Raw genomic sequence first — 72089 nt, 5'->3', positions numbered from 1 at the left:
ACTACTGAGATCTAATAAAGTATTTTAATTGTTCATTTATTTTTGCTCTACCTCTATTTCTGCTTTTCAATAATCCTTCCTCTCTGTCTTGTTTGTATTTTTCCTGTCCTTGCCAACAACATTTTAAAACTGTTATTTGCTGTTGCTATTTGTCCAGACCAGTGCTTTCTATTTGTCCTTGTTTCTTTTTCACTACAATTGATTTTTAACCACCCAAAGATAAACTGTGACTTCCAACTGCTCTGTGGCTCTAGTTGTTGCAATTCCTTCTTCGAAATGGCTGAGTGAGCAGGAGATGACTCAAATCATGAGCAGGAAGCAAATGATTTCTTCTCTCATGAATCTTTGACTCAGCATTTGGCAAAGTCTATAGATGTTGAGGTATTTCCAATTGTCTCATTCATCTACTTTCCCTGGATTGTTCCAGCATTTATGATCAATCAGAACTTCATGGAAAGGCTCATCTTTTTTCACAGCTCATTGATATGAAACAAGTTGAAAAATCTGATAGTATGTTTTGGGTGACAGTTAAGATGCCAAGATAGAAGAAAAATAACTTAAGATGATTTTAATTTATCTTTTAACTTAAAGATTATGTGAGGACATACTATTTACAACAAACCTTTTAAAAGAATTATTTGATAGAGAGTTGACTATGGTTTTTCATTACCTAAAGTGACATATTACACAGAAAATGTAATTTGATCTGGAGTCAGGAAGGTTCATGCTTCTGATATTTAAGATCAATGAGAAATTTTAAGGAAGTCTGTTTTATTTTATGTGATAGTATAATTCTAGGTAAACTATCAAGGCCTTAATTGGTCATCTATAGAATAGAGTTTAAACTAGATTCTTTTTACTCCCCTACAGTATCTTTGCATTTATTTTTTACACAGAGTAAAATTTATTGCCTCTTTCTTTGCACATACACCCCTGAGAACTTCATCACATATACCATAATCCAGACATAGAAAAGTTTTATCACCCCCTAAAACTCCTCATGCTATGCCTACAGATATACCCTATGCCACCCCCAATTCTTGGCAATAATTGGTCTACTTTCCATTCCTATAATTTTCTCTTGATGAAAATGTCACAAAAACTGAATCATACGCATATTACCTTTGGTTTCTCTCACTCAACATAATTTCCTTGAGATTCATCCAAGTTGTATATACCAATAGTATATTCACTTTTATTTTCTGAGTAGTATTCCATTACATAGATATACCACTGTTTGTTCATTCATCTGCTAAAGGGTGCTTGGGCTATTTTAGTTTGGTGCAATTATGAATGGAACTTTTTATAAACAATCGTATGCAGGATTTTTTAGAAAGTAAATTTTTATATTCTTAGGGTAAGTCACCAGAAGAGAGATTATGGGTCATATGGTATGTGTATATTTAACTTTATAAGAAATTGACAAATCAATTTTCAGAATGGCTGTTTCATTTTGTATTTATATCAGCAATGTGAGAGTGATCTAGTTATTTAAATCTGTGCCAGTGTTTGGCACTGTCAGAATTTTGTCTATTCTCATAGACATGCAGTGGTATCTTAGGGTTTTAATAATATTTTCCTAATGGATAATGATGTTGAACATCTTTTCATTTGTTTGTCATGTGTATATCCTCTTCAGTGAAATACTGGTTCATGTCTTTTGCCCATTTTCTAATTAGGTTATTTGCATTAATAGTGTTGAATTTTTTTTAGATTTCTCTCTTTATTAGGAATATGTCTTTTGTTAATGTGTAACTTGCAAATGTTTTATTCTACTTGACAACTTGGCTTTTTATTATTATTACTATTTTTAGAGCAGTTTTAGGTTCATAGAAAAATAGGAATTTACAGAGATTTCCCATGTACTTCTTGCCTCCACACATGCATAACCTTGCTTATTATTAGTATTCCCCAACAGTGGAATACATTTGTAACAGTTATTGAATCTACAGTCATACACCGTAAGCACCTAAAGTCTATAATTTGCATTAGGATTTACTCTTTTTCTCTTATTTCCTTTTCTTTTCTTCTTTTTTTTTTTAGGGCTTTACCTGAGGCATGTGGAAGTTCCCAGGCTAGAGGTTGAATCATAGCTATAACCCTGGCCTATGCCACAGCCACAGCAATCCAAGTGAGTATGAGACCTACACCACAGCTCATGGTGACACTGGATCCTTAACCCACTGGGCAAGGCCAGGGATAGAACCCACATCCTCATGGACTGTAGTCAGTTTCATTAACTGGGAGCCATGATGGAAACTCCAGGATTTACTCTTGATGTTGTACATTCCATGTACTTGGACAAGTGTGTAATGGCTTCATACAGAGCCATTATTTTTGGCTTCATCATTCATTTCGGCTTTAGATCATCATTTCGGTTTCATACAGAGTATTCTCACCTCCCTCAAAATCCTCTTTTCTCTACCTCTCATCCCTCTTCCCCACCTGAATCCCTTCAACCACAGATGAATTATGCAATATCTATTTTTTTCAGATTATTTCATTTAGTAATATGCATATAAGTTTGCTTTATGTTTTTCATGGCTTGATAGTTTTTTCTTTAGTATTGAATATTATTTCATTGTCTGGATGTATCACAGTTTTATTTATCAATTCACCTACTAGAGAATACCTTGATTGCTTCCAAATTTTGGCAATTATGAATAAAGATGCCGTAATATTCATGTGCAGATTTTTACATAAAAATAAACTTTCAGCTCTTTTGGGTAGAAGCCAATGGGTATGATTGTTAGATCATACAGTAAGAGTATGTTTAGTTTTATAAGAAACCACCAAACTGTCTTTCAAAGTTGCTGTATCATTTTGCATTCCCACCAGCAATAAGTGAAAGTTCTTGTTACTCCATATCCTCACCAGCATTTGGTGTTGTCAGCATCCCAAGTTTTGGCCATGTGAATAGGTGTATAGTGGAATCTCATTGTTTTTGTTTCCACATTTTTTTTTTTCCTGGCAATATCTATGGCATATGGAAATTCCCAGGCCAGGATTTGAATCAGAGCCACAGCTGTGAACTACACCACAGCTGTGGTAATGCCAGATCCTTAACTTATTTTGCTAGGCGGGGGATCAAAGCCTTTCCTCAGCAGCAACTCCAGCCACTGCAGAGACAACCCTGAACTCTTACCCTGCTGTGCCACAATAATAAGTCCTCTCATTATTGTTTTGTCTTCATATGTGTTTGCCTGATGATTTATAATGTAGAACATCTTTTCATATGTTTTTCTATCTCATATCTTCTTGGCCAGTTGTCTGTTAAAGTCTTTGGCTCATTTTTTCACCAAGATGGTTGGTTTCTTATTGTTGGGGTCAAATCAGAGCTGTAGCCACTAGCCTACACCACAGCCACAGGAATGCAGGATCCGAGCCAAGTTTGTGACCTACACCACAGCTCACAGCAATGCTGGATCCTTAACCCACTGAACAAGGCCAGAGATCAAACCTGAGTCCTCATGGAAGTAACTTGGGTTTGTTAACCACTGAGCCATGATGGGATGGGAACTCCTCATGTCTATTTTTATAGTCTAGGAAGAGGAGAAGTTTTGAAATATACCTGCTGACCTGCTGATTGGTTGGGGAAAGATGGGGTCTTCCAAAATACTTGCTGGTTTGTTAGGGGTGTATAAGGGCCCTATAGGGTGAGGAGTGGGCCTAGGGTGTAGAAAGAAGTAGGCCTGGTTGCTCAAATGGGGGAAGGGTCATTACAATGAGAAAGGTGGGGTGATGATAAGGGTCTTGTAATTCTTGTCTTGGCCAGAGGATTTGATTCAATCTCTTTGAAGAAGATTTGAAGCCCAGCATCTATGACCTATTTTGAGTTTGTTGTTAAATTATGTTTGAGTTCAAATTATTTTTTAATCTTATTTCCATTTGGATTTCTTATTGCTTCAAAAATTTGCTTAAAGACTCTCCTTTCTCCCTTGCATTTGTATTATTTTCAAATATTAATTTGAAAATATTTGCTTGAATATTTGCTTGAATCAGTTTCTGGACTTTATTCTTTTTATTAACTTATATATCTGATTCTTCATCAGTGCCACACTGTCTTGACTATGGTAGCTTTATCATAAGTTTTTTTTTTTTTTTCTTTTTTTGTCTTTTTGTCTTTTGTTGTTGTTGTTGCTATTTCTTGGGCCGCTCCCGCGGCATATGGAGGTTCCCAGGCTAGGGGTTGAATCGGAGCTGTAGCCACCGGCCTACGCCAGAGCCACAGCAACGCAGGATCCGAGCCGCGTCTGCAACCTACACCACAGCTCACGGCAACGCCGGATCATTAACCCACTGAGCAAGGGCAGGGACCGAACCCGCCACCTCATGGTTCCTAGTCGGATTCGTTAACCACTGCACCACGACGGGAACTCCAAGTTTTAAAAAGCTAACTTTTTTCCTTCAACTTCATTCTCTTGTATATAATGCTATAACTATTCTTGTTCATTGCCTCCCTAGAATAATCTTCTATAAATTCCTAGATTTATTTACTGAATGTATTTCTACTTAGTGTCCTTGCAGCTGAATTTGAACAAATATGGACATTAACAGGAAAAGAAAACAGAAATGACATCCTAGGTAGAAAGAGAATAGTCTGAAAGACTTGAGAGTATTGCATCATTTTCATACAATGTGTACTATTTGAACTTTGAATAGATATACTGTCTTTGTCTCTTTTTTTTTGTATCTACACATCAACCTTTGGGCTACACAAATAATAGTTCTATATGGGAAATATTGTATCCTTTTCTGGTCAAAAACTTACCCCATACAGATTAGGACAAAGAATAAGAGTTTACCATTGAATGAGAAGTAGAGTTATGCTGGGGGAAAAAATAACAATTGTAAATATCTGGAAGCAGGAAAGACAATGTCTTACACTTTCAATGAATGGTAAATAAGCTGAAGCTAGAGTAAAAGAAAGAGAAGGATATAGATGCAGATAGAGAATTAAGTAGCATATTAAAGTGTTTGGACAGGATCATCAAGATTTTGCATTACCTTGAGGAGTTATATAACTAGATTTATATTTTAAAGGAGAAAAAAGGATAATGCTAGGAATGTGAGATAGAGCACGGCACTTTTGAAGAACCCAAAAAAATGTTCATTATAGGTGTATTCTTTGAGTGCTTATAATTTGGATGGAGGAGGAGGCAGCAGCAGAAAGTAAAGGCAACCTGGGAAGGGTCTCTGCATGTTATGTTAATGAGTTTACAACAGCTAAAACTTTTCAAACACCAGAATGAGCTTTCTAATCATCTTTGGCCAACATTCACTATTAATTTATAGTTATTTCTTTATTGGTAATAGGTCATTCATTTATAATGGCTGCAAGATTCTGGCAGAATGAATTTGAGTAAGGTTATTTTTATGAGTTATATTCATTGGAGAAATACCATATAAACATATTCACTCTATCCTTTCACAAGATTCTACTAATCACAACATAGATTTGAATACAGCTTTCTAATTTATAGTCTTTTAAAGGAATCATTTAATCATTTAAATTAATACTAAGAAAGTTGATAGGATGAATACTTTAACAGCATTTTACAAATGTAAAAACTGGCTTATTTTAGATAATACGCTCATTATCACAAAGTTAGTATGAGATACTATTAATTCCACATTGTACCCCCGGGATAATTTTTATGAGAGCCTGCTGTATTTTTAAAGTACTCTGTGATTTTGGTTTTAATGATTTGAAATACGAAATAAAGTATCTGGACTTACTTATACCAAAGCAAAAGACTAATTAATCTAGTTGAAGTCAAACCTAATGATTCTGAGGAGTTTACATGACTCTAAATATCTTTTTATGAACTCTGACACTGGGCTATATTTCTATTCAAATAGAAATATTTGAAGGGATGCAAAAACAGTACTCCATATTAACAACAAATAAATTTACTGTACTGCCCAAGGACCTTTGCACATGAACTATTTCACTTTTTCATTTGTGTGAATATTTATATAATCTAAATATACCTACCTTGTATATTAAAAAATCTTTCACAGTACACCTACATGGAGAATATATGTTTTGATATTTCTTTATAAGTTATAAGTGAATGTATGACTTTCAAATTCAAGCATAGTTAGTTTTCCTATGTATTTTAATTCAGTTTCTAATTTTTAAAAATTTCAATTCTATTGTTCCTATTGCTCTTTCATGTCTTTGAAAATGACTTTATTAGTTTTGTGAGAAACATTTCTGTCTCTCAAGCTGATTCATTTCAACAAGTATCATAAACTAAAATTTTAATATATTTTTTATATTTTGCTATTGTTCACTATCACTCTAGAACTTCATTTGCTGCTTGTTTGTGAAAGATCTAGTTATTTTGAAGAGTGTACATGAAAGAGAATCTATGCTGCATGAACAGTGTGTTTTCAGTGTGTATTCTTGGAATACACAAACTCTATGCTGTATGAACAGTGTGTTTTCAGTGTGTATTCTTGGAATACACAAGACTCTATGCTGCCCAAACAGGGTGTTTACAGTGTGTATTCTTGGACTTCCATTATCTAAGGCTTGTTGCCAGAATGTGACTGTAGCATCCAATTTAGAGAACCACTTCATGCCTGCCATTCCTCCCATTACTTCTGTTTAAGTTGGCAGATGAGAATATTCTCTTTGGATATTTTCATTCAGTAACTTTGGATGCGTGCAGATCTCAAATTACCATCTGTTTTATCAACAATTACCACTGAGCAAATCCAAGCAGCAGTCCTTTGTACCTGACACGTAATGCTGCTTTTCTATTACTCAGTTAAGCTTATACTTCAGTCTGGTCAAATTTTTAATAATATTGATGTTATTATAATTGCAACTATCAGTAACCTCATATACTCTATTGACTCTGAAGAGTAATAAATTGGAAATAATCCAATGTCTTCAACTCAGCAACAAATAATATACAGTGCACTGGACGTATACACTGTATTTTATACAATAAAATATATCAGCAGTAATGTATAGACAATATTTTAATCTTGTTAAATTTGTAAACAATAAGAAATATTGAATAAAAGAAAATATAATAATCAGTAAAGTGTTTACTGACATAAATTAATGACTGTTAAAACTAAACACATTTTTTTATAATACCAGCATCCAATAGTTATATTGGTAGATGAGTAGTTAATTATTGAAACTAAAGAGCCATGAAATGATGATTACCAGTCTACGCAACATTATATGCACAAACAGATTTAAAGTGGCAAGACTGCTCACATTAAGAAGAAGGAGCTACCTGCTAGATTGGCTGTTGTTTAAAAAGACAAGAAATAACAAGTGTTAGCAAGGATGTGGAGAATAGGCAACACTTTGAACTGTTTGTGGATTGTATATTGCTTCAGCCACCATGAAAAACAGTATGGAATTTCTAAAAAAATTAAAATAGAAGCACCATATGGTCCAGAAATCCTACCTCTGGGTATATGTACAAAAGAAATGACCAAAAGATACTGAGAAAATATCTGCAGATATCTGAAAAGATTGAAAAGATTCATAACAGCCAAGATAGGGAAACAACATATGTGTCCATCAATAGATGAAAGTATAAAGAATGTGATATATATATATAGATATATCATATATACATATACTGAAATACTACTCAGAAATGAGAAAAAAGAATAGTATGCAATTTGTGAAACTTGGATGCATTTTAAGCACATTTTGCTAAGTGAGGTAAGTCAGACAAATGCTGTATAATAAGTGGGATCTTAAAAATCACAACACGTAGAAACAGAGAGTAGAATCATGGTTACCAGGAGATGGGAGTTGGGTAAATGAGAAGCTGTTAGTCGAAAACTTGCAATTAGAAGATGACTAAGCTAAGTTCTAGAGATCTAATGCACAGCACTGTGATTATAGTTAGCAATACCATATTATATACCTCAAAGTTGCTAAGAGACTAGATCTCAAACATCTCACCATAAAAAAAGAAATAATAAGTATGTGACTTGATGGAAGTGTTAGCTAAAACTATGGTGATAATCTTACTGCAATATATAAATGTATCCAATGAACACATTGTATACCCTAAACTTACACAATGCTATGTCACATCTCAATAAAAAGAAAAAGTAAGATTATAATGTGATACACCCCCCTGAAGAAGGAACTTGGTTATGTCATGTTTGAAAGGTGATAGTATTCTTTTTTTGAGAATATCTGTGTTTATAAGTATTCTTTTTTTTTCATTTTTTTTATTACTCAAATGAATTTATCACATCTGTAGTTGTATAATGATCATAACAATCTGATTTCACAGATTTCCATCCCACAGCCCAAGCACATCCCCCCACCTCCCAAATTGTCTCCTCCAGAGACCATAAGTTTTTCAATGTCTGTGAGTCAACATCTGTTCTGCAAAGAAGTTCCGTCTGTCCTTTTTTCAGATTCCACATGTCAGTGAAAGCATTTGATGTTGGTGTCTCATTGTATGGCTGACTTCACTTAGCATGATAGTGTCTAGGTCCATCCATGTTGCTAAAAATGCTGGTATTTCGTTCTTTTTGATGGCTGAGTAATATTCCATTGTGTATATGTACCACATCTTCTGGATCCACTCCTCTGTCAATGGACATTTAGGTTGTTTCCATGTCTTGGCTATTGTAAATAGTGCTGCAATGAACATTGGAGTACATGTGTCTTTGCGAGTCGTGGTTGTCTCTGGATAGATGCCCAGGAGTGGGTAAGTATTCTTGTAATTATCATTATATCAATATTTCTCAAAATGGTGAGAACTCAAATAATGCCAGAGGATACATTTGTAAGCCCTAATTATGAGGAAACACTGTATTAAAATCTAAAGTTTTTGAGTCTAAACCCAGAACAAACCCTGTTTAAGAAATTGAGTTACAACCGTAAATTATAATTTGAACATCCTGATGACCCATAATATATTAATTTTTCATAAGACCCTGAATACCATAAAAAACTTGTCCATATACTCTCTAGGCTAATATATGCCCAGTAATATATTTCTTAGAAACATGATTTAAATAGGTAATCAAGTCTCTAGCTATAAATAAGAATGATTCAAGTAGTAAAAGAAGCTTCAAATAAAGGAAATCTTAAGAAAAAAGATAGAGAAATTAAAATACAGAATCATAGACAGAAAAGGATAGTAAGAAGAACGTACAGAAATTCTCTAATCTCTTGCGGAACATTGGGTATTCATAAGGAAGCAGGATGTTGATGAGAATACTGAATAGAATAATGAAAGGAATGATCCTGGGCACCTTGCTTTTTTATCCATTATAGAGATTATCATTTGTTGGAGACTAACTGGTTCTCCATAAAATTCGCTTATAAAAATTTTCACATGATTTATGTTTTCCTAAAAATTCATTTCCTAAAAATTGTTTTTTGAATAAAAGATATGTGTTCATGGTTTTGAGTAAAACAGTCTTCATATATGAGTATGATTTTTTTGTTTGTTGTTTATTTCTTAGGTAAATCAAGCATTGCTCATTAACATTGAACATACTGACTACATAGCCTTTCCCTATTTATAATTGTAGCTCCTTTCATCCACAAAACCATAGCCTGCATCTCCTTTGCTTATCTGCTGGGTAAGGATCCCTGACATCTCATTCCTGGACAGCTTTCTCTTGGTGCAACTCTTTAAAATGAATGTGCTTAAAAATCCTGCATATTCCCTGTTTTTTTAAAATTTTTTCATTTGTTTCTTAATTATACTGAAATTACTGGTTGTCTCAATGCTATATCAATTTTGAAAAAAATTATGTGTGTGTGTGTAAAATGGGTAATTATATATCTTTTCCTTTTTATGAGCTGACTAAGGGAGGCCATTTTCTTTTCTCCCTTCTGACAGTAGAACTTGGCATTGATGGCTTGTTATCAATAGGTTAGATTTGTAAAAGAAGGTTAATTAGAGAATAGAAACAGTGACCTTGCTCTTTGGAAGGAAGTAATTATTCAAATACACGAATAAATATATATTTAATCTAGAAAAATTGTGTCTTTTGTGCTGAATCACAGTAAATTCAGATAATATTATGTCTGAGATTTGTATTTTATAATGTTTGTTGAAGATAAGAAATTCTCTAAGTACAAGCATGAAAAATTTAGCAAAGGATGACAGAAGTTAAATACAGGATTGTTTCTGAGCAAAAATCACATTATACATTTTTATAAGAAATGAGAAATTAAGCTATATAATCATATATGTATGATTGCTCTGTTTAGTGGATATCATTCACCTGTATTCAATTTAGTCTAGGCTATGTTTCAGGAAGATTTTTGGCCTTCCAGATACTTATTAAAAAAGAAACATGAAAAATGATGCAAAACTAAGACATAAAGGTAGCAACTTCACAAAGAAGAATGAATCATTGCACATTCAACAATGGATCTCATCAAAATTGTTCTTAGCATCACATACTTTACATTCAATGGTCAATCTATGAACAAACTAGTGACTGAGCTATGGGTTCCCCATCTCATTTATCACAGCAGAACTATATCTTTTGCATTTCAGGAAAATTACAGAAAATAAAACTGCAGTAAAACCAAAAAGCTGGAAACAGCGATGACACCCATGACAACATTAAAAAAAGGATACTGAAGATGTGCAGCCATCCGCTCAACTTACAATTAATGCAGCGCAAGATCGATGTCTGACTTTTCCTGGTGCACTATCTGACTGAGCCTAAAACAGGACCCGATGGGAATGCATCGAAGACATGAACAAATGCACACCAAATAGGTTTCATTATTAATTATAATGGATGTGGTAAATCATATATATTTCAGTTATATATGTAGGTATATATGTATTTCCGATGGCTCAACCTTGATTCAGTGCAAATATGTAAATATATAGCATTTATTAATCTGAACCATCACTGAGATGAATCTATAACTTAGATCTGAGCTAAAACAATGCATTTCTCTCAAGGTGCTTATTCTTGGTTATCATCACTTTTTTCTGGGCTATCTCAAATAGGTAGACTTATCTTGAGTGCCTATCAGAATTATAAACTTCAGGTTATATGTTTGTGTATGTATATGGATAGAAGAGAAAAGGAACAGACAAACAGGGTGGAAAAAGGAGGTTTAAGATAAACCTAAATCACAGGAGTGCTGTGGAAATTAGGTTAGTCTATTATCTTGCAATCCTATGGGTGAATGATTTTCAAAATGGGGAAAAATGTGGCCCAGAGAGCATGAGAAAAAAACATCCAGCATTTACATTTGTATTTTACCTCATACTTTTTCAACTTATATTTTCATACAAACAATATTGTAGAAATTATGTTTTTTAATTAATGCTAATACATATGTTGGCAGGAAATACTCATCTTTTTTTCAGTTTGGGAATCATTGCCAGACTTTACCAAGTGGCCTGTATCTGACATCATTCACAGCAGGCAGGTTGTAGAAAAATAGATTTTTTTCCCAAGAAAAGTATTCACAGGCAACACTGTATTAGAATAATAGATATGAACTTACAACTCAGTGGGTATGTGCTTATCACTAATAAGGATATAGTTATATGATCTGATTCCCTGTTGCTGATTTTGAAGGCCTAGTTTCTAAACTTGTAGGACAAACCTAAACTCTACCCCGAGATTCATATTATGCAACTAATGGCAATGGTGAGGATGGTGAAAACCTTTTTTTTGGTCTGCTCATTTTAAAGAAATCAGCATAAAATATTAAAGAAAAGAAAAACCCTTGAATGAGTTTTTTGGTTCCTGTGACTGAATTTATGTTTATAAAGCATATAACTTTGAAATTATCACCTAAACACCTACAGCTCATTTGGAACTATATATAAAATTAAATTTGTATAAAATTGACATTTATATAAAATACATTTAGGAGACATATTACTAAAAAAATGCTAATTAAAAAAAAAAGGTCATTCCCATTGTGATTTAGCAGGTTAAGAATTCGACATAGTCTCCATGAGGATGTGGAATCATTCCCATGCCTCACTCAGTAGTTTACGGATCCAACTTTGCTGCGAGCTGCGCAGAGGCCTACAGCTGAAGCTCTGATTCAGCTCCTAGCCTGGGAATTTTCATATACTGCAGGTGTGGCCATAATAAGAAAAAGAAAAAGAAAAAAAGAGAAAAAAAAATGCAGGAGTTCCCTTGTAGCTCAGTGGGTTAAAGATCTGGCATTGTCACTGCTGCAGCTTTGGGTTCAATCTGATCTCTGGCTCAGGAACTTCTACATAACGTGGGAGCTGCAAAAAAAAAAATTTTTTTTTCATTCATTCCACTTTTACATTAAATATTAAAAAAAATACTTTACAAAAAAAGAACTTTATAGTAGGAAGAATATGTTTAGTAGGAAAGTTGGAGTAAAATCAGCAAAATAAAATATCAATATGTTTTGACATTTTCACTCTTGAAAGACATAATGTGAAAGATATACTTGTAAATATATTCTGAGTTGAAGTCCATGTTCACGTGTTTTACTGTACTTCTGTAAGTTTGCAGTTTGGGAATTTTGTTGACCACACTACCGCATTCCTGCGATTCACAAGGAGTGAGGAGCATGCACTTTGAGAGGAGCTCACCGGATTACCACTGCCATCTTCCTCTACCACCTCCTTTATGAGCCATCTCTCCTGATGGCATGCACCGTAGTGGGGAAAGGGTGAGAAACCCTGTAGATCCAGGGTATCCTAGTTCATGTTCAGAATATTCCCTGCTATCAAACTTGGATAAGAGTCTACCTTTCCACATGTCTCTAGACAGAATTTAGAGAACCCAAGTCTGCTCTCCTACTCTCAAAACGTTGTCAAGATCTTTAACTATCTGCTTTGGATGGGATTTCAGAGTGGTCTAAAAAAATGTTTCCTTCCTTTCCTACTGGATATTTATTTAATGGGGGAAGGGGGTTTGCTGTGTAGAGACATGAGAAGCTAAAAATGAGGAGAATCAGCAAGGAACTGACCGTTGCTCTTTTCCTCTTTATTTATCTTCTTTTATCAGTCAGGGTCCAGTCAGAATATAGGAAACACATAATGACTTGAACAGGAAGCATTTAATATAAAGAATTAGGAGTTTTGTGGCTCAGCAGTCCCAACTATCCATGAGGATGCGGGTTCGATCCATGGCCTCTTTCAGTGGGTTAATGATGACCTCATTGCCCTGAGCTGTGGTGTAGGCTACAAACACAGCTTGGATCTGGCATTGCTGTGGCTGTGGTATAGGCTGTTGGCTACAGCTCCAATTCAACCCCTAGCCTGTGGTTGCAGCCCTAAAAAGACAAAAAATAATAATAATAATTATTAGCTCTAAGAGGAGAATATCTGTAAAGGAGTATAGAGTCTAAATGCCTGGCTGACTGAGAGAGAATACCCAAGGAAGACCCAACTTGGAAGGGGAACCTTCCTTAAACCTAGTATTCAGACTTTGTTAGAGAAGGTGTGGTTGCAGTCCACTGCATGATGCAGAAGTTTTCTGTGTTGTCAAGGCAGGAACTGATCCAGAATCATCTGGGAAGCTGGAAATGTCATTCAAGGGTGTAGGTAAGCCAAAGCTATCAGCTGGAGAAACTAGCCAAGACAGGAACCACTTCTTTGGGGTGCAGGTAGCTCATAAATCATGGTTGGGATTGGCAAGTGGGAAACACTTCTGAGTGCGTGAAGTCTGAGGCCACTGAGGGGGCCCTACAAACCTCCCTGAGAATATTTCACTGTGGACTACCTATGTATGGATACCGTGGATGGATACCGATGGATACTGAGTAATTCTGGGAAGGTATTCGCAGGACTGCATGCCAGTGGACACCCCTCAAATGCACTGTCAACAGCTACTCAGGAGGAGCAAAGAGCAAACCAAAGCCCACCAGAACTAAAAACAAAACAAAAACCTTTGTTTTATTTATTTATTTATTTAATTTTATTTTTATGGTCACACCTGCAGCATTTGGAAGTTCCCTGGGCTAGGGGTTGAATGGGAGCTGCAGCTGCCGGCCACAGCCGCAGCAATGCTGGATCCCAGGCACATCTGTGAACTATGCCCTGGTGACACCCCTGGATCCTTAAGCAACTGAGTGAGGTCAGGGATTGAGCCTGCATCCTCACAGACACTTTGTTGAGTTCTTAACCCATTGAGCCAACAGAAACTCTGTTATTTAGTTCTCTGCACTGTCCAAAAGGAAACATAGTTCCAGCTGTAAAACATAGTTTTTCCTTCCCCTATCTTCACACCTACCACAATATTTTCTATGAAGTGGGATAGTATTAGTTAATCTGTTATTAAGTAAAATTCTATACCACCTAACATAGCACTCTTAGTGTAGTGGTTAAAAGCTCAGATATGGGGCCAAATTCCATATTCTAGTTATATGACTGTGGAATAGTAATTTAAATGATCTCTGTGTTTCCTCATCTATGATTTGAGGAGAACAAGTTTGTTGTGTGGATTAAACATGACTACAACATAGTGCTCTGTAATTGCTAGTCAATATTATACTTCTCCCTTGAAAAATACGAGAGCCCACTTATGTGCAATTTTTTAAAAGTAAGTGTGTACTGTAGCACTACACTATCTGCAGCTGGTTGAATCCATAGATGCAAAACCACAGATATATATGAAGCACTGACTGTAAAGTTATACTGGGATCCTCCATTGCACAGAGGGTCAGTGCCTCTAACCCCTGCATGGTTCAATGGTCGACCATATTATGATTTCCAGTTTTTAAAATTATTTCCAAACTTCTAACATAATTCCTCATACACCTCTCAGAACTTAATAAATATTGTTGAAGAAATGGATGAATGAAGACCTATGGATACTCATGAAATTTCATTTTTTGAAACCATAGACTTAAGTAATGAAAAAAAAAGAATAGAGGAATTATTCTGGTTTTGGAAAGTGTAATTCACTCTCTACTACTTAATACTCTGTCCTCATTTTTCAGTACGCTAACTCCCAACTAGTTTGGTGACCAACACAATAGCATCACCTGTTTTACTCGAATTGAAAGACTATGTAGCCTGAGATCAAACATATCTCTGAAAAGAGAGGGAACACAGGTTGCTCATTTTCATTCTTATTCTTGGAGCAGGGTGCTGGTGTTGGGAAGGGGGTATATAAAGAAGAGAAATTATTTTTAAAATATCCTAGAGTTCATAATTCAGGTCAGGTTGCCTATGGTACAAAATAAGTATAAAATATACTTTCTTGTGCAAGGGTCAATGACTTGCTGATTCTCCTCACTTTTAGTTTCTCGCTTCTCTACACAGCACCCTCCTCCTATTAAATAACCACTTGTATTTGTTGTGTTCTACATTTAATTATAAATCATTACTCAGTTGGAGATATTTCTTTTCTCCTAACTTTTCTTCTTAAAAAAAGAGAAATTAAAGCAATCAGATAAATTGTCTTAGTACAACAATCCTTTTTACAGAATTACATGTGTCTCTTATCCCTCATTTAATGCTTTATCCCATTATTAACATCTTTACCGCCCAGACATTCCTGTATTTCTCTGTTCCTTCATTGTTATGTTACCTTTATCAGTACCAAGATCCACTTTTCTATACGTCTAAGTGACTCTTTACCATCTGTAGTGAGTTGAATAGTGTCCAAAAAAACAAACTTCTAGAAAAGTTAGTATTTTACAATTTAATACTTACAATTAACATTTAGCTATTAAATTAGAATACTGGAATGCTTTCTCTGCATGATTTAAAGTTAGAGCCAAATTTATTTGTTATTTTTATTTCATTTTATTTTTTTCAGGGAAGTTCCCAGGCTAGGGGTCAAATCAGAGCTGCAGCTGCTGGCCTACACCACAGCTCACAGCAACACCAGATCCTTAAACCACTGAGCAAAGCCAGGGATCAAACTCACGTCCTCATATATACTAATCATGTTTGCTGCCACCTACCCACAATAGGAACTCCCCAAATTCATTTGTTTAGTGGATAGACCTGTACCTGCCATTGCAAAAATCATTCTTTTAAATCTTCAGTGCAGTACCAGTTTAGACAAAATCAAGACAACTTATGTCTACCATTAGATAGTAAGCTAAAGAAGGGAATTTTGTTTTTCTGAGTACATCATTAACACGGATGAATGGCTGAAAGTGGTCAGAGAAGAAATGGCGTAGTACATACTGCTTAGCATATTATAAACCTTTTAATTGTTTATTCTTCTCAGAATAAATAATCTACTCTGAAACCACATTTTATTATTCCACCTGATTAATCAAAAAGCTTACATTCTAAAACTGAGTTTATTGTTAGTTTTCTTTGTTGCTGGATATTTTTTAAATTAGTTAAGCATTGATGATATTTGCGTATTCACAGAGATTTGAATATGGTAGGTACTAAAGAAATATCTTTTGGAATGAATAAATAAATAGAAAATCCCATTTTCCAGATATCGCACTCATAAAAAAGATAGATAATGTGTCAAAATCAAAAAATGGGATGAAAGAAATAGTTCTTAATTTACTAAGATACATGTGCTAATTTATTTTATTGCAAGTTTATATGTTCCTCGCTAAGCATGTGTGTATGTTTATATATATCTTGCTATATTACCCTTCATAAAAATAGCATTTCTGCAGATTAGGGATATATTTTAATGTCAATATAGCACAATAAAATGTCACTTTTCCTGAAAGATAATTCTGCAGGAGAGCTGACAACACTAAACGCTGTATAGCCATTCTCTGAGATGTTTCCTTTTTGTAAAACTGTTACCATGATAAGTTCTGAGAAGATTCCTAAATTATGGCAAGCCCTTTATTGAAATTTAAGGTGCTACTTTAAAATATATCAGTGAAAAATCTAGTATGAATAAAATCCAACAAAAATCATTTTCTTTCATTCATTCATTCAAGCACATTGTTAGGATTTGAAGATAAAATGATAAATGATTCTGATGTTCTTCCTGCTCTCATACATCACTCTTGCATGGAAAGGAAACCTATTTAGGTTTCTGTGTGACAGGTGAGAGGCAGGTAAATTTTGAGGTCAGGGCTACTGGGGGATGCATATTTAGTTGGGGTTTCTACCTTAAGAATAAAGATCTTTATTCTACCTCTCTCTCTCTCCCAAATATAATTTCTTTCCTTTAGCTCAAGTTGAGTTGAACTTATACTTACTTATGGTGAATGCATACAAACACTAATAAAGTACATCCAGGAGTCTTTTTATTCAGCTTGTTGAATATGCATTGCTGAAACTCAGGTACCATATAGAATAAAATATAATACACTTGATATATGGCCCTTCATACTCAAGGTATCCCAAAGCACTTTACAGAGCATTGACTTAGATAATGTAGTGCAGTGATTGTGTTGGCAAACTTGGCTGTCATTACTAACTCAGCAATAGATCACACTATAGCCTTGAACATTATAACCTGTTTGAGTGAGAGAAAGAAAGTTAGCTAAAATTTTAAGAATTATACCCTGATAGATTGTTTAAAAAGACTTCCCATATTGTTGGTTTTCTCCTAAGTCTGATGTTTTATTTAAACAGAAGACTATTCCTTTTTTAAGATTGTAGCCACAGATGGCAAGGCACTAGTACTGCAATTTTTATTAGAATATATTTTGAAGGAAAAATAAACTAATAATTAGAAATTAGAATCCAGTTCGAGTTTTATAGATTTAAATATACTTTTGTGTCAAAATTTTCCTACATTCCACAGATAAATATGGTTGGGGGGGAGTATCTAGTATTGAAAAAATACATATTATAATAATAATTTTTTTTTCCTTTAAAAAATTTATTGGAGTACAGTTGACTTGCAATGTTGGGTTAAGTTTTGAACTGGTATGTATACCCTACTACATACAAAACCGATACATAACAAATCAGGGAATTCTACTCAATACTCTGTGATGGCCCTTATAGATGTATACCCTACTACATACAAAACTGATATATAACAAATCAGGGAATTCTACTCAATACTCTGTGATGGCCCTTACAAAAAATTATTTTTTATTGATATCTGCGATACATCATTCTAGGAATTGCATATATTTTACTTTCATTCCTCATAACAACCCTATGAGATCTATATTATCACCTTCATCTTGCTGATGGAGAAACAGGTACAGAGATAGAACAGAACTCACTTAAGGTCACACTGTTAATGTGCAGGAAAGTAGTATTTAAACCCAGCTCTGTCTCTCTCCAGAGAGTGTGATCCTTCTCCTACATGAGCCAGTCAATGACGTGTAAAGACAAGGAATGTGTTGATTATGTTTCATTCAATATTGAAGTTTGAAAATAGTTTGAGAGTCATGAAAAATGTGTCTTAGCTAAGACCATACCTGAAATATTAAAACATAAAACACTAAATAAGGTGACATCACAGTAACAAATGAAAGTATCTTGAAACTTTAGAAATAATTTCAGACATTTTCAATGTTCAAAAATAGCCTCTGTGACTAGTTGCTCTAGAAGCAGACCTCTCCAACTGAATGTGAACCAATGTGAGGACAAGAGAAGTCTAATTGTTTCCACTAATATAGTTATATGACTTCATATAACATTTGGTCATGAAAATAAAAATTGTATACTTAAATATTTATTCATTGTCTACTAGATACAAAACTCTAATCCAGGGATTGTGGAATTACACATATGAACTAAATATAGAAGTGGCTCTCACGAAACTTACATTCTAGTTTCTTTGCGTTTGTTTGTTTGTTTGTTTGTTTGTTGTTTGTTTGTTTTTGTCTTGGCCGAACCCACCACATATGGAGGTTCCCAGGCTAGGGGTCAAATTTGAGCTGTAGCTGCTGGCCTGTGCCACAGCCATAGCAATGCCAGATCTGGGCCGCGGCTGAGACCTACACCACAGCTCACAGCAATGCCGGATCCTTATCCCACTGAGTGAGGCCAGGGATCAAACCCGCAACCTCATGGTTCCTAGTCAGATTTGTTTCTGCTGCACCATGATGAGAACTACCATTCTAGTTTCTTTGTGCATTAATTTCAAAAAAACAGCAGTTAATAAAATGAAAGAACAAATGAAAAAATACTGAAGGTACAAAGGATAAAAGATATCCAGTGAGGACATTAGGGAAGACCAATAATTATAAGACCAATAATTAGATATATTATTTGGAAAAATGTCCAAGTACAACTGTGCAAATAACATGCATTTATGCAATCTTCTCTACTAATGTCTACTCTGCTTCTCTGTATTGACTAATAATGTCAACATATACTCAGTCAGACACTTACACAAGAAATCTACACTTTCTCTTTGACTTTTCTTTTTCATCCAACATGGAATACTGTCAGTTCTCACAGGTAAAGTGAATTTCTTTCTCACCAGTTTTACTCACTTTTCCCCATTCCCATGATAGTCTAGACTTCCTTTATCTCTCACTTAGATTATCCCCAAAGTCTACTCACTTCTGGATTTGCCACATGTCAGTCTGCTTTCACACCTTAGCCAAAGCTATCTTTCATTACACAAATATCACTATGTTGTCTCCAAGCTTAAATTCTCATCTTAATTCTCAAAGTTCAAATTTCTTAATTTACTGGTTTATTTTTTGTGGCAACTGCTTATTTTTCTAGAGTCATTTCATCACTTCCCACCTCATCTGCTAAATTCCATTTATACAAGTTCTTGAAATTCTTTGAACACATTGATTCCTACTATGAAGACCCCAATAACAGTCTATTCCCATTGTTCCCACAACACATATCATGTTATAGATTTCAACTGAACACTCACTTCACCTGCCCCAGCCTCATACTTTCTGAGCTTTATAGAAAAACCATACATCGCTTTGTGTACCTTCATTATATCTTCTCTAATATATCTCACTAAGACTTTAAGCATCACCAAATAGTAGCTGCAAAACACCTATTAGTGAAATGAATTAACAAATGCATTAATTTTTCTGCCTCTCCTTTAAGATTGTCACTTAATTCATTAAAATTGAGCTCCATGAAAAATAATCTGTGAATATCACTTAGCAGAATTTTATAATGATTGAAGAGAAGAGAGTGTGTTATTATCCCTTCAATGTCCATCTTATTCTACTGAGCATAGGCTCACTTGCACAGTGTGGTGGACAGAACAATGACCCCCACAAAAATGTCTGCATCCTAATCTCTAGGACTTGTGAGTAGTTACTTTATATGCCTAAAGGGACTTTACAGATGTGATTAAGTCAAGGATCCTGAGATGGATAGATTATCCTGGATAGTCTGATGGCCCACTGTAATTATAAAAGTTTTTATAAAAGGGCAGACATAATGTCAAAAGCAATAGCTGGAGCTGGGACCGGATGGAAGCTAACAGTTGAAAGGATACAAGGGAGGATCTGTGAGCCAAGGAATGCAGGTTACCTTCAGAACCTGAAAGAAGGCAGGAAAGCAGATTCTCCACTCAGAGCCTCCAGGAAAAAAAGGCAGCCCTGTCGACAACTTGATTTCAGCCCAGGGAGACTGATTTTGGACTTGTGACATCTGAAACTTTAAGAGAAGACATGTGTTGTGTTAAGCTACTAAATTTGTGTCAATTTATTGTAGCAGCCATGGAAAACTATGTGTATAATGACTGTCACATCATAGGAAATAAATACATATGTTAGTAGATGAATGAGGAGAAACCCTAAGGGAAATTATACCTGAGGGAATAACTGAAGAATCAGTGAAATAACAAAGTCAATGTAGAGTTCGTAGTCACAGATTATTTCCCCATTTTTTTGGAAATGTAAGTTAGAAATAATTTTAAGAAAAAAATAAAGATGGGAACAGCAGTACCTGATGTTTGAAATGTGTAGAATAGAATCAGTGTTTCTTAAAGTGTAGCATTTACCAGAAATACTTGAAAGGCTGGACCCCACTTCCCAATTTCAGATGCAGTAGTTCTGGGATGGAGCCTGAAAACTGTATTTTAAACAAATTCCAGATAAAGTTGCTGCTGGTGGTCCACAAGCCATACTTTGAAAACCACTGAGAAAAAGAAATATCTATTTCTTGATTCTCCTTGTTTTCAACAACTGATTTTAATAGCTGGTCAATTTCATGTTTTCAAACATCTCCCATCTGGCTTTTACATTTTATTCTTCCAAATATTTTAAAATATTTCATTTTCAAATATATGAGTTTTCTTTTATATTATATGTAAAAGATTTATATGTTTTTTAAGTTGAAAAAATTATTTGAAATTGCGTTATATTTCATGAAATATTTTTTGAGGGGGACTTCCTCCTTTTGTACAAAATATATGAAACACTTCTAGAGATCCAAAACCTAAAGATTTGACCTAATTTTTTTAAACAAATAAGTGGAAAATAATTGGAGGAATCACGGAAGTTTTCTAACTTTACAAAAATGTTGAATGAAAAAAGTCAGATACCAAAAATATATAACCTGTGATTCCATTTCTGTCACTTTCAAAGAGCAGACACAACTGATCACTTGTGACAGAAGACAGAAGAATGGTTTTCTTGAGGCCAGGGGCAAATAGGAGCTAGAAAGGAGCCCCAGGTGACTGTGAAACTGATGGCAGTGTTCTTTTTATTGATAGATATGGTTGCATGTGCATTCATCAGTCCATTCACTTACTACCTATATGTTATAAGCACATACTCTGTATTTTAATAAAAAATACTTTTAGGAGTTTCCACTGTATCACAGTGGGGTAAGAATCCAACTGCAGTGGCTTAGGTCACAGTGGGGTAAGAAACCAACTGCAGTGGCTTAGGAGGTGAGAGTTCAATCCCCAGTCTGGTACAGTGGGTAAAAGAATCTGATGTTGCTGCAGCTGCAGCTTGGGTCAAAGCTGTGGCTTGGATTCAGTCCCTGGGTTGGGAACTTTCATATGCCTTGGGTGCGACCATAAAAACAAAAACTTTTTTAAAAGACTAAAAAATGGAGTTTCTATTGTGGCTCAGAAGGTCCAGAATCCAACTAGTATCTATGTGGATGTAGATTGGATCCCTGGCCTCGCTCAGTGGGTTAAAGGATCCTGCATTGCCTCAAGCTGCAGCTAAGGTTGTAGAGGTGTTTCTGTTTGGGCATTGCTGTGGCTGTGGCACAGGCCAGCAGCTGCAGCTTTGATTTAACCCTTAGCCTGGGAACTTACATATGCTGTAGGTATGGCCCTAAAAAAACAAACAAACAAACAAAAAAAAGACTGAAAAATGGTTTAACGTGTGTTTTCTACATGGTGCTTTGCTTGTAATTGGGTCTTTTTGTGCATATTTCTCTGAAATGATTTCTCTATTGGCAAAGTGATCTGAAACAGATATTGTGACATAACCATTTCCTGAGTTTATTCATTGGCACAAGTAATTTTTAAAAAGTGAAAAAGTCTATTGCTTTCTAACACTTTTAATAAGAACTCTTTATTGGTCATTTAATGCTTTTATCTACATGAATCTTATTGACTTATCGCACATGTGTACATGAGACTATGTTTATGTGAGCTCTTTTATGTAAACAATTAAATATCTCTAAACATTACAAGGTAAAATAAAATAGAGAAATGCAAAAAAGGTCAAAGTATTTTTTGTTTTTAGAATTATTTTACAATGTGATGAAGTTGAGAACACATTATTGTGTTTACTTTAGTTTTTAATTCATTCCTTCCCTCCTCCTGCCTGTAATCTATTCCAGGAGCATTGTGTCATAGTTAGCTGAATTATAAAGAGGTGAAATAATTGGTTATTCAGTCAGTGAGTCTACTGGATTAAAAACAAGACATGTTGGTAATGATCCAGCCAAAGTGAATAAAAAGAGAACAGGTAAGCACATATGGTACAACATCTGCTTTCAAACTTGGAAAATATCTTCTCTAATCCCTGAAGCTTTCTTGGCTTTTCTTCTTAATTCTCTTTCTTTGCAGAAAGCACTGTGAAAACATATCCTGACTATTTTTTACATTTATTATAATTTTTCCAAATATTAAATCACTACAATTTCCATTTCACAGTTTCTGATCCTATCACAAAATCTTCTGAATACCGAAGCAAATAGATCTTAGAATAGTTAAACATAATACAGAATCTGAATCTCAAAGAGAACCTTTCTCTTCTTTAAGTGGATTCAATCTGTCTCGTTCTTTATCTTCTATGATGAAAAGTAGTTTTGATTTTTTTTTTTAGAAAGCCTGTCAATACATTGTAGGAATGTTATACCAACAAGCATATGATATATTTTATTTGTATTATTTTTCACATTCATCAAATATAGCTAAATGCACCCAAGCATCTTTCTGAACACTGTGTTACTTTGAAAACACATTTTAATCTTTTCTTTCCTTCCCACAATGACTTCAATCCACTATCTTCTTAAAAAGCTGAATAAGAAACTTAGTTTTCAAATGTATTGTTTTGATTCCTGATAATTCAGAATTTCTGATAATTCAGATGTTCAGATTGAACTATACAAAGAATTTCCCTGTTTATTAAATAAAGTAGGTTTTATAAGAAAGAATTTAGAATGGATCTTCCAATTGCAAAAATGTTTACCATCTAATTATTTAAAAATAGTCTTTAAACAATATTTACTTGTTCAGTACTGCAATTTTACATGAGTTTACTGCATTTCCTCCAAAACTACTCTACCTTTTACTGAACAACCAAACACCACAAGTTTTCCTGACACTTTGACACTCACAGCTGTGCTCAGGGTATCATTCCCATACACAGACTACAAAATGAGGGTAAGAGCTGGTGAGATAGTGGGTCTGATGTCAGAGTTAGAAAACGAGAGCCTTCTTCATTTCAGTCTCAGTCTCTTTGATTCCATAACCCACATACACCTGAGTATATAGCTATATCATAATGTTTATGAATTTTACTATCTTTTTCCCTTTTGAATTAATCAAGGATTAGTGTAAAAACTCTAAATTCTTCAAGAGTGAGGAATATTGCATTCCTTTTTTTTGAATCAACCTAACAACTATCCCCTTGATAACGGCACTGGGAAAATACCATCTACCAAGAAACTCAGGAAAACAGGATACAGGCCAATGATGCAATTCCTTTTGGAAGATTTAAAATATTGTGGTGGATTTTTCTTACTTCTAATGATTAGGATGTATTTGGAAGATGCGCTAATTCTTTTCCAATTAGACAATCATCTCATTAGTATTCTAAACACAGATGTTGTTTGGAAAGAAGTTAAGTTTTCTCATCTCTTAAAAGGGAGAAAAATGATATGTGTAGTTTACTTCAATATTGTTCTTAAATTTTTCTGTAGTTTTGATTTCTTTTATATTATGGCCTCACACAAGGGATAATAATTTATTAAAAATGTATTTCTAACCTCTTTAGCTTTTTGAATTAATTTTTGAACTCGTGACTGTTTTTTTCTACTGATAATAAGTCATTTCTTACTGCACAATAGTTTTTATATAATAACGTCATAACTAGTAGCTTCCTTTCACTTGTACATCTAATTGGTTCATAGTGACCATGAGTTATAATCAGCAAGTGATCTAAGAACTACTCATCAAGTGTTCATGTTATTCTTATTAATCAACCATTTTACATTGTCAGCATCTTCTTCAATGTCATCCTCAGATTATTCCATTCTTCCCTTGTCTTTAGATGAAGATCCTTAATAAAAATGTAGGCATCTAGCATTGGAATAACAGAGGAAGGCAGAGTCTATTCAGAAAGAAATACAATGTAAGTGAATTTGGTATTATAGCACCAGATGATGTAATGCTATTGTACTGTATTCCATACTCACAAAAAAAAAAAAAAAATCAATGACTCCTCAAGTGCATTTACTAAAGAGAAAACAGGCTGAAAAAGAGAAAGGATGGATGAAAATAATCAGCTCTATTCTTCTCCTGGCAGGCAGGAGTCCTGCTAAGCAGACTCCTTAGGGGAGAGAGTATCATTTTCCTGCCTGTCCAGGACTTAAACCACTGCAGACTAGAATCTATGGCTTTCCTAGGAACTGTCACTTTTGTGGTGGGAAATATTTAGGGGACTTATCCAGCAGTCTGGAATACCATATAATATAAGCACCATTCTTTTCTAGCAGCGGCTCAATAAGATTTACTTCCTCTATAACCACAAGCTTTGCCTATGGTGCTGCATCCCTATGCCAAAAATGATTCAGTAGTGGGGAGAGAAAGGGTGGGGTCTATCTTTCTATCTTTTGCCTAAAGTGAATTTTTCTTTCCTCAAACATTATCGAGTGCCCTTAAAACAATTTTTTCCCCAATGTGAATGGGACTGGTTAGTAAGCCAAAACTTAAATATTTTTCAATTATATTACACATATATGTATATATGTTATATATATATATACACACACATACATAGGTACTATATATATGCAATATATATGTATATTATATATGTATATAATGTAATATATATGCAATTATATTATATACGCATGTAATATACAAGTATGTGATATGTTATATATATATTTGGTTATTTGTTTTATGATGGCTCCATTTGTGTTAGAATCAACATCCATTAGAGGAGGTTAAAATGCCTGCCTATTGTCCAGAGGCTACATTTCAAATTAGGTTCAGAAATTGCATTACTTGAGAACAGTAGGGCCCAAAGTACATAAACTAGCCTATCTAACCTCTTCACATGAAAATAATAGATCCAGCTTTTAAATATTAGGCTGTTTGTAAAACATACAAAAGCTTTCAATTTGCTTTCTACTTGACCATGCATTTTACCTAATTATTTTGAAATGAATTAATTTCTAACATAAATATACCTAATGGACACTGTGAACTGGAGTTTGAAACTTTCCATCTGCCTCTACATGTATTGAATCATGAGCTGTTGTGGCTGTTGACCCACAGCACCCCCTGAGCAGAGCTCATGGTGGAGACCAAGAGTGAGGGGGAGGCACTCTGCTCTGGGTAAACTGAATGAGTAGGCCTTCAGATAGTTAGATATTTTTAGAAGATTTTATGAGCCACTTCTTGCACCTCCTCATATCTAGAAAAACACTAAAACCCTTCACGGTGGTGTCTGCTCCTTGTGACTTGTAGTAACTTTGTAAAATGTTCTCAAGTCTGCATGCACCTCCCCCTTCATCTTCATCACCTATATCTTGATATTCCCCTTTTCTCTTTGGCTGTAGTTAAGTGGACAAAGCAAAAGATGTTACGGTCATCAATCATCAATCAAGCAGTTACTCCCAAGGGTGGGCCATCGAGCCCTGAGGGAACTCAAGAATGAAAAGAAGACTGGCCCACAGCTGAGATGCATATCAAAGGAGTGATTCCAGTAAGTGTAGACTTTTACATCTTTCCACAGAAACTAGTTTTCTGAAAATCTGATTATCTGTAAATCTTTGCTTCCTACTACCTTCTCTCTGTTGCGAAAACACTTAAACCATAGCTTCCACCCCCTCGCCTCCTTGGAGTGGTTTCTCAGGGCTACCTGAGATACTGTCCCTCTGGCTTAAGTCCTAATTTTTCCCCAAATAAGACTTAACTCTCAACTTTCAGGTTGTGCCTTTTTTTAAAGTTGACAATAGTTAAAAGGCCTTTCCTTGTATAGTAGAGAAACACATTCATACTCTTCCCCTCATAGACATTTAGCATCTTCTTTGAATTAATATAACGTAAGTCTACCTCTGTGAAATTAGTGAAGGTGGGTACAGATGGGTTATTCATTAATACCTAGTTTTAAAGTTCTGAGTAATATAGAATTTACATATAAAGTTCAATTTTGCTTGTTTCTTTTTCAGAATTAAAGTTTCAGCTCTTGGCATGCTCTAAGATTAGAATCTTGTTTTTTTCCTCTCTCCACGTGGTTGATGGCTACTTAGAAATGCCTCTACCCTAATTATTTAGTCAGTTCCAAGTTGATGTATGTAGTTAATAATAGATAGTAAAGTATTTTGACTCACCTGGAGATTTTTAAAGAGATTTACATGTAATTCTTTACCATTGATTCTTTATCTTGACCATGAACGTCATAAATGAAAAAAGGCATAACTAGCCTAGAATAATAAAAAACATTACTTTTATCTATGTTCACAACTTACAAGTTATTTAGTTGCTGAATCATTAACTGCTCAATTTCTTTCCCTCAGTTGCTTTCCTTCTTTCCATTCAAGTGCACTCTATTAAGCGCAATGTAATCCTTCCTACCTTGTTTGTCTCTTAGCAGCTTCTATCAGAGTTGTCTCAGGACTTTTGAATTCTTGCCAAATACCAGCAACTGACCAATCTTTTACTACTTAGATATTTATGTGTAAGGCATCTTAAGTTTGTATGTCTATTTCTATTCTAATGGAGGAATGATTGACTTTCTAATTGGTTGGGACTCCTTCCCTATAAAAAGTTTATTTAAAATTTTTTTTTAATTTTATGGCAGTGCTGTGGCACACAGAAGTTCTCCAACCAGGGGTTGAAATCCAGCCACAGCTGCAAACTATGCCTCAGATGCAGCAACATGGGGTCCTTTAACCCATTGCACTGGACTGGGGATCAAACCTGTACTTTCTAAGCAAACTGAGCCAAGGCAGTCAGATTCTTAATCCACTTTGTCATGGTAGGAACTCCTATAAATGGTTTTTGATGGTAGCAGAGAAAGTGATTCCCTGAAATAAATCTAGGCATTTAGTCACAGAAATTAAATTGCAATTTAGATTTACATGATTTAGATTACACATTACATCTAAGGAATATCTTTCGTCAAAGGTAGTTTGGTTTAAGATTGATAACATAAATGTAAAAAATCTGTTAAAGTTTTCTAAATTTTATAATCACTTTCTTTCTGTTACAATATTAAATTAAAAAATAAGATGGCTTTATAGAAAGAGTGATTGATATTAGCACACTTTCCTTTTTGAAGAACAACAAATTTTATGCATTTTAAAAATGCACACATTTATTAAGTAAGAAATGTAAGAGGGAAAGAAAACTTGTAATAGTATGTATTGATAAAAGTCATGCCCACTCCTTTTCAGGTATATTCAGTTAATATTTGCTGGTAAGTATGATAGAGGATACTTGTTCCAAATTTGTATCATCATTAGGTATTAATTGTCTTACATATTTCTACAATGCATTATTTGCTACTGATGGCACCTAAAACAAATTACAAATTATTATTCCTTTGTGTTCCTATGTACAATCATGCCCGGATTAAGAAGTTCAGTTTTTATTTTAAATTATCTTTCCATACTTTGACTTGAATAATTATCTCATTTATAGAGATGAATCTAAATTGGGTTTGTTATAAAAATGATCATGTCTAATTTAAGGGAAATATATCAATGCTATGTATTTATTGTTTTCTTTCATTTATTTTCAGATGGCCTGAAAAGGACGTATCATGATAAAAGCAAATGGCTAATACCAGCCTGAAAGGGCAAAGAGAGTATGACTTGTGAAATAAAAAATCAATGTGACGTATCCACATTTACTATTTTTAATAGAGCTGTTTTTCCCTTCTATTTCTTTCCTTTCTAATAACTGATACTTTTACAGTTCATTGGTGGGACAGAGAGGTGGAACTGGATCTTTGAAGACCTCTCTTGTCACCTCTATCATTATTTCTGCTCCAATGACAATAGAGAGCATACTGTCAACGTCCTCCAGGTAATACCCTTATTACATGTGTCATTAGAGAATGTTTGCCATATCTGCTTTAACACCACAGACATTTCAAGTAGGTTATTCCATCACTTTGCCATTTCGATTATGACAACAAAATGACACCATATTGAAATGGATTTTGGAAAGAAAGGCTAACTGTCCAAAGAGGTCCATGCTCATTCTAATTAAAATTGGCTTAGGTGGCACAACCTTCATAATTCAGAGTATGACTATGAAGGATATGCATGTTGAAAACCTTCTTTGCTCATTAGTGCTATTTCTGTCAGACACTACTACCTGCTCTTTTCTTAATGAATGCTAAGCCATCTCTTTAGAAGACTGTGCTGCTTCCCTGAACTGAAGGAACTGTCTTATTTCCTCCCAAGTTCGTCAGGAGTAAAATCGGGGAGTCACCTCTTTGACATTTCTCAACCTCTGTACTTATTTATCTCTTTGAGACCCTGCGCTCCAGAGATATCACTGTCTTAATTAAGAAGAAGGATGTGACCATGGTAAATTGACTGATTTCATTGATTAAGGACTAGCTGTACAAGTAACATTGATTTTAACAGTGGGTCTACATAAATGTAATTGTTCGAACATGGGGCTGCATAATTATGGTGATGTACGAGAATAGTTGGTGTGTCCTTTTCAACCTTCACTAACATTCTTTTGCATGATAATGTACCTTGTGCAATTAGCAGAAATTTTAAATGTTACAAAATGTCTTTTGTGAAGACAAGAAGTAATAATTATATTCTAATTTAATTCAACAACATCAGTTTTTCTTCTTCTTTCCTTTTATCTTTCCTTTCTTTGCACATGTAAGATAATGTATATGGTAACATAAATATGGCTTTTTACCATGTGATACCAATGATCAATCTATACAAATATGTACAAATAACGCATTTTTTAAAATTCAAAATAAATATGTATTTTCTGAAACAACATTTACTATTTAATGAATTTTTTAAGTGGGTTTTCCTTACCAGGGCTTAAATCCAAGGTAAGCTTCTATTATCTTTCTACATAATTATGAAAAAAACATGTAAAGGTCACTGAGTTTGTAAAAAATAGATGGTTATTAAATTATTTAAGTTAAATGTTTTTAACAAAGAAAACATATGTAAATCACTATATAAGCAATATTATCATTGATTTATTTAGTATTATAATATTTAAGAGAGGAAACAAAAATAAAGCTTTCCAGGATATCACTGTAGGAACTAGATTTCCAAGTAGATAATATTTGTCTATTGATAGTCAAGTATCTTGATGCTTGTTAAATGAACTGAAGAAAGAAAAATTCTAAATTTGTACACCATAAATGTGAAAAAAAAAAAGTAAAGAGAGAAAGTAGTCACAAATTTACCTAGATGAAATAATATTGGTTAGTGGGTCAGGTGCATTGGATTTTTGTCATAAACCTGTCCCAATTAGTTTTGTGACCTTTAGTAGCTGTGTACCATACATAATAAAAAATAGCACATAAATAGTGCAAGGGCTTATTCTTCATGTGGGTCTATCTTTTTTATCCACTGGTAGATAAACTAAAAAAATAATTCTATAAGCTTTTGAGAAAAATACTAAGTCTCCAGGTTAAATGTGTTTGTACATATATTTGCTTGTTTGTTGATTGGTTGGTTTTCAAATGGTCAATATTTACAGTTTGAACTAGGATGGAAGGTTAATGACGAAACTATAATATTACTGTTATTCCTATACGTCATTAACATCCAAAACCTCTCTACACAATCATATAATTCCCTTTTTATAAACTGGACTCCATTCCACTTCTTTACACATGTATGTAATATGGATAATATTTTTGCAATGCCGTCCAATGCATATTCCCTTTTCAATAAAAAAATTTCTCTTCTTACGTCTAGTCCTTCATTGGAGCTAAGCCTAGCACATTTTTTTCCACTTCCTACTTCAGAAAGAAGAAGACATAATCCTACCCAATCCTGCCCAATAAATCCTACCTAATAGTTATAAGGAGTAAAAGATTTATAACCTTGTGGAATATGGGAAGAATATGGGAGATGGAGATTTTTTAAAGAAACACTCCAACACAAATGGCCCTACTTGATTACACTGGGCCAGAATACCCAAATATTTTGTGTGCGTGTGCGTGCATGCGTGCGTGCGTGTGGTATAATTTTATAGGTGCCAAAAGTAGAGGAGACTTTTTGTCAGGATCTTCATTTGGAATGCTAAGGAAAGACTCATCTGCAGATGGCTCCATGCTAACTCTGGGTGCCTGCACTAGAGGAGAAAGTAACACAACATCAGGTTAGAGAGAACCAGCATGCTCACCTTCCTTTTGTTCCCATGAGGATAGAAAAGAATCCTATGTCATGTGGAAGTGCCACAGAGGGAAATAAATGTAGCGGGGTTAAGACCTAGCATATCTAACATAAAGCCATTGTAGCAAGGGGCAATTGACCCTACCACAAAGGTCACCTGTGGCCAGCCCAGATATAACCTTGAAGAAGTTTTCTGAGATTCAGAGATGCCTGATGCTCCTGTTTAAATCAAAGAGATGCTAACTGAGCAAGGAAATACCATTGAACTCTGGTTCAAGAGAACAAGCCAAACATCTATTAGCTGCATCTCAGAAGATAGCAATGCAGTGGTCCCAGGAATCAGACTAGAGATGACCCTAGAGGAAGAAGAAAATCATAGAAAATAAAAAAAAAAAATCATAGGGACAAGATGGGGTCTTGAGACCCCTTTACCCTCTACAATTAGGTGACGTAAAGACCAAAGCATCTGGAAACCTTCTTGAAGGTACTTATCTAAAAGGAACTATTTAAACTTAAAAAAGAGATATTGAGAAGCTAAAGTTAAAAGTGTATCTTTGTCTCCAAACCACACCAACACTTCTCCATAGATGAATCTACTGAATTAAAGCATATCATTCATACAAAATAAAGTCTCACTTTCTTTAATGTGAGTAAAAGTGTGTTAAAATTGTTACACTAAATTTACTTTAACTTCTAGGCATGGTGGTTGCCATTTGTTCAAGGTGTTATTTTTTTCAATTGTCTTTATTTTAAATTCAAATCAGTCAAGAAAACTTCCCATTGGATGGAAGGATTGAGTGAAGAGAAAGATGTTATTGGCCAAGAGCCTACTACAGTCTACATTCTGTGCTGAGCCCTCAAGAGGCATGACTTCATTTAATCTTTCCCATGCTTGGATCTACCCATCTTAATCCAGTGTTAGTAAAGAGGAAATGCATCCCAAGTTTTTTTGGGAATATAAGAATATATTGCCCCCTAACATTTAGTTCTCTTATGTACACACACACATACACACATTTCTATCCATTTCCCAAGAAAGAGACATTTCAATTACAGTTATAGAAATAAATGTATTAAACCTATTCATAAACATTCTCCTTTCACACTCTGGAGACACATAGTCACTTTTATTAGGGCTGGAGTAAGAATAGATCACTATAAAAGTTTATTCTTGATATATGAATAGTGTTTTCCTTGTCAGGCAGAAAAGGCACATAGAGTAGAGGAGAGGAGTAAGGCCTGAAATATCAAAAGAAGTTTGGAAACTTGCAAATCTTTTGGAAAGATTTGCATATCAATACAAAATGGCAGTGGTGAAAGATGAAGCTAGTGAGTCATCAGAGGCAAATTATAAATGATTCATGCTTTGTTAGAAGGCCTTGAGATTTCATCCCAAAGACAGTAGAACCACTGAAGGCTTTTAAGCAGGAATGTGACATAATCAAAATGGCATTAACAAAATTCCTTTGCCATCAAAATAGAGTTTAATCTGGAGAGAAGAGACTAAGAAGCAAGATCTCCAGTTCAGAGGCTTCTGCAAAAAAAAAAAAAAAAAAAAAAAAAAAACAATGTCTTTGTGAAATAATGCAGTGGCAGGTAAAGGAAATGGTGGAATGCATTTGAATGACTAGAGAAAATCTCATCATCAGGTGGGAACTCAACTCCCTTTTTTTCTACCAAACTCCGTGGGGATAGGGTGAGTAATTATTGTAGGAACAGTGATAGAAAGAGTTTTTAGGCCCTGATTTCCCTGATACTCCCTTGACTATGCTTGGGCTCTCCTGAGACTTTGATTCTATGAATTTTTGATAGTCTTAGCTGTCAGCTGAGCAATGGATCATAGCTAATAGGGTCAAAGAAAATCTTTAATTTCTTCATAAGATCAAATGTGTGTGAAGCCGTAGTCAGGACATTTTGTTTTATTTTGTTTTGTTTTCTTATTTATACAGATGAAAAAAACTTCAATTATGATTCATAACTTAAGAACATATATACATGTGTGTGTGTATATATATATACATATATATATATAGAAAGAGAGGAGATACATTATCCCAATGCTTATGTATTTTAAGTATTTTACGTAACTGATTTTATTGTTAAATGGGTTATAAAAGTGACACACTTGTTTGAATTTGTTTTCTTTATAGTTTAGACTAGTTAAGTGTGTGTAAATATAAACCCCCTTATTTGCGATTGATTTTGGAAAGTTCTGTTTTTCAAACAGTAATAATAACAGGTAGCATTTATTATTAACTTTCTATGTATCAGGAATGATAAATGCTCCACGTGGTTTTCTCATTTAATCATCAAAACTGCACAATGAGGTGAGTGCTGTTGTAGGAAAACTAAAACTTATGAAGTTTCCTCTAGAACACATAACTCATAAGGTGTAGTAAGCACAATTTAGAACCAAACAATTAGACTTCAAACATTTTGGTATTGGTGGATTAATTTTCCTGGCAGTACCCAGGATATAATTGTTGCTCAATAAAGATTTATTGAATTAATAAGCAAAAAGGGTTTGTCCACCTACAAATAAGTGCCAAACTTATATTCATTGACCTAGGATAACTTTCCCTGAGAACAAAGGGTGGACAACAGGCAACAAAATCAGGAAAGTGACATAAGTAGAATTGCTTTATAGGAAACAAAATAAAAATGCATGTGGCAAGCAAATCTAGTTAAAGAGCTGTTTCAGTCATCCAATGAGAGCTTCAGAAAATGGCAGGGAGTTTGGAGAAAAATGAATTTTATACAAATCAGGGGAAAATAACTAACAGAAGTTAGTAAAATGATATTGTGGATTAGGAAGAGAAAATTTTTTTAACACAGTTATTATCCAAAGGTATCTAAAATTCACAATTGCTTTTTAGCTATATATATGCGGTCATGCTTCATAATTTTCATGCTTCATAGAATTCATTGCAACAGTTTTTTTTGTTTTGTTTTGTTTTTTTTGTCTTATTTTTAGGGCCACACCTGTGGCATATGTAAGTTCCCAGGCTAGGGGTTGGAATTGGAGCTGTAGCTTCCAGCCTATGCCACAGCAACGCCAGTTCTGAGCTGCATCTGTGACAAAGGCCGGATCCTTAACCGACTGAGTGAGGTCCGGCATCAAACCCTCATCCTCATGGATACTAGTCAGGTTCACATAACCCGCTGAGCCACAACAGGAACTCCAAAGTGTGGCTGTATTGATTGCGGTTAGTGAAATTCAGAATAGGTAGTATATTTTTTTCAAGAGTTTGAAGGAGTAACATACCTTAATTCAATTTTCACACAATAAGGCACCCAATGACAAAAAATCTTCATACAAAAGATTTTTCTTACAGAATTACTATTGAAAAATGTAGAAGGACTAGAAAATTAAAAATCACCTTTAGAATATCATGGCAATAATTGCTGCAGGCAAGATCCACTAGTGAATACTAACATTAGTAGGCAAAAGCTTAAGAAGAAACAGGATATTTGTAAAGTTCCAATATGTTTCTCCCAAAATATTTATGAATTATATGGGTGATCTTAACCTAAGCCCACATATTTTTTTATATGTATATTTTCCTCAAGAGGTGAATCTTAATTCCCCTTTCCTTGAATGTGCTCTGGATTTAGGAGTCACTCAATGAATAAAGTATGGAAAGGGAAAAAGAATAACTTCACAGTAGAGAAAACTGACAGACACCAGCTTAACCCACAGATCACTATTAACATCACCGTTAATGAGATGTAATACTCTCAAGCACCTCTCAAGCACCTCTCAAGCATTTGCTAGGAAGAAAGCAACATCTCTATAGAATTCTCCCAAATCCATAGTCTCATTCTAATCATGGAAAACATCAAATGAACACATATCAAAGGGAATTCTACAAAATACCTAATCAGTGCTTTTCAGAAGCATAAAGGATATGAAATACACACAATTCTTCCTTGAGTTTCTGTCACAGAACACTAAGGAGATATGGCAATTAAATTTAGTATGGCACTTTGGATCAGATTCTCGAGATTAGTTATCTAACTTGGGCAATTTGAACAAAGTCTACACTTTAGTTATTGTATTATCCCAATGTTAATTTCTGAGTCTTGATAATTCAACATAGTACCATCATCACGATCATGCAAGATATTCACATTAGATCAAACTAGGCAGATCTATGGAAACTTTCCGTACTTTCCTTACAACTGTTCTGAAAGTCTAAACAGATTGCAAAAATAGAAGTAAAGGCAAAATGTAAATAAAAATATACGTGAAATTACCTGTCCCTCCCCAATTTTTTTTTAAACTTAAAATTCTCTTTTTTGCCTAAAATTTCACATTCAAGCAAACTGTAGAACCTCTCTCTTTTCTCTTCATGAACTCCTCCTGATTCCATGACACTGTTTTCCACCTCCTTCCTCTGGTGTTGTTACAGAACCAAACTTGGGTATGCTCTCCCATGCTCAGTAAAGCTAATCCACTAACACTGGGTTGTGGTGAAGAAAAGTACAGTGTTGACTGCAGAGCACCAAGCAAGGGATACAGGAAACTAATGCTCAAAAGCCCCAAACCTCCTGATAGAACTCAGGGAAAAGTTTTTAGACAGGTTGAGGGATAGGGTTTCAGGTTTCAGGAGATCAGCTTGTGGATATTCTTCTGATTGGTTGGTGGTGAGGTGATAGAGAGTCAACCTCATCAACCTTCTAGTTCCCACTTTTCTAAATGCTTGTGGTCAGCATACAGTTAATGTCTTCCACCTGGTGCAGGTTTTAATAGCTGCAAAATAACACAAGGATATGGCTCAGGATATTATACACGGCCCTTAAGGAGGAACTAAATGTCCTTGACTTTGTTCAATGTCTAAACTATTATTATTTTGTCTTGTTTGACTGTTTTCATTTGTTTCTTCATTTTTTCACTGCTTTGATTAAATTTGCTCTATGGAGTGCAGAAAGGCCTAGGAAGCTAAAACTTTTCTATAAACAAGAGGGGGCACTGCAAGGTCTTGCTCAGTTTCAACAGTCTTTTTTTTTTTTTTCCAGAACCAGTCAAAAAAAAAAAAACAAAAACAAAAACAAAATTAAGTAAAACAAGAACTTAGGCTTAACGGTTGACTTTCTTGGACATGCCAAGTTCACAGGAGCTATACAAATCTTGAGTCTTGAATTGAGTCTTGATTCATTTGTTCCCAAATACTGATCAGAAAGTTCTTTCTATGTTGGGAATTAGAATTGCCTTTCTTGTTTGCTTTCTAATTTAGGGATCCTCCCTGAAGGGATTTTGAGTTCTTCCAATGATACTTACAATATCTGGATTGTAATCCTTACTTTTTTTCTTATTGACTCAGGAAAGTCAGAATAGTTACTTAACCCCTTCAGATTCAATTTATTTAACTACAAAATTGTAATAATTGTTTCACAGGCAGTTGCTATCATCACATATTTGAACATCTCAAGTCTTCCACTTTTCATCTCTACCAGCACTCAACCTTATCCAAGCATTGATTATTTCTTCTCTGAACCACCCAATAAGCCTCTAAACTGATTGACCTGTATTCACACTGGCCATTATCCAATCCATTTTTCATCCTGTGATATAAACAATCTTCCCAGAACACAAATCTATTCCATTCTTCCAATGTAAACCTTCAAAGTGTTTTCATGGCTTGTGAAACCAATATTAAGATGTCTTAAATGGCTTAAAGATCCTGGAAGTTCAAACTTCTCTGTACTTCAGTAGGTTCCTCACATGTCATACTCCTTCATGCTGCCCAGCCACAGCATTCTTCTTTCAACCTTTCATATACCATGATGCCCTGCATGAGTGCTTCTTTCCCTCCACTTACCTCCAATCTTGACTCCTCTCTTCATACCTCAGGCCATGTGACTTCCTCAGGAAAGACGCTTCCAGCTTCTTGTTCATCACAGTATAAATATTCATACTGTATGTGCATCTGTTCTTCAACATGCAGTTCAGTAGAAGTTGTGCTTGTATTTGTATGATTACTTGATTAATGCCTATAACTTATTTCAGATGAAATATATACCTATAATTTCTGAGAATAACATCATTTCTATTTTGGCTTAATCAGTTTAATAAAGTGTTTGGCACATGTCAGTGCTTGAAAAATATTTGCTGAATTAATTATTATTTTAAAACATTTGCCATGTATGGAATACTATATAAATGTGTATATTGTCAATACTTATTACCTAAACAATCTATTTGATTTATGCAACCGTGGTATTTCAGCATTTAGGAATAATGTGAGTTTAGAATGGAAACTCTGAGATTGTTAGAAGAAGATTATGTCCTGGTCAGTTTAGTAAAAAGGATAGAGAATAAATTACAGTCAATTCTCATTTTTCTTAGTAGTTATGTTCTATATGGCTGCCACAAACACTGAACCAGCAAATATTGAACCATTGTTCCTAGAAGAGATAGAGGGTTATGTTCCTGAGAGCCTTCAGTCATAGTGCTTGCATCAATCGATCAATGTAATAGCCTTGTTTTATACATGTTCCTCTTTAAAGAAACTTTACTTAATATATATTGTTATTTTACATCGAACTCTGTGCAATAGCACTATAACTCATGTCTGAATGAAGCTTGTTTAAAACATGTATTTTTCTCCATAAGCCACATCACAGTTTCCTTTTTTTCCCTTTTCTTTTTTAGCTGCCCTGTGGCATATGGAAGTTCCTGGGCCGGGGACTGAATCCAAGCCACAGCTGTGACCTACACCACAGCTGCAGCAACGCTGCATCCTTAACCCACTGTTCCAGGCTGGGGATTGAGCTTAAATATCTACAGAGGCAGGCCAGATCATTAACCCAGTATGCCAGAGTGGGAACTCCCACATCATAGCCTTCTTGCAATTGGGAACACCAAGCAGTACTGTAACACTTCATGTTTGGAGGCATTTAAAAATAGAAAAATCACCAAAAAAAGCAACAAAAATGTAAAAAATCAAAAAATGTGGCAGTAAATAAACTGCAAAAGAGACACTTGGGTATAGTATGGGCACTAGCTGAGCTGAAATATAAAAGTCAGAATGTTGCTTTGTTTGACCTCAGCTTGGAATGTGCAGTCAGGCAAGGCAAATTTCTCAGAGCTCTTAATTTGCTCTTAATTTCTCATTGCTCTGCATCTGATGGGATTGATTTTGGCTTTACAAATAAATTTCAGCAAGTAGGTGAACTCACAAATGTTGAATCTGGGAAAAGATGAGGATAGTTTGAATATACTGCTTTAACTTGATTTCCTAAAAATTTGAAATTGTAGGCTGAGAATGCATAACTCAATTTCTCTAGCAGAAATAATCCCACAAATCCATTCTGAAAAGAAATATACTTCCTGAAATACATGACTAGTGAACTGATCTTCCATAACATAGAATCAAAAATACTGTCCTGGGAGTTTCCATCATGGCACAGCAGAAACGAATCTGACTACAAACCATGAGGTTGCAGGTTTGATCCCTGGCCTCCCTCCGTGGGTTAAGGAGCTGGCATTGCCATGAGCTGTGGTATAGGTTGCAGATGAGGCTTGGATCTGGCGTTCCTGTAGCTGTGGCTAGGCCAGCAGCTGTGCTCTGATTCCACCCTGAGCCTGGGAACTGCATATGCCATGGGTGTGGCTCAAAAAAAAAAAAAAAACAAAAACAAAAACCAAAAACAAAAAAAAAATTGTCCTTGAAAAGCAAAATACACTAATAAGTATATTAATTATTTCACATTTATAAAGTACACAATAATTTCTTATGTACATTTAAATATTTCTTTAAAAAGTCTTTATTGTATCTTTAGGTTGGTGCCAAACAAATGTTTAAAGTTTGATACACTTTCACGTACACTTGCCACTGCTAATTTTAAAATCTATATCAGTGACATGGATGACCAAGGATGGCTTCAACATCAACAGGCAACTCTGGAGTCAGGGAGGAGATAATAATGCAAACATGTTGCCTTCTTCACAAACTGAAGTCATACAGTCACCAACTTAAAAATGTCATTTTTGAATTATATATGTGTATAAATAGTTCACACATAATGCACACTTTATTATATATATCTTATATGCGATTAGATAATGCATATTAGCAAATTTAAATTCTAATTTACTTAATTTAATGCCAACTTTCTATGCTGAATTTTAGGACTCATGGTGGCATAGTCATTTTTAAGACAAGAGACAACTAGAAGACTTTCTTGTGCACTTAAAAACATACAGTTCAATATTTTTTCTAAAATTGTCCTTTTTTAACAGAGGTTTCTATTCCAATAGTGGAGCTAGAGGAACAAAAAAAAAAGTTTAGCAGGTTTAACATACAGTTCTATTAAGAAATGCAATTTTGCATCAAACCAATAAAATACATCAAATTTTATTTCAGAAAATGAGAATGACATTGCTCATAGGGTATATTTAAGTGAGGACATATGTACATAACACTTGAAATGAGAAACAAAACCTCATAATAGGTGAATACCCCATATTTGGTATTAGAGGGCAACAGCCTCTGATGATAAATACACGACTAATAATATAATTTGAAACATAAGACTTGCATTGTGCATATGTTCATAGTGCGCTAACAATACAACTAAAGACCTTATACAAATGGATGGTGTCATGAGTTTGCACAGAGAAGAGGAGGAGCACTTTAAGATCCAAGCCAGAGCGAAATAATGTGTACTTTTTCACTTTTAGTCTTTATTCTACGTGCACTACCTTTTCCTGACCTATACAATTTCTCTGGATCTCAGTGACTGTGGAAAGGAATTGATTTTATCCGGACTTCTAACACCGGCAGTCTTCTATTCACTTAAGTCAGTGTTTTATTTCACCTTCTTGGGGAGCGAGTAGGAGATTAGAGAAGAAATAGAGTTGAGAGAACATGTGAAATTGTTTTGCATTTGTTTGTTGCTCTTGGAACTTCTTAGAATGATCTATGTCTCCTTACATTTGCCTCCTCTCTCTCTCATATTCTCTGTTTCTGTGTGTGTGTGTGTGTGTGTGTGTGTGTGTGTGTGTGTGTGTAGCAAGGTTATATAGATCAGTATATGTATCTACATAAATATATAAAGGAATTTAAAACATGCATATATATATGTATACAAACATATCTTCTATTACTTACTCCTAGCCATTTAAAATGATGATCAAAAAATGAAAAATTTCTTTATGCTATAATACATCAGAAGTTTTTGCCTTATAGACTTAAAGCTGTTTGAGGTAAGTTCTAAGTACAGTGTTTAGCTGACTGCATATGTCGAGTAAATGTTAATGAGGTGGATAACAATGTGAAGACAACTAGTGGAATCTGTAACTACATATCTTCGCTGGCAGAGCAAATCTGGCAAGGTGACTTTTCACACACTTGAATCGACCTGCCTCATCTGATGTTAAAGAATAGCCATCTATCTGCTAATGTCTAAATGAGAAGCTGAGCCTGCAAGTCAAAGCACTACATTTATATTGACTTTTTGATATTTGTGTGTCATTATGTTTATATGGCTACATTGTGCATGTATACAACATGTAGGTCCCCTGAAAAGGTTCAGTTTTGCTCATGTAGATCAGAGCTGAAACAAAGATATACAGGCAGCTCACAAACATACTTAAAGTGATAAAAATAATGGTGTAAGAGTCACAGATCTGGAAAATCATGGAAGTCAAAACTCAATGAAGTATATGAGTCAAAAGACATGAAAAAAAAATCATTCTATAACAGGAAATAATTTTTAGAAAGCTGTAAAATATAGGTGTTGCTAAGTAATGAGACAACCAAAGTGAATTTCAGAATTGTACTATTTAGAATGTATGCAAAAAGTCAACAAGCGATATTGAGATGTGCTTGTGTCTAGTGAAATACTTATTGATTAAAGATATTTCAGATCCCTGGCTGCAAATCAAATGTGATGAACATAATCAGTAAAGGCTATTAGGATTGAGTAGATGGGATCTCATCTGCTTACAGAGGCAGAATCTTAGTCATACTTTGAATTAGTTCCTGTTCTTGTGAAAATGTTATTTTTTTTCCTAAAATTATTATGATCTTAAAACTTGCGTTTAAAGTCCAATCCAGTTATTCATTTTGGGTACCTGAATATCATGCAAAAAAGATTAAAACAGTAGGAAAAAAGCAAAAAAAAAAAAAAAATTGAACAAGGCAGAAGAAAACAGACAATAGTTAGGAGGGGTTAGGTGTGTGGGATCTGTGAAAATGATACAGGGAAATTCTTAGCTTCTTAACTATTGCAGTTAATAAATTAAATGAAGCTAGAAGTTCCAACTAATTTATTACTTTTCTTAAAGATTCCAGGAGAATGACTTTCTTTCTCTAAATCATCCTAGTTAATCTAAAAATTACCTCATACTCCTAATATTTCTCTCACCATTCCACCCAAGCAGTCACTGAATGTTTGGAATCAAAACACACGTTGTTATTCTGGTTCCTTAGTCTTCCAGAGATCTTAAAGGAAAAGTTTAAATGACTATAGCATAGGTTGGCAAACTATAGCTGCATCTGGCTGTCTGTTTTTGTAAATAAAATTTTATTGATATATACATGCACAAAAACACAACTGCAAGCTACTGACTAAATCTTGGATAATGCCTTCAATGTGGCAAATAGAAGTTTAAAATATATTGGTGACTTTGTCCTATTATCTCTCATTATTTTTGTTATAGCTTAAAATTTTATTTTATTTATTATTATTATTATTATTATTTTTATTTATTTATTTATTTTTGTCTTTTTGCCATTTCTTGGGCTGCTCCCGTGGCATATGGAGGCTCCAAGGCTAGGGGTTGAAACGGAGCTGTAGCCGCCGGCCTATGCCAGAGCCACAGCAAAGCGGGATCCCAGCCGTGTCTGCAACCTACACCACAGCTCATGGCAACGCCGGATCCTTAACCCACTGAGCAAGGCCAGGGATTGAACCTGTAACCTCATGGTTCCTAGTCGGATTCGTTAACCACTGAGCCGTGACAGAAACTTCTGTTATAGCTTAAAAATTTTTTAAAAATAACTCTTGCCTGTTTTGACACTTGATTCATTGCACTATAAGAGCTACTGAAGATTATTGTAATGCTCTTCCTTGTGAAAACATTATACTGGGTGTATTTGCATACCAAGACACTTACAACATGTTTCATCATAACATGATTTTTAAGTTTTATTTTATTTCATTTTTTTGGTCTTTTTAGGGCCGCATCCTTGACATATGGAAGATCCCAGGCTGGGAGTCAAATCAGAGCTGTAGTTGCCAGCCTCCATCACAGCCACAGCAAGGCCAAGGATTGAACCGGCATCCTTGTGGATACTAGTTGGGTTCATCACTGCTGAGCCATGATGGGAGCTCCCCTCATAACATGATTTTATATTTGATTCCTCCTCTATTTTGTGAGTTTTCTGAGAACTTTATCACTCATTCCCAACCTATAGCCCAGTATTTCATGCACAAAAAGTGCTCAATGAATATTTGTTCAAAGATGAAAGTAATCAATAAAGTACACATTTGAGGTACTACAGAGTCATTAAAAACAAAACAAAACAAAACACTGACCATTATTCTGTGCTTTTCATTCAGTTTAAGAACAGAAAATCAAAAATCAAAACTTACAGTGCCTTTTCCCAGCTATTTCACTAATCATCAGCTTTAAAAATGCTATTATTTTTTCCTTACCATAGTATTCTAAATTTTTATGTAATTTTGAAATTTTTAATTCAACTCTAAAAATTTGTAGTGCGTTATTATTGAAAAATCTATCAAATATTTACATATACAAATAAGAAAGTTGAAGCTTCTTTATTTTTACACTGGTAACATGCAAAATCACCAAACCAACAAAAAAGTGAAAAATCCAACTGCAGATGTAAAGTCTCATGTAATAATTACAGAATATTTATTAGATATTAGAAAGCAATATTAGATAAAATCACAATTGCCCATGGTTTATTATTTCAGTGCTACTTAACTCTGCTTAGTGATGCTTGCCTCTTATCACTCTGAAAAATATAGCAATGAGATTTGATGATAATAATACATTTAGAAAAGGTTTCCAAATTTTCTATAAAATGAATAATATTTTAGATTTTCCCAAAAAGATTTTGTGATCCTTTGCTCATAACTCACTAGGTTCATGCTGAGTATCTTATTACACGTAGACCTGAAAATATGCAAAATTGCTGTATCCTGGCAAATAAAACTTTCAATTTTTAATGGACTCTAAAGCACTCTTATGTAAATTAAGAAGGGCTTGAAAAATATAATTTTAAAGTTTTCTCACCCAGAAGCTAATGCTTCTCTGAATTAAAAAAAAAAAAAAAACACAGTATTTAAGTTAATACAATAATGACCTTTTTGCTGTAATTTGCAATATGTATTATTCCTTTAGGGGAATATCGTCATGCATCCTCGTAAGATGAGCTTTCCTATGTAAATGCTATCCTTTTAAGGTCAAAAGCTGTGCTCTGTTAATGATAGCAAACGAAAAACGGTCAGGTGTTCAGTATAAACAACAGTGAATATCCAGAGCTTTGTGATAATCCTTTAATTTATTTTAAAGCAGTTATAGCTATTTTAATATATCTATATATGCATGTATGCTTATAAACATAGCTATGTAGATATATACACACAAATACATTAGTTTTTATAGAGTAGCATACAATTATGCTCTTATTTTAAATTTCAATTTGAGTCTTAGTCTATACTACCAAGACTGGTATGACCCTTTTAAATATTATTAGCAACATACATTCAATATTTTACTTCAAGCATTGGGCATGTATCTGTTTGAGTACTGGTAAGAGTCTTAAGTTCACACTGGACCACACATCCATACAACAAAAATATTCTCCGTAAAAGTCGCCCTTCTACATCCACAATCAGGAAGTCATCTTTAAAATAAAAAGAGACTTAATATTTAAGTAATTATCTCTTTATTTATAGTTAAAGAATTTAGTTTAGTCACTATTCAGAATCTTTCCCTTCTATTACCATAGTTTAACAAGCTGGTGCAGTCTAAACAACGTAAATGCCAGCCTCTATTTACTTTGGGTAAAACTAGCTTTCCTAGGTGAAAAAAATTTAAGAGTAAAAAGCACTTAGAGGGAAAAGTAGAACTTGTTCTGAACTAGTTTAAAAACAGCAGTTACCCATAAAGCTGTCAAATGGCACTGTTAACTATAGTAATTTATTTTATAATTAAATGTAATCTTGACCCCTGTCACATGTTAATATAGCATGAAAAATCGTGGGTAAAAAATGCTTATTAATGAATTGAAGATATAATGTCACATTGTTTTTGCCACATTCCTTTGAAATATCTTAATATTGGAATTAGCAGAGCCTAGACAATTTCAATATGTAATTATGTCTGTCCATATCTTGCTAGTTAGTGCTGTGATTAAGAGATATTTAATTTTCAATTATGCCAAAGATGGATGGTTGATTTTTGAGTTAAGAATAACAGGAATAACTCTGGACATGAACTCTGTATCGTGGATCGTAATTTGTCTCCTGAGAAAATTTCTGAAAGAGACTTTTATCAGAAGACAAACAAGAGTTAAGGGGGAAAATCACTTAGCTGATAACCTCCGTAGTTTTAATGATGTCTCTGGTTGAAATACTTGCAAAAATAATAAGATCAGTGCAACTTGTTTAGTCTTGTTGTGCTGACAGGTCAGTGCCAGAACATACTTCATTCTCTTTTCTTTCTTGTGCTTCCCATTTCTCTACTCCCCACCAAACACACATACCACACACATACATACATGCACTCAACAATTATAAGCACTGCTAATTTATTTCTTTCCAATTCCATCCATGAAATTACTCTTAGCCACAAGATGTCATAGATAGGAAGAAAAATACCTTCTTTGTTTAGAGAAGTAAAGGTAGAATCCTATGTTGAGAAGCACTTGAATGGGGTTAGTCCCCCTTTCCTTTCATTGAGATTTTTTTCACCCTGTCATATTCCACTTGACCAACTCTTCCAGTCAACAATATAATTGAAATGAAATTATTAAATTAGTGTGAATATGACAAATGTTCCAGAATTAATTTTGGAAAAGGAAAGTCACTTCAGTCTAATAAATTTACCTAAAATCCCATGATAAAGGGTTGTTGAGAACATGAGATGATAACTTCCGATTTTTTTTATTCTTTTGTCTTTTTAGGGCCACCCCTACACATATGGAGGTTCCCAGGCTAGGGGACTAATCGGAGCTACAGCTGCCAGCCTGAGCCACAGTCACAGCAATGCCAGATCCAAGCAGCTGGTGCGACCTACACCACAGCTCATGGCAATGCTGGATCCTTAACCCACTGAGCGAGGCCAGGGATCGAACCCACAACCTCATGGTTCCTAGTTGGATTCGTTTTTGCTGCACCAAGATGGAGGTCTGATAGAACAGGCCAATTTACTAAATAGTAGTGGAAACAGAGCTAGATGAGACTACGGAAAATTGACAGATTGTACCAAGTTAATTCATCTAAGCCACTCCAAACAAATGGAAACCTATGGTATATAAGAACAGGTTTTTAAAATGGGATTGAACTCTCTTCTTTCCTGTCATGTTGAAACGGGGGATCACTGCTACCTATGCTGGTTATGGTAAAGTATTGCTTTACTTACTTTTGAAGTTCTATGATTTCTCTAACACATCTCAAGAAATGTATTTATCATCTGAAGTTGACCGATACTATGTCCTAATCCACTGACAAGAGCATCACTCTCTCAAGACATTTGCCGAAGCTCACAGGAGATTCAGTGTCTTGTTTGCCTGGCAGGCGCTGTCTGTAATGTAGGTGCAGAATGTTCTAAATAAAGCCTCAACAAACCTCAGAAGAGCATCCCCATATAACCATACAGGAAAACCAAAAATTTACATGCAAATTTAAACTTTTCATTGGGCTGCATAAAAGTCTATATAAGCTTTCATAAGGAGGGCATCTCCTGTGTATACTTACTTAGAACCTGACTTGACTTTTTCTCTTCTAGAACTCACTGAAGTCTCTCTCAAGAGTAGTAGTCTGGGGATCACTCCAAACTGCCTTAAAAAAAACAGCTTAATCTTTCTATGGATTTTCCCCCTCGATTCCTTCATGAGTTTTGAAAATTCTAGGGGTTCTTCAGGATGCAGTGAACATGTTTTCATATTCTTCTTAGGGACTCTAAGCTTGTATGAAGAATGAATATGGGGGTGCCAGTTCCTGTTTAGTCCCCCACCAATAAGTATGTTTTATTAGTGAAAATAAACCCATTCTTCCTACCAATTGCACACATTTCCCTTGGAGATAAAATATTAAAAAGCCTCTAATAAGTGAATAATTTTATCCATATTATATGTCTTTATACACACACACACACACACACAAACACAGAAAGAAGGAGAGAGACAGAGAGGTTTTTAGAATAAAGCCTACACGTTTTTATCAAAGACCTAGTTGAAGATGGGTGGCTATACAGTGTGGTACTAAATTTACATGACCTTGCTGACAAAAGATTTATAACCTCATTCAACAAATCATTATGTTTAATCAAAATGTTCAATTGGAGTTCCTGTCGTGGCTCAGCAATTAATGAACCTGACTAGCATCTGTGAGGACGTGGGTTTGATCCCTAGCCTTGCTCAGTGTGTTAAGGATCGAGTCTTGCCGTGAGCTGTGGTGTAGGTTGCGGACCTAGCTCAGATCTGGTGTTGCTGTGGCTGTGGTATAGATGGGCCACTACAGCTCCAATTGGATCCCTAGCCTGGGAACCTCCATATGCAGTGGGTGTGGCCCTAAAAAGACAAAAAAAGATCAAAAAAGATTCAATAAATATGTCTATTGTCTCACTTGACATTTTGTGAAATCTTCTAAAAACTGTGAAAGTGTATTATGATCACGCATACTGTACTAACTTAAACATTACATGTCACATTGAAACAAGCAAAACACCTATTTGAGCAAAAATTTACCAAGGATCAGTATGAATGAGGCATCAGAAGACCAACTTGAAGATTTGCAAGTCTTAGACACTTTTTAACTGAGAGTGAGAGAGACAATAAAGCAGCAACACTCAGGAGATTAAAAAATATACATATATTTAGCATGAGGGCCTTTCAAATAAGAAGGCTCCCTTTGACACACTCACAGATCAAGTTCCATCATGTCAAATCTCCTCTTTCCATCAGAATTTTAGTATTAAAATGTTTAGGTTATATGCTTCATTGATATTACAACTATAAGGCAGTCTTTTTACCCACTTAATTAAACTTAAAATAAGTTCTAATATTTTTAATCCTATTATGAAATACTTAAGGGCAAATTTATAATTCAAAAATTAATTTTTTTTTTAGTTTTGGAAAATACACACAAATAATGAGCAAGCACTTAAAATTATAGAAAATTTCCTTTTTATTATAATTTAATTGTGTCCTTAAGTATAAGTGTGTCTTGTACTTCTTAATAGCATATGTAGCAATGCCATGATTCTATAATTCAATGCATCTGAAGTAATGTACTATATTCATCATTTCTGCGAGAGTAGAGTTTTCTGTTTTCTTGTTCCGTGTAGGTGTTTAGCTATGACACCTATACGGTGTCATATGACCTTTCCCAATTTTATTGTATGCAACTTCCACAAATTAGACCTCAATCACACATATTGCTAAAACATATGTTAACAATATGCTATCTTTACTAAATACCTACTATATCTTAAAATAATATGGGATATAAAAATGATATCACTTTGACAAGTATCTATTGAGTTCCTATTTTGTCCTAAGCATTTAAATATTGGGATGATTTAAAGGAGTTCCTGCTGTGGCACAGTGGGTTAAGATCCAGCATTGTCTCTGTGGCAGTGAGGGTTCAACCCCTGGCCCAGTGCAGTGGGTTAAGGAGCTGATGTTGCTGCAGCTGTGGTGTATATCGCTGCTGTGGCTTTAATTTCATCCCTGGCCCAAGAACTTCCATATGTCACAGGTGTGGCCAAAAAAAAGGGGGGAGGGATAATAAGAGTGAAATATAAAATTTTCCTTCAGAAAGGTCACAATTTAGCAGATACTCTCTGTCTATACTTAAGTGTGTAAATGAATGATAAATATATGTGCGTATAAAACAAAAACACAATGATAACAACTAACATAAAATTTCTATGCATCAATGCAAACTACTTGATCTTCATTATGTCATGTAATCTTTATGATATTCCTATGGGGATGCATTTTAATCTACATTTTAATGATGAGAAAACTCACAGGCAGAGAGGCTTAGAAATTCCCTAAAGTTCACTCACATATAAACGATCACTCAGATGGTAGCAGAGAATCAACAAGATCTGCTAATTCCAAACACTGTATCCATCGCCACTTCACCAAATCAACCAAACTTAATTTTTTCTTTTGGTGCTGAGATGTATTGTGGAAAAAAGCATGTGGGGTTGGGAGAACAGAAGGAGAGTAAAGATGAGGGAGGAGAGAGGGAAATAGAAATGTCCTTAAATGGAGATAACATGAGAGCTCCAAAGTTTCAAGTCTGAATATTTACATGGATAAAAAAGGGAGTAGGAAAAGAACAATGTATTTTGAATAATGATGAATGAAAGTAGAGCAGAAACAATTAGAGTGGATAGTAGGTAAACAGTGAGAGAGAAGGTTGAAAATTTATACCAAGACCAGGTCCTCAAGAGCTTTGAATTCACACTTCAGAGTTGATACTTGATCCTATAGGCCTTGGAAAGTTCTTGAAAGTTAGCAAATGGAGGAATGACTTAATAGCCTATGTTTTTCAAAAAGAAATCTGGCTATAATATAGAAGATGGATTAGAGAGAGTAAGAGGAGAAAAAAGGAGTCAAATGACATACAGTAGAAACCTAAATTGAAGCATTGTCAATAGGAACAGGTAAAAAGTAGTGTGAGCAACATTTCAGTAGCAGAACTGTTAGGACCTTGTGCATGAATTAAACCTGAGAAATGAGTGAAACAGATTCTGATATTTCTGCTTTTGGCCAAATGGTATTGCAACTAACAGAGATAATAAATAAAGAATGGGATGATTTATGGAAGGAAAATAATGAAATAATCCACATGCATATAAAGTGTAATGAAGAAATAACCAGAACAAATAAAAACAATGTATAATCACTTACTGCTTTGGATGGTTCATGATACAAAGAGGAGCTTGAAAATGTTTGCTATTAGGTTTAGGAACTCTTTCAGGGATTTTTTGTTTTTTGGGTTTTTTTGCCTTTCCTATTATAATACCTAATAAATATTCTCTAGAACAAGGAACAAATATAATGAATTTTGAAAACTTCTAACAGTGCCTTTTCGGATAGAAATTTAGGAAATTACCTGAATGGGTTCATAGATTCAACACATCTATTGTGAAAAAGTCATAGGCTATCATTGACCTTATTACCTGCCCCCATGTATCCCTACTTATAATGACAGGTGAAAGATAAAATTTAGATTGCAGCATAAACTCTGGCCCTGAATCAGGTAACCGTCAATAGGTCCGCTTTCTCAATGGTCAAGAAAATAAATGTCATTGGTCTCTTTCAGGAAGGTTTGGGGGGGAACCTCTACTGTAATTATTTTTTGTGGCTTCTCAAGTTTCTTCCTCATGGAAACAAAGTTTTTGAGTTAGTTGATGAGGTTTGGGTCTAAAAAGTATTCAAATCAGGAAATTGAAATTGTGACTCTTTACTGGTGTAGCTAATGCTAGCTCTCAACCTTCTACTCATTTATTCTCTCTGTCTGTCTCTGTCTCTGTGTATCTGTCTCTCTCTTTCTCTCTCTATTTTTCACTTGGGGAGATGCAGTCCTCTCCATTGTTACCAGATAGCTCAGTTCTGTAATAGCATTTTTTCAACTTTAAGAGGACAGCCATTAGCAATGCTGGGGATCTTATGACCAGACTCTTACTTAACATCTCTTAAACAGAAAGTCCCTGGGTCTTCTGTAATATCGTCATCCCATGTGTTTTCCAGTTTTCTACAGAATACACATGCCTACTCTTCTGACCCTTTTGATCCCATCCTCCACAATTGGCCACAATAGTTCTGGTAAAACTTTTCTCAAACTTCCAAATAGGAAATTAGAACCACCTCCAAGTGCTCATTCCAGTGTATTATTTTCTGTCATTGGGATCATTCCACTTATCCAACTTTATATGCTGCACTGCCCCTTGATGAAGTGTAGCTTCCTGGTTCCTGATGGATTATATCATCTAGTTCCTTATATAAGCTCCATCAGCTTATATTCTTTTCATTTCTTGGCAGTTTACCACTTACCTAGTCTGAATATGCTGATGCCATCAGATTATAGGTCTAATAACCAAAGGGGAAAATGGTGGCAGAGCCTGAGGAAGGTGAATATTTATAAGATCTACCTTTCATTTGAAGTTCCTAATCCTACCAAGGAGATTGAGCTTTCATTTCTGTAAAACAGGGTTTAGAATACTTCAACATGCCCAGAAGTCCAGTGGAATCAGGATATTCAAAGTTCTCTATTGCATCAATCCAGATATGTCCTCCAAATCTCAGGGTCCCATTCAGCCCCTGGCTTTGGCTTATGAGTCTTCTATGAATCATCTACCCTTACATTTAATCATGGGCTTAAACATAAGCTGGGTCAGTTTTCCTGCTCTAGGAGATAAAAGCCTTTTTCTGTTGTGCTGTGGAGGCCCTCTGACACTGACATTTTTAATTAAATTGTTAATTTGTAGATCTGACTCTGTCATTTTCTTTCTTCAATGAATCAATGATTATCAGAGCCAATAATTCCTCAGTTCTTATAGCTATCAGTTCTTCATCTCCCAAATGCTCTGGACTAGGCTTTGACAAACTTTGGTGCATGCAACTGTCACCAGTTTTGATAAATACCATTTTATTGGAAAAACAGTCACACCCATTTATTTATGTACTCTCTGTAGCTTCTTTTGCACAACAACTGCAGAGTCAAGACAGCTGAGTCAAGTAGTTGAGACAGAGTTAAGCAGTCAACTCATATGGTCTACATAGCCTAAAATATTTACTATTTGGTCCTTACAGAAAAAGTTTGCTATTTCCCACCACAAACATTGTTCCTGCTTGTGCATTCTTTTCCACCTTGATTCATATCACATCATTGTCACCTACTGTCAGTCATCATTTTCTGTTTCTTAATTTTTCTCTTTAACTTGGCTTACCTCTATGTAATATTGAAAAAAAAAAAAGTGGATCATGTTTTTCTGGCTCTTCTTAGTCCTGTGAAACATGAGAAATAATTCAAACACAATAGCTTTAAAAATACAAAATTGAAAGGAAATTTAAACCTCTGTTGAACCCTTTTAAAGTTGTACATTTTATTGTGCGTCACACAACCAAAACTTTATTTTTCCATTCCTTCAATCACACACAGGAATGCTCCCTTCATTTCCTCAAAAGTCTTAACTATAATCCCTTTCCCCATAGTTCCCTCAGAGTAACTTCCAACAGTGATTTCACTGACCCAATTCCTCTTCTTCTTTTTGTTCTGGGATTCCTATGCTCTTCTCCCTACAGTGAACAGTGCTATGTTTAGATGTTTAATTATACATCAATAATTTTCCCAAATTTATTTTAGTTCCACAGTCTTATCAAGCAAATCCAAACAACTAATATGGGAAGAAGATTTTACATACTTATGTGAAAAATGTTTTGCTTTTGTCACCCATTTCTTCTAAGATCTACTTATTCCTCCTATCATAGATATATTTAAATCCTAGTCAAAGCCTTACTTTCTACAAGTCAATTTTACCATACTAATATATATTTAGGGCTCAGTATCATACAATATACTATATATGTGTGTATAATATACATATAACAACATGAAAAGCTATGTAGTAGTAATTGGAGGGTAAACATCTTCTTCAAAGTTATTGAGAGTTTAAGAAAATTGTTCATGATAAGTACTGAGATGGGACAGGTGCTGTATTAAAATAAGATCTCTTAACACTATAATATATATCATGTATAAGGTTACTTATCCTTTATAATGAATAAGCTGCTAAAAGTTGTTTTATTCATGACTCAATTTTTCTGTTTTTCTAGATAGTTTCAGATCAGTGAATAGTGATTCATAAAGTGCACAACTTTTGGAAGTTTCTGTTTTACACATTTTCAGCCATGTCTTCAAGAACCAGCAGCCAGCATTTGATTAGATTTAATTGCAAGAAAATTTAAAAGTTATTAAATATAAGCCTATCCTGAATAGAAACTTGTAAATATTTTAGTTATAGAAAAATATTGTTTCTTTTCCACTTCAAATAAACTTTAAAAATTGTTTAATTATAGTATCTGTCATTTTTTCTAAATACTTTAGCTCAAAATTCTTAATGGTTAAACAGATTAGGACAAAAATAGTCCAGGAAATCTCTGAATACTTAAAAAATAACGGTTTTGCTTCTGTCACCCACTTTTCATAATAAAATTCTGTTCTTTCTTCCATTAATAGAGTCATCTAATTACTAGCTAAATCACTCTTCTTCTCCAACTATTTTGATTAAAAAGTAACCAAAATTTTATGGCTGCCAGATATTAAAGAAATGAAATCAAATCTTTAAATTCCTATGATATATATTTGAGTTGTTTGGGGATATCAGAAATATTCGTAACCCCAGATTTCTTTTTTTGAAAAACCAGATAGGATAAACCACATGTCTAAGATACAAATTCTTACATTTCTGTAAAATGCAGTTGTAGATGTCATCATGAGTAGGGACTTTTATAGTGTCATAAAAATTCAGTATCACTATAAATTTATGCTGCTGAAAATGTCAACATTTATGGCAACTTCTACAAGGACATATTTTAAAATGATACTAAAACTTGATGCAGCAACTTTTATTTAGTTAAAAAGTGAGATTATAGAACAAAAACATTTACTCTAATTTTGGAAACTATCAATATGGATGATTAATTTTTAAAATTCTCAAATCATATCATTGTTTGATGGGTACTTAAAAGTCAGATCACTCAAAATTAAAAAGCATGAAAGCATATTCATGTATTATTCAAATTAACAGTTAATTGCTGCATATAATTAATATTCACTTATAATGCATTTCATACAGATTTTAAATACCTGATAAAATTGTTAATGATGCAAGCATTCAATGATGCTTATTTAAGAATGGAAAATAATCACAGAATTATATCTGGAATCTATTTTCACTCATTTAATATTGAAGGGGAAGCAAAGTTACTATTTTGATTAATAAAAAAGAAAAAAAATCATAATAGAATTATCCGAATCCACCAATTCAGACAGAAGGAGTTTTCTCTTTTTAGCTGTAGAAGTTCCTTTGTAAGGAGGAAGAATAACCTCATTAAATGGCCTATTTTTGGCAACTGCAGCAGAACCAAAGAAATTTCACATTCAAACTCAATATCTAAATCACAAAAGCTGCTGTGGACTAATTAGGTATATTTGACTGTGCTAGTAGTTACGTGGAAACTTTGGCAAAGATTTAGAAAGTTCAATCGGAATTGACACCCACCAGGAGGCTCAGCCTTATCCTGGGAAATCCTGTCTTTAAAATTAGGGATTCCAAGAGCTCTAGTCTAACCCTCAGAGACTGGACTGCTCCCTCCTGGGCTCAGACCCCCACGTTATAACTCCTATAATTGAGAGTTTTCTATGTGAGCGCTTCCTGAGGTCAAGTGCTCACATTTAACTAAGTTATGTTACCTGGATAATTTTATTGCTCCTAAGTTTCTATGTTGAAAATGTGCCATTGTGAAGTTTAAGATATGAATCTTGTAGATAGAATCCCTGAGTCACAAAGCAATGTATTACTACACTTGCTACTGCTATATCTTTACATGATTTGCTATGTATCTTCATATACGAATTTTTTCAGAGGTTACCTGTCAAATAAGTAAATATCTTTCCTATCCTGAAAGGATACTTTCAAGTTGAAGGACAACTTCTGAGAAGCTCAGATTTCTAGCAACTAATTGTTATTTATGTGATAAAAATAAATCAGGGAATACTACTTCTTGAAAAATGGAAAATATACTTTATTTCTGTTACTAAGAGTAAGTACAAATCTTGGACATTGTTCATAAGACAAAAAAAAAAAAAAAAAAAAAAAAAAGTCTCGAAAAAGTTGCATGAAGAACCAGCCTGGCCAAGAAATTTAGGATACAAGGAACACCATTGTGGATAGTTCTCTGAGTTTCTTTTTGCCCATATACTCTAGATTTGGGTTGCCAATCTGGAACTGCTAGGGATGTAGAAAAATAAAAGGCTCCAAGAAAGTTCTATTTTCCATGAAGAAGTAAATAGAAAAGGGGCAGTTAACAAGATAGAAAAATTAACAAGATAGAAAATGCTCAAATAATAATTACTCTGCTCTTGTCATAAAAGAAAAAAATAGTAACAATAAGACTGTGGCCCATTGGCACCCACAACAAAGGCCAAGTGGGAAGCCCAGATTTTCATTCCCTCTAGGGGGGTAAAAAGTCCCTCCTCTCCCCAAGGCATTAGTGGAGATCATGTGGGAAGTGTAGACTGCCACCCCCACTCCACGATCATGAGACATCCCTCTTCTGCCCTGCTGGGGGTGTCAGAAAAGACCTCATGGGAGAGCTGAGAATTGAAAACAGGTACTCAAACATAACTTACACACGAATGTTTATAGTAGCATTATGGTGGAAACCACCCAAATATCAATTGGCTAAGGAATGGAGAAATAGAATGTGGCATATCTATACAATGAAATATTATTCAACCATAGAAAGGAATCAAATACTGATACATGTTAAAGTATGCATAAACTTTGAAAGCATCACACCAATTGAAAGAAGTTAGCTAAAACTTTCACATATAATAAGATTCCATTTATACTGAATATCCAGAACAGGAAACTGCAAAGACCAGAAAATAAATTGGTGGATAGCAGTAGCTGTATGAGAGGAGGATGGTGTGAGACTCCCTAAAGGGTAGAGGTTTTCCTTTTGAGGTAATAAAAATATTCAGTAACTATACAGCCATGATGGTTGCACAACAATGTGTCCATTAAATGGCACTGGTTTATATCCTTTAAAACAGTTCAAATGATAAATTTTATTTGACTATTTTATCACAATAAAAATCAAAAGGCCCTAATATATCGATAATTACATTAAATTTAAATGTCCTAAATATACTAATTAATAGACAGATACTAAAATTGTGTGAAAAAATCACGACCCAACTACATTTTGTTTGTAAATAATTCAATTCAACTATAATAAGTAGTTGGAAAGTAAAGTATAGAAATTATGTAATGTAAATATTAATGCAAAGAAAGCAGAGTGACGATACTAATACAAGGTAAAATGTACTTCAAGGTAAAAACATTATCAGAGACAAAGAGGGACATTATGTAATGAGAGCAGTACTGTTTGTCTTTTCTCATAGAATCGCCTTTGCATCTTTGTTAAACATTAATCGGTCAAAGGTGTAAAAATTTATTTTTGGACTCTCAGTTTTGTTTGAGTCTACATTTACATTTCTGTGTGTATACATCCAATTGTATCAGCCCTATTTGTTGATAAGACTGTCTTTTCTCATGGAGTGTCCTTGACATCTTTGTAAAAAGTCATTGTCATAAATGTAAAGTCTTATTTGGGGGGGATCTCAATTCTATTCCGTGGGTCTGTATGACCATTGCTATTTTAGCACAACATTGTCTTGATTATTGTAGCTCTCTACAACATTTTGAAACTAGAAAATATAGTCCTCCAATTTTTTTCTTCTTATTAGAAATTGTTTTGGGAGTTCCCATCGTGGCTCAGTGGTTATCAAATCCAACTAGGAACCATGAGGTTGTGGGCTTGATCCCTGGCCTCGCTCAGTGGATTAAGGATCCGGCGTTGCCCTGAGCTTTGGTGTAGGGTGCAGATGCAGCTTAGATCCCGTGTTGCTGTGGCTGTGGTGTAGGCCCTCGGCTACTGCTCCGATTCGACCCCTAGCCTGGGAACCTCCACATGCCATCGGTGTGGCCCTAGAAGACAAAAAGACCAAAAAAAAAAAAAAAGAAATTGTTTCGGCTATTTTAGGTATTTTGCATTTCCAAATAAATTTTAGGATTAGTTTTCAATTTCTGTCAAAGATCTTGCTGGGATTTTGATAGGGATTGTATTAAATCTATAAGTCAATATGAAAGGAATTGTCATCTGATAAATAACTGAGTCTTCAAATCCATAAAATGTAATGTCTCTCCTTTTGCTTAACTCTTCCTTAATATCACACAACAGTACACTGATGCTTTTAGTGTGCAAATATTGAACTAACTTTGTTAAATTTATTCCTAAGTATTTCATTCTTTTACTAAATTTTATTCTGAATGGTGTTATTTTCTTAACTTCACTTTTTGTAGAGTCCATTGCTGGTATGTAGAAGTACAATTGATTTTTTTATGTTGATCTTGTATTCCACTATATTGATGAACTTTGTCAATTACAGTCGTTGTTCTGTATAATTTTTTATACATATAGAATTATATTATATCATTTGAAAATAAAGGCATATTTTATTTTTCCATTCCATTATGGATGCCTTTTATTTCTTTTTCTCTCCAGGTTGCTCTGACTTGAACTTCCAGAGCATTGGTAAATTGAAATGGTAAGAGTGGAGATCTTTGCCTTGTTCCTGATCTTAGAGGGAACGATCACCAGTGAGTACCATATTAGCTGTAAGTTTTTGCAGGTGATCTTTATCAAGTTGAAAAAAAAATTCTCTTCTTTTCTATTCTTTAATAGTTACTATTATAAGTGTGTGTTGTATTTTGTCAAATGTTTTTTCTGCACCTAATAGCATAAAGTTATTAAGAAGATGGGAACTTTCCTGTATACAATAGAGATTCAACTGGTAATTCAACTTGATTCTTTACTTCAATTTTTGAAGTAAAGAACTTCAAAAATTTATGAGATGCCTTTGAAGATGACAAATCCAAACTAAATAATTAGAATTAAAATTAGTAATGCTGGATTACTGTACATATAACTACACCCATTTGTTTATAGTCTAAAATAATAGTTTGAGCATAGGCCAGCAGCTGTAGCTCCAATTTGATCCCTAGCCTGGGAACTTCCATATGCCACAGGTTCAGCCAAAAAAGTAAATAATAATAATAATAACAAAATAGTTTGAAGAGTAGGAAATTAGCCCAAATTTGTGTTTGAAATATTTAAAGAGATGGCAAACCTAATTTTTTACGTCATAGACTGGTAATGATTTAACTTATCAAAGCAAACAATATGACAGATATATATGAAGATAGGAAATACTCATTACTATAAAACAGGAAAAGAGATATATCAAAAATGGCCAAGAAGCAAAAATCTTCAGTCCTTTTGGGAGATAGCATAGAAATATCTTTCTAAACATTGTGAATGCACATGAACATACACTCACATATTCTCTAAGTAAAGTAAAACCAAAAAACTAAAGGCAGGAGTTCCCTTGTGGTGCAGTGGGTTAAGGATCCAGAGTTGTCACTGCTGCAGCTCAGGTCACTACCATGGTGCATGTTCGAGTTGTGGCCCGGGAACTTTCGCAGGACATGGGCACGATGGAAAAGGAAAAAAAAAAAAAAAAACCCCTAAAGGCAGAGTATAAATGTCCTGAAAATATGTGAAAGATTTAGACAGACAAATATTGAAAATAAGAAATGAAAATACTTCAAAAACAAAATGTAAAGCAAGAAAACAGCTAAAAGAAGAAATAGCTATGAAAAGCTAGGGTCCCCAAGTGACTTGGAAGCGGAGCAAGCCAAGATCTGTGCCCTGGATTATATTTTCTTTGTTCTGGTTCCAGGTATTTGTAGTATAATCTACACTTTGGGGTTTAACAGAGCAGAGCTAAACAAGTAGGGTTTCACCAGGACAGGGCTCAGCAACCAAGGATGGAGAGCCCAGGCTGCTAGGTACTAGGGGTCCAGGTTTCCCTAGGCAGAGATCTATCATGAGGACTGTCTGGTCTTCGGCTAGACCAAGTACTTCCACCTAGTGATTTAGGTGTTCTGGGGAGACTTAGTAAAACAGGACTTTATTTTCCATTCAACAACTACTGAGGCAGCAGATACCATTAGCCAGGATACCAGTTGTAGAACTGGACAAAACTGAATACAAATGTACTATACTTAGATAGATATGTGACCTTAGATGAGTTACAAGGTCACTTGTTACACCTTTTTTTTTTAAACCATAAATGCATTAATAATAACTTTTAAACTATTGGTATATTCTGAAAAGAAAAAAGAAATCTTGAAATGCAGTTGACGTCTCAAAATCAAAGTCGTACAAGTGTATGATTTGGCAAGGTATTAAATTCCCTGCACTATCAAAGGTGAAACAATTGATAGTGCATTTTTTGATCTTTTTGATTACATTTTGATTTTTTTTTCTTTTTTTAGTCTTTTTAGACCTATGGAGATTCCCAGTCTATGGATTTAATGAGAGATGTAGCCACCGGCTCTCACCACAGCCACAGCAACACCGGATCTGAGCCTGGTCTGTGACCTGCACCGCAGCTCACAGCAATACTGGATCCTTAACCCACTGAGCCAGCCAGGGGATCAAATCTGTATCCTCATGGATAATAGTCAGGTTCTTAAACCACTGAGCCATAAAAGGAACTCCACATTTTGATCTTTTTGATTACATTTATATTTTTATTAGGATTTCTGGGATTACTGCTTAAAATCAAACCTAAATAGCAGCTATTTATTAATAAAAAATGTTATGTTCATCTCCAACTATACAGAATTGTCCTTATTTCATTACTTACTGATCCTAAACAACCCCTTTCACAACATTGGGGGACTTATTTACAGTATGGTGATTTTAATGTTTTGGCTTGTATTTTAAAACTGTGAAAGGTATCAGTATATCATATTTTCATTGTATTCATCTGTATGGTTATGGCTTTATAGCAAGTAGTACTAGATTTATATGTATAATAATGACACATACCCTTTGTACTTAAATAAATGTATTGGTGTATTTCTGAGTAGGTTAAATAAAACACGAAAAAAAGGTGCATTTTGTAAAGGAGGTGGTGATGTATATGGCAAAATTTTTGAAGATGGTATGCAAAATTACCAAATTTGGAAAGCAATCTCTTAATGTAAGAAAAAAAAAGTTGGTGATGGCCCTAGAGATTGATAAATAATAATAACATTTAATGATATTGAAAGAAATATATATATATTTTTTTGTCTTTTTGCCATTTCTTGGGCCGCTCCCTTGGCATATGGAAGTTCCCAGGCTAGGGGTCTAATCGGAGCTGAAGCCGCTGGCCTACACCAGGGCCACAGCAACGCTGGATCCGAGCCGCGTCTGCAACCTACACCACAGCTCACGGCAATGCCAGATCGTTAACCCACTGAGCAAGACCAGGGACCGAACCCGCAGCCTCATGGTTCCTAGTCGGATTCGTTAACCACTGTGCCACGACGGGAACTCCCGAAAGAAATATTTTTAATAAAAGAACTGATCTGAGTCCTAACAAATACCTACTGTATAGCACAGGGAACTATATTCAATATTTTATAATAACCTATAAGGGAAAAGAATATGAAAAAAATAGATATATATGTATGTTTGAGTCATGGTGCTGTACACCTGAACCTAACACAACACTGTAAATCAAATATACTTCAATTAAAATAAAGAAGAACGAACAAAATCTTAAAAAGAATTGATCAGTCAGTAAAAACTAATGTAGTTTAAGGAATAGTATAAAAGTAAAAGCTGACTCTCATAGACACAGATAAACAAACTAAATGGAAGCATATGGCTCTTAACAATATAATTAACATTTTTCTGTATCCAAACATATGAAATTATATATTTGTTTCCTCCTTCTAGACCTCAAATGCAGATTGTTAAGTTAATCACATTCTTCAGTTCATGGCATGATATCTTCATTCTTTTGTCAAGTCCTTTGCATTTTAAAATATTTCCCCATATCTTCAACTTTCACAGAATCACTACCACTCCCGCCAAAACACTTACTTTAATATATTTCAAGTACATCCTTGTGTATGTATATATCATTTGAAATAAATAGCATATGTCTTGTATGTGTATGTGCTTGTTTAATTTACAAAAATTCTATTTGTTATAAATCTCATGCCGCTTTGTTTTTTTAACTCAACACTAAATTTTAAAGATCAATTGTTGCTTCTAATTATTTCTTTCAATTATTTCTTTTTCATTTTCTCAGAAGCATTGGAACATGATTATCGTCTTTGCACAAAGTCATGTTCTCCGCTTATCTCAATTTAAAGTAAGTTTTAATTAAAAAATTCTAAAAGTAAAGTAAATCAACAATTTAGTAGTATTGTCTCCATGCTAGTTAGCTAGTTAACTGGGGTTGCCCTGAAAATTATGAACTTTAAAACTACTAAGTTCTGAGAAACATTTGATCCAAACATTTGCCTATTTCACTTAGCCAGTTACCATGCAAATAGATCTCTTTACTGTATCAATTTCTAAATAATTTACAAATAAAAAGTTTGTCTTAAGTATGTTTAAAGCATTTTTTGGTTTGTTTTTTATTTGTTTTGTTCTTTGTCTTTTTAGGACCACACCTGCAGCATATGGAAGTTCCCAGTTGAATCAGAGTTGTAGCTGCTGGCTTATGCCACAGCGCAGCAACACCAGATCCGAGCTGCGTCTGTGACCTACACCACAGCTCAAGGCAACACTGGATCCTTAACCCACTGAGCAAGACCAGGGATTGAACCTGTGTCCTCGTGGATACTAGTTGGGCTTGATACTGCTGAGCCACAATGGGAACTCCTTAATTAAGCAGGTTTGGCGTGCATTTGTACTTCAAAGATTTCTGTTGGAATTGGAGAAAGTTTGTTTCCATGTAATATTGTTTTCTTTGAAGTCAATTAAGTTATAGAAACCACAGTGTCGTAACACATATTCTACTTGCATTAAGGAGTAATATTTAATGCACACAATTCAAAATGATGGTTTAAAACAATTAAAGTTATAACGTATAGGCTAGTATAAGCAGTAACTTTTTTCTTAAAATTAGTCTCCTTCATTTATACACACTAATTCTGTATTACTTATTTGAAATTTTAGCATACAGAGCCTCTTTGCATTTTAAAGTCTAACATAAACTGGGCTTTTATTAGCACTACTGTTTCATAAAAGCAAATTGTTAATTGAATTACTAGAATGTTGTATCTTGTTTTCTTACCATTCACTGGTTCAGGACTGTATACTTTATCTTTTTTGTCTTTTTTTAGGGCTGCTCCTACAGCATATGGAATTTCCCAGGCTAGAAGTCTAATTGGAGCAGTAGCCGCTGGCCTACGCCACAGCCACAGCAACGCCAGATCCAAGCAGCCTGTGCGACCTACACCACAACTCACGGTAATGCCAGATCCTTAACCTACTGAGCAAGGCCAGGGATCGAACCCGCGACCTCATGGTTCCTAGTCGGATTTGTTAACCACTGAGCCACAACAGGAACTCCAGGACTGTATACTTTAGAGCATGGATTGCAAATGTTAGCCTATTGCAACTTGGTCTAGGGAAATGATTATCCCTTATCAAATGCTCAAACTGGGAAAACCACCTAACATCTCTACATGCTATTTTTCCAGTTAGAAAATAGAGAAGGCAATAATATGGTCCTGATCACAAAGAGGTTGTAATAGTGCCTGACACATAATAGAAGCACAGAAAACTAATAGTAAGTGTTACTAAAATTGTAAGAAGTGTATGGATATACGTTTTAAAATATTCAAATACTGTGCTGATTATTTTTCTTTATCTTTTTACACAGAATGAGAGAGACTGTAATCAGTGAAGGACTAAAACCTTCCTCAATTTTTCTTTTACCTCACTCACATGTAAGAAACTACGTTCATCAAATTCCTACTTTCCTATTAGAAATTTTAACCATTCAGAATTCTTAACTTTAAAAGTATAAAGTATATATTCTTTCTAATGTTTTTAAATTATAAACTATTTGTACAATCATTATACAACCTGAAGGCTTATGTTAATATGAGTCAAAGGAGGAGATAAAAGAAGAATCATAACTTGAATTTATCCCAGATAGAAAAATAATAACTATTCAAGCATTGCAATTATAACAAATGTCTCATCACTGGAATGCCTACTTTTCATTAATAGTTTATTATTTTTTTTAATAAACTGGTCATTACTCTGAAAAGAATATTATTCCAGATTTAACAGGGGATGAAATTTGTAAGAAGTAGGATATACCAACAAATGAATAATGCTAAATTATGTCCACAACATTATGTAGACCAGACATAAAAAACCCACATACTCTGCTGTTTCTATTATACACAAAAGGCAGTGGCCACATGTATAATTATGCAGGACTGGCAGAGAACTATTCCCTAACATCAATTTGAATGATAATCTGCAACACTTATTTCACAGCTGTCATTACCTGAGAGAGGGTATTTTGCTCGTCAGAACTTGGTGGTCATGTATCATAGAAATTTCCAAGCAGAGAGATTTCTATCAGTTAAAATTATTTAAAACATTAACAGAATTTCTAATAAATGTAATTAATTGACCACGTGCCTCACCTTAAATGAATCAAACATTCTTACCCGAACCGACCAGAAAGTGAGAAAATGTATATATTCTCTCTCTTTTTTTATTATGGGTCATAGGCTCAATTTCTAGCAATGGTGGGCTGCCCATTCCACATCAACCTTCCTACTAAGAATAATAAAATTTGACAAATTTTAGACATATACATAACAAATAAGTATAGATACATGTATGTATATGTGTATATATATTTGAAACATATGTAAATAGTTGAAGGCATCAGAGAACTGAGTGGCAATGATTTTCAGGCAAATAAAATTCTAGAAATAAGGAAAGTACACTAGGGAGAGCCAGACATTGGCACCACAGTTTAAGTAATGGTTTATGCTGATTTCAAAATTGTAGTTAAGGGATTGAGGAGCTTTTGACAGTTTCATGAGGTGTAAAAATTGAAGTTCAAGATTCACCCCGGGGCAGGGGGGGCAGGGCCACTGGTAAATTCTGTGGACTTTAGAATGGGATTCTGAAGGGCTCCTTGGAAGAAGAGGGTAAACAGGATATAGACTTGTTCTCATTTTTTAAAATTAACTTGAAATTATCTCATATAGAAAAATAATAATTATCCAAATATTGTAATTATGATTATAACTAATGCCTCACCACTGGAACTCCTATTTTTCCAATAAAGCCACTTTCCAAATCAGCTACTGCAAGAGAGCTGAGGACTCCTTTATTATTGGCTAGGAGTTCCTCTTCCAGTTTCTTCTAAGTCTTTCTACCCTCTAGATACAATCCAAGATGATTTTAAGTCAACACTGTCTCTTATGTGGCCCATATCTGGTGCATGGGAACACTTGCTTCTTCATCCCAACAAATTCAGAGAATAGTCCTATACTACTGTAGTGGCAATCTCCTGACTCCAAGAGTTAGTTTCTTGTTTCCAGATTTCTCAAGAAGGAGTCACACCCTAGTCTACCATATGCCCCAAATGTAGGTTAGGATACTTTCTAAAAGCACCACATCCCAATAGCCTTAGTGAAGGTTTCTCACAGACCACCTTTCATTTTACCTTTTTTCGTTTTTTTTTTTTTTTTTTTTTTTTGGTCTGCACCCATGCCATATGGAAGTTCTTGGAATCCAAGCCGCAGCTGAGACCTACACCACAACTGCAGCAACACCAGATCCTTTAACCTTCTGCACTAGACTAGGGATTGAACCTACACCTCTGCAGCAATTGGAGCTGCTGCAGTTGGATGTCCCAGGCTAGGAGTTGAATGCAGGCTGCATCTGCCAGCCTATGTCACAACCACAGCAACGCAGGATCCAAGCCGTTTCTGTGACCTACACCACGGCTCATGGCAATGCTGATTGCCAACACACTGAGTGAGGCCAGGGATTGAACCTGCTTCCTCATGGTTACTAGTCAGTTTTGTTACCACTGAGCCACAATGGGAACTTCCTACAGTCAGGTTCTTAACATGCTGTGCCACAGTGGGAACTCCCAGACCACCTTTCTTAAAAGATAATCTCCTCACAAAAATATTGTATTTTCTCCATACTCCAACCCCATTTTTTTTAGTCCTTAATATTGCTGAGAGTTTCAAGAGTTCTGAAACTTCCTGTGAAAATTTTTTTATTTCTTTTCTTGTCAGTTTGGAACTTCCATGTTTTGGTGCCTTTCGTTTTTGATATTCTATTTCCATTGGCTCTTTCAGTATATATTTAAATGTTTGGATGAATAATTACCTTAATTTTGATATAAAAATTTCTAAACATTTGCTTTCTACATTAAATATAGATAATTAATAGTATATATAAATTCTGACACCATGCAATATGATCAATGCAATTAAATTTAAGTGTAAGAAGATGTTTATTTTTAGACTCATAAAAGAAAGAGTTATGGCCTTTAATTTGACTTACCTCTGAATTAAATACTATTCCTACTTCAAAATAAGAGTCAAGGAATAGTGAAAAAGGCTGGAAAAGAAAAATAGAATTCTAGGTTCTGTCAACAATAATGGAAATTTCATCAGGGGCTATACTTGAGAAACAAAGAAAAAGGAATTTGGTGCAGTTGCATAGTCCAGATATACACTGCAAATTGTAATGCTTAGCCAAAGTAAGGCTATTTTGAGTTTTGTCTATTATTATAGTCAAGTAATTGTGACATAGTTTCTCAGTAAAGAGCAGTTTTGAGTACAGTAAACCTATTTTACACATCAGTGCATTAAAGTGCATACCTCTATAAAATGTGATTGTCATGGTTGTCATCATATCCGTGGAAAAGAGTAGAGAGAGCCATAAAGGAAGGTTTACTGAGCATATCACAAGGGGTGGAAAAAGGGAAAACCTTTCCTCAGCTGAAGGCATATCCCAGAGCCACTTGCTCAGGCCTTAGGTTGTCATCACTTCATGAACTTGCCTTGCATAATTCTGCTTAACCAACTAATTTGAACCAAACAGGGACCTGCCCAAGAAGTCCCTGCAATTCTGTGGTGTTTATACTGACATTGACAATTATTAGAGAGCTTTGTAACTGGGGATTCCTGAGTGGCTGATAAAAGGATGATTTATACATTCATTGACTCTCTTAAAAGCTAGAAATTGAATGTCCGTACAGTATATACTTGCTGAAGTTTGTACTTTTAGAATCTAATTCCCTTTTCTTCTGAATCACCTTTCCCAGCCCAGCGTTTTTCTGAAGGAATGAGAGGCACATGAAACATTTGACAGTAAGAAGATTCCTTTGTAATTTTCAGGTCATGGGCATTGTCTTCAGTGTGTACTAAGAATTTATTTCAAATGGGTAAAGATACTTTGCATAATGAGGCAAAGCTTTTAAACAGGGTGGTCTTGTGTATAAGGCAAGGATCTTTTTTTTTTTTTTTTTTGAAAGCTTAGCTCTATCTAAATTACACAAAATGCAAGATTTAGAAGCATGTAAACCAATAACAGTTATTCAATCCAAGCTGTAAGGATAACTTACTTTGGGCACTGGAGGTTGAGATGGGATATTGTATTTGCATATATACAGTATATGGGAAACTATTCTACCATTTTATGGAGCAGCAATCATATTTAGTTTAATGTCTTTTAAGTCCCATAAAAATGATATTAGGAAATTTTGCTATTTGGATGGTGAGCAATCAAAGCTGTGGTGTTAACTCATCATAACACTACTAGTTTGACTCTTCAGGCTTCATTAAATTGGGGATATAAATATGCCAGATCAACCAAATGAAATTAGAATGTTCTTATTTCGGGGTTTAGAGTAGGCTGAATGAGCTTGGTACCTTTTTTATGTTTGTAGTTAGGTACTATACTTGTCTATGTAGTGATTGCATGGCCATTTCAGCAAGAATCAAGATGAATGCATATCAGTAATTCTCAACTTTATATCATGACTCTCTTGAGTATCCTGTAAATAGGCATGCCCCAAATCTTTCCTTTCACCGATTTCCTGATCCTTTTTTTTCTTGTGCACGTAACACAAGCCCCAAAATGTGGTATGTGGCTATTCCAAGAAATAGCATTTCCAAGCTTAACTGTGCAGCACTGTGGGGAACTCTGAAACAGTCTAAGAATAATAATAAGTCAAATCATCCACTTCTTATCATCTGTATTTGTCAGCTAAAGATTTAGAATTTGTAAGTTCTATCTCTGCCATCTTTCTTGGAACTCATTAATAGGTTCTCAAAATAAGGAATAGAGATCTACAATGAAGTTAAAAATATTTAAATGATTTAGCATATAGACTAGAAACAAAGACATTTTCTTTTATAATTTCGATGAGTTTAAAAAATACTGAAATTTTATAAAAATGGGCAATATTTCTATAGTATTCTGGGTCTCTCTATATATTTTTTAATTTTCTATATTTACTTATAATGGGAAAACAAGTCATTTTTATAATTCTTTACTTTTAAAATTGCATATATATATATATATATATATATATATATAATGAATTGAGATTTTGTCTTATTTTGTTCTAATAGAGAAATCCTTCAGAGGCAACCACATAACTTATACATGACCTCTACATATTTATTTAAAGTAAGGGCATTAGTACTCATCTTGCTTGTCTTAGGCATCTGTGAAATAATGTGAAGGACATAGTTGAACATGAAAGATAAATCTTTGTTCATTGCTAAAAACATTGAATGAAATTCATGTTATCCTTGAATCTAAGATTAGAATACACACAGCATTAAAAAAAATCAATAAATAAGTAAACGTCACTAATCTTAGAGTTGCAATACATAGACATTGTCTCAGAGTAACATTGTTAGTATATTTTTATCGCAAATGCATGCTTTCTCAATTATATATTAAAACATTAGGTAATGTAGCCTAGAAACCTGAGCAATATTTGTAAAATTATTCAATGGAAAAGTGTATTCTGAGTACTAAATAATACATTTATAAAGGCCCATTTGAAAGATAATCAATTTATAGATTGGTAATCTGCCCCAGTCAACACATGGGCACTAATCCTGATTGATCTAAATAGTTTTTATGCTCTTAAAATAGTTCAAATTATCTATTAACGCCCAGTTGCATGGAAAGGTCACTGACCATACCATTAGCTAGTAGCTGTATGATAGATTTTTGTTTATATTTCTGGTTCTCTACAAATATCTTGAGTTTGTTTCAAAGTAATTGTAATTAAGACAAATAGACACCAGATGAGAAAATAAATGGCTAAATGCTTTGTTTTGTAGAAAACCAACAATTAAAATTTATAAATAAAAATAGATTCGCTTTCACTGAAAAGTTTTAATAATTCCTAGATTATTTTAAATTATGATCTAAATTTCTCAGAACCCAAAATTTATTTTCAGTTTAGCACGAATAAGATTAGGATTAGCTGTCAAATTGCTGTTTCACTTTTTAAACTGACATTTATTTCAGTGTAAATGATTCAAAGTTGGATTCCTGCTTTGGCGTCATGGATTAAGGATCCGGCATTGCCACAGCTGTGGTGTAAGATACAGATGTGGCTCAGATTTGATTCCTGGCCCAAGAAATTCCATATGTCTTAGGTGCGGAAAAAAAGGAAAGATTCAAAATTATATGCAATTGCTGAGAAATAAAAATAAATAATTATGCAACTGTAATCTAATATCAGGTGGGACTTTTTGTCAGATTACTTATTTTATGATTAAGTATAAGACATCTAAAGAATATTACCACGTCTTCCTTTAGTGCACAGGGACTTCAAAACCATATATTGGTAGAAAATATATCTCACTCCTATTTGCTTACCAAGATCATTGTGAGAAGACGCTTTTCACAGCTCAGATCTATTATGTCTTGGAATGTCAATTGAAAGTTGTTTGCTTGGTTTCCAGTAGAGAGTTAGTTATTGTGTGTCTGTCTGCACTATTCTCATTGTGAGTGACAATCATAGACTATTCTGCTGAATACCACCCCTGTCATTGTTGGTTTTTGCTACTTGACAATTTTGTCTTTTTTCACCTTACTATTTACAAGGGGATAGAAAAATCAAGTAATCCCTCAGAAGAAATACAAAGTTAACTCAGCTTTCAAACCCTGCCTGCTGTCATTTTCTATAGTTAAGATTTTTACCTGAAGCATTGAATGTCTCACCCTGACATCAGACTGCAGTAATTAATCATTAAATAGTGATTGAGGCAGTGGACCCCAGAAAATATCTCCATACACTACCATATGCTGGAGCCAGCTGCAAGCTCGTACTTAGAGAGAAGCGGCGCAGAGGAGAACAGTGCCTGACAGTTCCCTGCTGTGAAGTCCAAGTACAGTGTGCTTCTAACTAGGGGCCAAAAACAGAACGCTTGCTTGTGTTGACCTTCATTACCTGACACTGTTTAAAAGATAAAATGTCAGTGTCAATGTACTGGAAGTTTAAACATTTAATCACAGTCTAATGAATGTGCCAGCATTTTTTGCACTTTAACATTTATTATTTTTCTTCATTTTCTTAACAACAACAAATCACTTTAGCAACATATATCTGTTCTCAAAAAAAGGAAATTTAAAACTGACTACTCACCAGTAAACCAAATAGAAAAAAAATCAAATATATATATATTTTTTTAATTAAGGAGTAACTAGAGGGTGACATAGATATTAGCTTCAAGTACTTAAAGGGTTAGTGATAGAAAAGAAGGTGAATCTGTTGTCTGTTTTTTTACAGGCAGTTAATAGAACTTGTTATTAAAAGGTGTATTTGAACTCAGTTTAAGAGAGAATTTATTAACAATTAGAACTGTCTAATAATGTCACAGCTTCTGTCATGAAGTAATTAGCTTCCTATCACATAGGGGGACTCACATTTGATAGAAATGTAGTGAGTATGTAATAGGAATCCCTTGAGTATGTGGGTTGATGGATCACAAGGTCATGTCAAAATTTAAGTTTAGAAGTGATATTGACCAACTATTACATACTTATTGAATTAGATATCTTAAGGGATTTGTTCAATTTTGAAATATATCCAAAATTAAAAATATCAATCTTTCTTGCTTAGTGAGTAGAGAGGAATATTCTTGTTTTGTTTTATTTTTTAAAATTTTATTTGTTCTGAAATGAAAATTTGCTCTGCTTCCATTAGATAAATTTTATATATTGTCTCTATTCTTATAATAAGCACATGTAAATAACATTCATGGATTTTCTTTTGAAGACAATCCGTCAAAGCTGATGGGCCAATTGACACCTGGAGCAAGTTTGCTAATTAGAGTTTTTGTTGTTACTTTGGATAATTTTTTAAAAATAGAAATAGAAATATTAAGCTATAGGGTACAAAAATTGCATGATTCAGAACCTCTGTCTTTAGGTATTATTATTTTACTCCCATGACATTGGTGAAACAACTCACATAGCAGAAGAGTTAAGTAATGGTCTCCAAGATAGTAGGTAGGATAAGTATAGAGTTGAAATATTTGAAGATAGGAATTTCCTAGACCTCAGTTTATGAGATTTTCCTGCCAAATATTTTAGCTATTGTCATGTACAGGTCAAGCTTTGTCCTTCTCAGATAACACTCGCATAGATTGGGGATAAGGAGTACAGCTGCAAAAAAAAAAAAAAAAAAAATAGTGGGGTGGAATTTTAATATGTTAAATCATAAAAAATTCTCATTTTACTTCTTGAAATTATTGTTTTTGTTTCTTTATTTACTTGATACTAATACAAGAAGTGTTTATATAATGAAAAAGTATATCAATTAGTTTCCCTCATGGATTACATTCCTCCATATTTAGTAATATTTTTAAATAATTAGTGTTTCTTGTATTTCAAGGTATAATTCCTTTAAGTTAGCATTGAAGAATTTACATGAAAGAGATATTTGAAGTGACCCTTTGGCTAAAATTTGATTGTCTTCCTTTCTATTTCATTCAAGTGTAGTTCATAAATAGAAATTATCTGGTAAGATGTAAGAACACAGATTTTTGTCAATTAAAAGTTCTAATCACAATAACCGTTGGCATATTTTTTCCTTTTGCTTAAGGATTCAAATAAATTCATCCCTATGCACAATTTTAGATCGTCACTTTTTTGAAACACTAGTTCTCTTCCTCCTACTTTTAAAATAACAGCCTTTAAAAATAACAGCTGCTTATTTGAAGACAGCAGTTAGATTGTTAGTCACTGCTGGCTGCCTTTAGTACGCAGCTTCTATGCTTCTCTTGCTGAGCAGTTTTCTCCAGTTTTCTTGTGATTTTCCTTCAAAACTCAATACTAATGCCTGACACCAAAAAACAACAACAAAAAATAAAAATAAACGGACATTTCTAAAGGCTTAGATTTCCTATTGCATAATTGCCTTTAAATTTCCTCAAATTGATCCAGATTCATAATTCATTTTTATGCATCTTATTTCAGGTTATTCTTTTGGGTCATATAACCTTGAAATATAAATATTTTGACAGAGCATATTTAAAAAATGTCTTCTAAATTAATGGTAAGCACCAATCTATATTTTTTGTCTAAGGAATTAATCCTTCGGTCAAGATTAAGTGCAGTAAAAATACTTAATTTAGGACTGAAACATCTGTTCCTTCTTGCCATCCTAAACAAAATTTCCTTGAAGTTAGCATTGTTAGTAACGATTCTTCTTTTAAAATTGTTTTTGTTGTTTATTTATAACATACAGTTGAAAGTAGATGTGGATACTTAGTTAAAAAGAAGAAAACAAAACCCAAAAAGTTCAGAGGATCTCTTAGAAACTGCAGTTTGAATAAAATCAGGCAAATTTAGAGGATCGTATATTAACGTTATGAATGAGGCAATATGGGGGGAAAATACAAAGTTGGCATCTTGTTTCTGTGTCAGGTCCTTTGGCAAATTCTTGAAACAAATACAGAAAGTGTACCTTTTACAGACATTGACTAAAACATATTTCCTAAATTGGGCTCGTGCCGCTAATGGGCACACACAAAGTCAAACCCTTTCTGTGACATAAACCCAAATAAATACAAGTAAAAATTTAAAAAATTCAAATGGAATGAATGAAGCTACTGTACACCTATCTAACTTAATTTAATGTGAAGAAGAGTTTCTTGGAAAACATTGTATGTCTTTCTCAGTATAAACGTGAAGCAATCAAAATCATTTTTAATTAAGCTCTTTCTCAGTTCACTAAGGAATACTGAGAGAATGCCAAACTATATTAATGTACTCCATTATGACTTTGACTATATTTTACAACTTGAAAAATTTTCATTTTTATGGTGCCATCAGCCTGCTACTTAATAGAAAATGTTTTATTGACATTTATGTTCTTTACCTAATGATGTGTATTTAAATGACGGCTGCCATGTTCATTAGAAGTGACTATTGAAAGAGTAATAAAAGAGTTGCGGAATCTGGTTTCATTCTAATTGCACAAATTGAGAATATAACTTTGGGCTAAATATTTTACCCATTTGGCTTTAGATTTCAATTAAAAAATGCCATTGTATTCCAACATTATATGATTTTTTTATTGTGATTTATTATTTTTACTAATCTTTAAAAAAGTTTTTATTTGTTCTTAAAAATAAATGTACTGATTATTAATTATTTAAAATTTCTTATGTTCTTAAAATCCAAATTCCTTAATACTGTCAATGATTATCAGAAAAATATCAGGCTTGGCATGGTAAAAAGTTACCTCAATGATAAAATTCACTAATATCCCCAGTATTGATGAAGTACACTGGTGGAGATCATTTAGACTTATAATCGATGTTCACATAAATCTTGATCCTTCAAATAATCAGTTAATTATAAATTATATTTAGCCTTGATTTAGTTAATTTTGTTAGCATTAATCATGGTAGTAAAAAAATTGTTCATTCAAATTGCCATTTTGCTTCTTGCCAACTTACAATTTGTTATTAGATGTTTAGAACCATATTCTTAAATACAGATTTGTCAGTGGAGTTTTTATTATCCTTTATAAAGATTTGAAGAACATATTAAGCATAAGCAAAGATTCATGGTATAATTTAACTTATTTTTATAGTGAAGCATAATCCTTTGTTTCACTGAAAATATAGATTTAGACATTTGCAACATATTAAACAAAAAACAATTGATATTTACTTCTAAAAACTGACCATTCATATACTCTATTTCATCTTATTGAGGAAACATCAGTTTTTCCAACATAATTCCAAATTGGAATTTGTTTCTT

Source organism: Sus scrofa, chromosome 5 (assembly GCF_054392235.1).
Source record: "Sus scrofa isolate SSC_HxYL_T2T_F1_AM1 chromosome 5, Sscrofa_HxYL_maternal_Yorkshire_Landrace_v2.0, whole genome shotgun sequence".
NCBI lineage: Eukaryota > Metazoa > Chordata > Mammalia > Artiodactyla > Suidae > Sus > Sus scrofa.
Note: the sequence above shows the minus strand (reverse complement) of the source record.